Raw genomic sequence first — 72,089 nt, forward strand, 5'->3', positions numbered from 1 at the left:
TGAGGTATCACTTCACACTGGTCAGAATGGCCATCATCAAAAAGTCTACAAATAATAAATGCTGGAGAGGGTGTGGAGAAAAGGGAACCCTCCTACACTGTTGATGGTAGTGTAAATTGGTGCAGCCACTATGGAGAACAGTATGGAGCCTCTTTAAAAAACTAAAAATAGAGTTATCTTATGATCCTGGAATCCCACTCTTGGGCACGTATTCAGAGAAAACTATAATTTGAAAAGATACCTGCACTCCAATGTTCATAGCAGCACTATTTACAATAGCCAAGACATGGAGGCAACCTAGGGTCCATCAACAGATGAATGGATAAAGAAGAGGTGGCACATATATACAATGGAATATTACTCAGCCATGAAAAAGAATGAAATAATGCCATTTGCAGCAACATGGATGGATCTAGAGACTATCATACTAAGTGAAGTAAGTCAGACAGAGAAAGACAAATATCGTATGATATTGCTTACACATGGAATTTTTTTTAACATCTTTATTGGAGTATAATTGCTTTACAATGGTGTGTTAGTTTCTGCTTTATAACAAAATGAATCAGTCATACATATACATATGTTCCCATATCTCTTCCCTGTTGCTTCTCCCTCCCTCCCACCCTCCTTATCCCACCCCTCTAGGTGCTCACAAACCACCTAGCTGATCTCCCTGTGCTATGCGGCTGTTTCCCACTAGCTATCTATTTTACGTTTGGTAGTGTATATATGTCCATGCCACTCTCTCGCTTTGTCACAACTTCCCCTTCCCCTTCCCCGTATCCTCAAGTCCATGCTCTAGTAGGTCTGTGTCTTTATTCCCGTCTTACCCCTAGGTACTTCATGACCTTTTTTTTTTCTTTTTTCTTAGATTCCATATATATGTGTTAGCATATGGTATTTGTTTTTCTCTTTCTGACTTACTTCACTCTGTATGACAGACTCTAGGTCCATCCACCTCACTACAAATAACTCAATTTCATTTCTTTTTATGGCTGAGTAATATTCCATTGTATCTTAAAAAAAAAGGACACAAATGAACTTTTTTACAAAGCAACACTAGACTCACAGACATAGAAAACAACTTATGGTTACTGAAAGAGAAAGGCGGGGAGGGATAAATTAGGGATTTGGGATTAAAATATACACACTACTATATATAAAATAGATAAACAACAAGGACCTACTATATAGCACAGGGAACTATATTCAATATCTTGTAGCAGCCTATAATGGAAAAGAATATAAAAAATTATATATATATATATATATATATATATATATATATATAACTGAATCGCCTTGCTGTACACCTGAAATGAACACATCATTGTAAATCAGCTATATTCCAATAAAAATTTAAAAAAAGATATGACCAGTTCCATGCTCCAGCCCAAATATCATTCTTACATTGACCAGAAGTGGAAATGACTGGGGATGGAAAAGAGCCCTCTAACTAGCCTCTTTGATTTACACACATGGAAACTATCTAGTAGAGAGGACACAGCCAGAGTCAGACCCCAGCTTGAAACGGAATGACAAAATAATGTATCTCTTTGGATTTGCTTCTTCATGTTGGCACGAGCTTCCTATACTATCCTAGACCCGCAGCATCTTCCTCAGCCTTTTCTCCAGGTACTTGAGCTGGAAATTTATTTAGAGAAAGCAAATGGATAAAGAACAGTGAATCAGGGTGTAGCCCATCTTTGTCAGGATGCCTGGGTTCTCAAATTGTGCAACTACAACTTCTGAGCTCTGTGAGCCAAACCAAGTTTCTTAAAATCTCCAGGCCTCAGTTAACTCATCTGTGAAATGGATGTTAAAACAGCACCCCCAGGATAGGGTTGCTATGAGAACTGAAGGAAATACTGTGTGGAAAGCACTCAGCAGCTCCTGCCACATAGTAAGTGCTCAGTAACTTGCTATGATTATTAGCTATGATTATTATATGGTCCTTTTGAGCAAAGAGGCTGTTGGGGTGATACCTCTAGCCAGCGCTAAAATTTGCTTCTGTGGTTTCACTTTGGTAAAGAGTAGCATTCCTGGAAGGGTGACACTGCCTCAACTTATGCAGCAGCTTTTTCTGATATCCTCCCTGACTCTTTCAGTCTAATATGTTTTCAGTTTCAATTTGCATCAGCCCAGAGCCTATCCTTGCCCATCCTTATTCCATTGCCCAGGCTTTAAATACATAGGATACTAAAACTATCAACAAACCAGGGACTTTACATAATAAGACACAGACAGCACAATAGGCTGAAATACAGAACAGGAAGGGCCTCCTTCCCTTCAAAGGTGAATAATGGAACAAGAGTTGCATTTGTTAGTGCGAAGTTCATTGCTGTCAGTCTGGGGCTTAAGCTGCTAGAAATGGGTTAGAGGGTAATATGAAGCCCAAATCAGACCCATTTGAAAACACACGGGGAGAGAGAAAGGTAATGGGTTCTGGAAAGAACCTACTTTCTTGCTTTTTCTCTCACCCTTCCCAAGCCTCATGCTAAAAGCAAGTTAGTGAAAGGGTCAGTTCTGCTAAAGAGAGCCAAGGCTGAAAGCAATTTCATCTCCTGAGGAAAGTCCAGGGGAGCCAATTCCCCAGCCCAGATTTCAGCTTTTCATTTGAGAGCAGGGTTGGGAAGGGAGAAAGAAACTCTGCAGGGACAGGTTAGGAAAGTGTGTGGAGCCGGAGGTGGGGGACCCGGGTTCTCACATATCTGAGGATGCTGGATGTGTTTCTGGGTGCAGCCAGCTGTCCTTGCCTGGCCTGGGTTTTGTGGCTTTTGGCTTTGTAAACTGTAGGGAAGTGCATGAACCCTGGGCTCAGGAAACATGGGTGCATGACCTGTCACTTCATGACCTGTGCTTTCCTGAGATTTCTTCTCTCTGCAAGGCCAAGGTTAGACAAGATGACCTTCAGTTTCTTTCTAGCACTACCATATTCTAGCATGAGCATTCCCTGCCTGCCTGCCTGAGGACCAGAGGACTCTGCTCCTGGGACTACTAAAGGGTTTCAGGTCACATGTCTTTCCTTCAAGAGTATTTCTTGTCCCACGTTGCCAACACTTGGATTTTTTGCCAGACCATTGCTGAACCCTGGGGGGCCGTCTGAGCCAGCCTTCTCACTTGTCAAGACGGCACCTCTGTTGGTGCTGCAGGATTTGGTCTCCCCTTGGGTCACTAGAACGGGGAATAAAGGAAGGAGCTGGCAGCTCTGGGGTTGGCAGAGGGAGCCAACGGTCTGGGACTGGAGAGATAGCACGTTACTGCCTTCCGGTCCTTGGTGGAGGGAAGCAGAGGACAGGATGGCCAGGGTGTGTTCTACTGCATTGAGGGAGTTCTGGAGGAGCCAGAGGTCTGGTCCAGAAGCCACTGGCTGGAGAGGAGGGAAAGGGCCCTCTGCAGAGCTTGTGTTAACTCAGCTGGATGAGCTCTCCCACTGCGCTGTTTCACAGTGAGGTTGCCAGGCCTGGAGCCTGCTCTGTCCCGGGGGGGGGGGGCTGGGAGCCCCCTACTGTGACTGAATTTTAAATGAAGAGGTTGGTCGGGATATATTTATATTAGCTGCAATAATTACGATAAAATGTGTAAACCTAGAGAGAAGGCTAATGTATACTGTGGATGACATAGATGTCGGGTGAGCCTCTGAAGCTCCAATTACAAGACAAATTTCCTTAATGAACTGACTGCCTGAAAATGCCCTCGTTGTTATTCTGACAACAGAAGCTAACGCGTTACTCTTCTCTTTTAGAATAAAGGAGGAAAGAAATAAATGGCAGTTGTCTCCCCCAGTTAATAACCTGAGTTGATTCTGCTTCTAAGACTGAAAATGCCTAATGAGCTAGGTTCTAAGCCAGGCTAAGAGGAACAACACTAAGTCTGACTTAAGTCGATTATTTTTATCTCCACTGAAAGAAAGCCTGAAAAGAAAATGACCTGGTTTTGCAGAAAGGGGTCCAGAGATTAAGGCAGGGGAAGATGCTCTGGACTGGACTGTGCCCCCTCAAAATCCATGTGCTCCAGTCAGAATGGCCATCATCAAAAAATCTAGAAACAATAAATGCTGGAGGAGGGTGTGGAGAAAAGGGAACACTCTTACACTGCTGGTGGGAATGTGAATTGGTACAGCCACTATGGAGAACAGTATGGGGGTTCCTTACAAAACTACAAATAGAACTACCATATGACCCAGCAATCCCACTACTGGGCATATACCCTGAGAAAACCATAATTCAAAAAGAGTCATGTACCAAAATGTTCATTGCAGCTCTATTCACAATAGCCCAGAGATGGAAACAACCTAAGTGTCCATCATCGGATGAATGGATAAAGAAGATGTGGCACATATATACAATGGAATATTACTCAGCCATAAAAAGAAACGAAACTGAGCTATTTGTAATGAGGTGGATAGACCTAGAGTCTGTCATACACAGTGAAGTAAGTCAGAAAGAGAAAGACAAATACCATATGCTAACACATATATATGGAATTTAAGAAAAAGAAAAAATGTCATGAGGAACCTAGGGGTAAAACAGGAATAAAGACACAGACCTACTTGAGAATGGACTTGAGGATATGGGGAGGGGGAAGGGTAAGCTGTGACAAAGCGAGAGAGAGGCATGGACATATATACACTACCAAACGTAAGGTAGGTAGCTAGTGGGAAACAGCCGCATAGCACAGGGAGATCAGCTTGGTGCTTTGTGACCGCCTGGAGGGGTGGGATAGGGAGGGTGGGAGGGAGGGAGACACAAAAGGGAAGGGATATGGGAACAGATATATATGTATAACTGATTCACTTTGTTATAAAGCAGAAACTGATACACCACTGTGAAGCAATTATACTCCAATAAAGTTGTAAAAAAAACAAAAACAAAACAAAACAAAATCCATGTGCTTGAAGCCCTAACCCCCAGTATGATGGGTTTTAGGGATGGAACCTTTGGGAGGTAACTAGGTTTTGATGTGTTTGTGAGTCAGTCATTAGTCTCTTTGGGCTCTTAGAACAAAAATAACGTAGATGGGATGGCTTAAACAACAGAAATTTATTCATCACAGTTCTGGAGGCTGAAAGTCTGAGATCAGGGTGCTGATAGACAACAGAGAGTGTCTGGTGAAGGCCTGCTTCCTGTTGCACAGATGGCCATCTTCTCCTTGCATCCTTACTTACATGGCAGAGAGCAGAGAGAGAGGAAGCAAGTTCTCTCATTTCTCTTCCTCTTCTTTTTTTAAACCTTTCTTTAGTCTCTTGAAAATTAGTAACCCGTATTTCGATCATTTATTCACTGTATGACTATGGATACTTCCTACTTTAATTCACACATTGTGGCAAAACAGGAAACAGTGGCATGTTTTAGTCAATCACTTGTGTTTGCTCTAAACTTTATCCTAACCAAAGCAAAAGAGCTGTTATTTAAAATGAATGAAGTATCATTTATTTCTCAATATGTCTCTTCTTATAAGGACACTAATCCAATCATGAGAGCTCTATGCCATGACCTAATCACCTCCCAAAGGCCCCATCACCAAATATCATCACATTGGGAATCAGGATTTCAACATATGAATGGTGGGGGGATATGGATGTTCAATCCATAGTAAGCCCTCATGATGGAACTTGACCATACTGGAACCCTGATCTTGGACCCTCTAGTCTCCAGAACTGTGAGAAAATAAATTTTGATTGTTTAAGACAAACAGTCTATGGTATTTTATTATAGCAGTCTGAGCTGACTAATACAGACTAATACTAATATTAATGCTAATACTAATACTAATACTAATATTGAGTTGGCCAAACATTTTGTTCAGGTTTTTCCAAACAGCTTACAGAAACACCTGAATGAACTCTTTGGTGAACCAAATACTAATACTAATACTGACTAACACTGGCTAGTATAAACCTGAGACCTTGACAAAAAATTTTGCTCTAGAGGCTCTAGCATTAGGATAATGAAGTAAAAAAATCTGGTTTCAACGTCAGCTTGGTCTTTTCTTAAACTGTATGAAGATAGGCAATTACTTAGCTTTTCTAAGTGTCAATGAATTCTTCTGTAAGAAAGCAATACTAATACTATCAAGATCATATAAATGTCATGGAAACTAAATGAGCTAATACATTGAAAGTGCCTAGTGAAAAGTGAGCACCTAGGGGCAGACTTAGAGGATGTCAAGGACATCCGATCAGATTAAAAGGAAGTAGAAGCAAGGCTGTCCTGTTGAACTGGCTTTTGGTGTGCAATTCAAGTTCTGATCCTCCACCCATAGAAGTCCTGGAGCTTCTGGGTTTTAGAGCCATTGGAGTCTCCCAGTAAACTGGTCTCTGGAAAGAATCTGGTCTTTGGAATCATAGTGACCTGGATTTTAATCCCAGCTCTGCTACTTCTTACCTCAAAGTGTCATAATCCCTCTGAGCTTCTGTTCCCTTCTCAGCATCTTGGAGATAACACCTTCCTTCTAGTATCCCATTGTGAGGAAAAAATGACATATGTGCATGAAGCATGCAGCATAGTGCCTGACACTCCTAGCCATCCTACTAAAGTTAATTCATGAAAAGATGCTCAACATCATTAATTATTAGAGAAATGCAAACCAAAACTTGAGGTATTACCTCACCCTGGTCAGAATGGCCTTCATCAAAAAATCTACACACAATAAATGCTGGAGAGGGTGTGCAGAAAAGGGAACCCTCCTACACTGTTGGTAGGAATATAAACTGGTGCAGTCACTATGGAGAACAATATGGAGGTTCCTCATAATACTAAAAATAGAGCTACCATATGATCCAACAATCCCACTCATGGGCATATATCTGGAGAAAACCATAGTTCGAAAAGATACAACCACCCCAATGTTCATTACAGCTCTATTTACAATAGCCAGGACATGGAAGCAACCTAAATGTCCATCAACAGAGGAATGGATAAAGAAGATGTGGTACATATATACAACGGAATATTACTCAGCCATAAAAAAGGGAAATAATGCTATTTGCAGCAACATCGTTGGATCTAAAGATCGTCATACTGAGTGAAGTAAGTCAGACAGAGAAAGACAAATATTATATATCGCTCATATGTGGAATCTAAAAAGAAGGCTACAAATGAACTTATCTACAAAACAGAAATAGAGTTACAGATGTAGAAAATAAACTTATGGTTACCAGGGGGTAGGGAGGGGGGAGGGATAAATTGGAAGACTGGGATTGACATATATACACAACTATAAAAAAACAGATAACTATTAAGGACTGCTATATAGCACAGGAAACTCTACTCAATATTCTGTAATGGCCTATATGTGAAAAGAATCTCCTTCCCCTCTTGAAATAGTTCTAGATCCCACATAGGTAATTTCCTATCAGTCTTGATATCCAGGACTGGGAGTACCAATTTCATGAAAAAAAATTTATGTATGTTTCATATATATATATATATATATATATATATATATATATATATATATATATATATATAAGTATTTTATACTTGTAAACTGTAAGAGTCTGTGAAATTAAAAAAGACTATTATTGTTATTGCTATTTATCAAGGGTGAGGTCAAGAGGCCCAGAGGTACCATTGGATAGTGGGCTTCTGCCATGCAAATACAGGGAAATAGGGTTTGATAATCAACTTGTTCTTAGGTGTTTTTTAGAAAGGGGAGTGGCTGAATGTTTGTGGAGCCCCCATTTGCCAGGCACTGTATCAGACACTTTATGCAGTCACAGGTACATCGTGTTATTATTGGGCAGACAGTCCCAGACTGTGACTCCTACCATGATCATCATGTATTGCCTAGAACTGTAACTTACAAATCAGATGATTTATTTCCAATAGACTATATGCCCCGTAAAGGTAGACACCATGTTTTATAAATATTCACTTTCTCCACAGATCCTGGGATAACGTATTAAAAGAACTTGAGAGATATTTAGTGACTAGGTGGATGTGTGGTTATATTTACTTATTCATTAACTCTATAATTGTTTATTGAGTATATTCTATGTTCCAGGCACAGTTTCAGACACTAGGGATAGAACAATTAATGAAATAGACCAAGTCTACTTTTCTCCCATAGAGCTTGCTCTCCAGCACAGGAGCACTACACTTGAGATGTGAAGAGATCTCACATCTCAAGTGGAGAATGGAAATGGAGAAAGTGGTCAGTGGGTTGGGAGATGACCTGCCAAAAGCCACCTATGAGCCATCTGGATACCCCTCATTATGTAGACATGGGAACTTTGTGTCACCATAGTGTCCTGTGTTCATTGAGGTCCAGGCTTCCTAAAGGTGAGCACTATAGGTACTTTCAAGAAGTCTTGTGGTCCTGAGCCAAGGAGCCATTAGTGCTCTCTCCCTTTTGAAGTTAATAGAATTTACTTTTTAGAGCAGTTTTAGGTTTACAGAAAAATTGCACGGGAAGTACAGAGAGTTCCCATATATCCCCTTGCCCTCAGCCCCCAATTTCCCTTATTATTAACATCTGCATTAGTATGGTGTATCTGCTACAATTAATGAGCAAATATTGATACATTATTATTAACTAAAGTCCTAGTTTACATTAAAGTTCACTCTTTGAGTTGAATATTTCATGGATTTTGACACATATATAATGACATGTATCCACCATTATATTACATACAGAATAGTTTCAATGCCCTCAGAACCCCTGTGCTTCACTTAGCCATCCCTCCCTCCCTGTAGCTCCTGTTAACCATTGATCCTTTCACCGTTGCCATGGCTTTGGAGCCTTTTCCAGATTGTCATATGGTTGGAATCATACAGGATCCTTCTCTTTTAGCAATTTTGTTCTGTTTCAGCTTAATTTGGCTGCTGCCTTCCTCAAAGGAATGGAACTCAGAACCCTCTCTCCTTCCAATGGGCATCGGGGCGCTTCCTGTAATTGAGAGGCAGCATGTACAAGATAAGAGTCTTCGCTACTTAGCAAATAGGATAGATCCACTGTTAGCCCAGAGGGGAAAGATTGGATCTTTGCAGTTTCCTCGATTCAGTAAAACACATTTAATCACTTAAATGCTTTTTGATGATGAGCTGCGGGTGATTTTTATCGTTTCAGCCAACTCCCAACAGTCTCTGCTGTGTCCTGAATAAGAGAACTGAGGAAAAAGCAGGGGCATGGGTTTGCTTGTTTGTTTGGGTCTGTTTCGCTTTATTTATCTGTTTGAATTATCTACTTTTGCACTTAAAATGGCCCAAATTTGCCACGCAACTGCAAAGCTTCCATTTGGATGCAGGCGCAGTGGCGCTGGCACAATGGAGCTGCTGGCTGTGAGTCTGCCCCATGCACAGTCCCAGAGGTTCCCTTGGGGACAGGGGTGGGCTCTGGCCCTGCTCTTCCCCCGCAGTGCACAGAGAGTGAGAGAACCGTGCAGAAGATGGGCAGGGGAAGGGCAAGTGTGGGTGAGATTTTGCATGTGTGTTATTTGTCAGAATTACGACCGCTAGTAGCACTTATCAGAAGTGACGTTTATTGGGTGTGAAATGTTCTAATTTGTTAGATAACACAAGCTGTTTAGTATTAAAGCAACTTTCACACAGCACAGTCTCCTCTGTCATTAGGGACCTCCCTGGATTAATTACTGAGATCTATGCCCCGACATTCAGATGCCTCCCAGAACCATAAACTTATAAATCACGCATGAGCTGATTGCCAAGAAAATTTCCTCAAAGCCATGAATCTCCCTGTGAGGGGGAAGAAGACAAGTTAAGTGAACAGCTTACCCATGAGCGCTCCCTGGAGACCTGAGTTCCTGGTCGGAAAGACTGACTGTCCCTGCTTCTCTCCAGCTGGAGGCTGCTACAATCACACCTCATATCTATGCACAGTTTTTTATTTTTTATTGTATTTTATTTTTTTAACATCTTTATTGGAGTATAATTGCTTTACAATGGTGTATTAGTTTCTGTTTTATAACAGTGAATCAGCTATACATAAACATATATCCCCATACCTCCTCCCTCTTGCGTCTCCCTCCCACCCTCCCTATTGCACCCCTCTAGGTGGTCACAAAGCACTGAGCTGATCTCCCTGTGCTATGCGGCTGCTTCCCACTAGCTATCTATCTTACATTTGGTAGTGTATATATGTCCATGCCACTCTCTCATTTTGTCCCAGTTTACCCTTCCCACTCCCCACGTCCTCAAGTCCATTCGATAATTCTGGGTCTTTATTCCTGTCCTGCCCCTAGGTTCCTCAGAAGCTTTTTTTTTTTTTTTTACAGTCCATATATATGTGTTAGCATACTCTATTTGCTTTTCTCTTTCTGATTTACTTCACTGGGTATGACAGTCTCTAGGTCCATCCACCTCACTACAAATAACTCAATTTCGTTTCTTTTTAAGGCTGAGTAAGATTCCACTATATATATGTGCCACATCTTCTTTATCCATTCATCTGTCGATGGACACTTAGGTTGCTTCCATGTCCTGGCTATTGTAAATAGAGCTGCAATGAACATTGTGGTACATCACTCTTTTAGAATTACGGTTTTCACAGGGTATATGACCAGTAGTGGGATTGCTGGGTCTTATGGTAGTTCTATTTTTAGTTTTTTAAGGAACCTCCATACTGTTCTCCATAGTGGCTGTATCAATTTACATTCCCACCAACAGTGAAAGAGGGTTCCCTTTTCTCTACACTCTCTCCAGCATTTACTGTTTGTAGATTTTCTGATAATGGCCATTCTGACTGGTGTGAGGTGATACCTAACCGTAGTTTTGATTTGCATTTCTCTAATGATTAGTGATGTTGAGCATCCTTTCATGTGTTTGTTGGAAATCTGTATATCTTCTTTGGGGAAATGTCTATTTAGGTCTTCTGCCCATTTTTGGTTTGGGTGGTTTGTTTTTTTGATATTGAGCTGAATGAGCTGCTTGGAAAATTTGGAGATTAATCCTTTTTCAGTGGCTTCATTTGCAAATATTTTCTCCCATTCTGAGGGGTGTCTTTTCATCTTGTTTATGGTTTCCTTTGCTGTGCAAAAGCTTTTAAGTTTCATTAGGTCCCATTTGTTTATTTTTGGTTTTATTTCCATTTCTCTAGGAGGTGGGTCAAAAAGGATCTTGCTGTGATTTATGTCATAGAGTGTTCTGCCTATGTTTTCCTCTAAGAGTTTGATAGTATCTGGCCTTACATTTAAGTCTTTAATCCATTTTGAGTTAATTTTTGTGTATGGTGTCAGGGAGTGTTCTAATTTCATTCTTTTGCATGTAGCTGTCCAGTTTTCCCAGCACCACTTATTGAAGAGGCTGTCTTTTCTCCATTGAATATTCTTGACCCCTTTATCAAAAATAGGGTGACCATATGTGTTTGGGTTCATCTCTGGGCTTTCTATCCTGTTCCATTGATCTATATTTCTGTTTTTGTGCCAGTACCATACTGTCTTGATTACTGTAGCTTTGTAGTATAGTCTGAAGTCCGGAAGCCTGATTCTTCCAGCTCCATTTTTCTTTCTCAAGATTGCTTTGGCTATTCGGGGTCTTTTGTGTTTCCATACAAATTGTGAAATTTTTTGTTCTAGTTCTGTGAAAAATGACATTGGTAGTTTGACAGGGATTGCACTGAATCTGTAGATTGTTTTGGGTAGTATAGTCATTTTCACAATGTTGATTCTTCCAGTCCAAGAACATGGTATATCTCTCCATCTGTTTGTATCATCTTTAATTTCTTTCATCAGTTTCATATAGTTTTGTGCATAGAGGTCTTTTGTCTCCTTAGGTAGGTTTATTCCTAGGTATCTTATTCTCTTTGTTGCAGTGGTAAAAGGGAGTGTTTCCTTAATTTCTCTTTCAGAGTTTTCATCATTAGTGTATAGGAATGCAAGAGATTTCTGTGCATTAATTTTTTATCCTGCAACTTTACCAAATTCATTGATTAGCTCTAATAATTTTCTGGTAGCATCTTTAGGATTCTCTATGTATAGTATCATTTCATCTGCAGTGACAGCTTTAGTTGTTCTTTTCCGATTTGGATTCATTTTATTTCCTTTTCTTCTCTGATTGCTGTGGCTAAAACTTCCAAAACTATGTTGACTAATAATGGTGAGAGTGGACAACCTCGTCTTGTTCCTGGTCTTAGAGGAAATGGTTTCAGGTTTTCACCATTGAGAACGATGTTGGCTGTGGGTTTGTCATACATGGCCTTTATTATGTTGAGGTAAGTTCACTCTATGCCTACTTTCTGGAGGGTTTTTATCATAAATGGGTACTGAATTTTGTCAGAAGCTTTTTCTGCATCTATTGAGATGAGCATATGGTTTTTCTCCTTCAGTTTGTTAAAATGGCTTATCACATTGATTGATTTGCATATATTGAAGAATCCTTGCATTCCTGGGATAAACCCCACTTGATTACAGTGTATGATCCTTTTAATGTGTTGTTGGATTCTATTTGCTAGTATTTTGTTGAGGATTTTTGCATCTATGTTCATCAGTGATATTGGCCTGTAGTTTTCTTTCTTTGTGACATCTTTGTCTGGTTTTGGTATCAGGGTGATGGTGGCCTCATAGAATGTATTTGGGAGTCTTTATTTCAAAGTCTATTTTGTCTGATATGAGAATTGCTATTCCAGCTTTCCTTTCATTTCCATTTGCATGGAATATCTTTTTCTATCCCCTCACTTTCAGTCTGTATGTGCCCCTAGGTCTGAAGTGGGTCTCTTGTAGACAGCATATATACGGGTCTTGTTTTTGTATCCATTCAGCCAGTCTATGTCTTTTGTTTTGAACATTTAATCCATTTACATTTAAGGTAGTTATTGATATGTATGTTCCTATTACCATTTTCTTAATTGTTTTGGGTTTGTTATTGTATGTCTTTCCTTCTCTTGTGTTTCCTGCCTAGAGAAGTTCCTTTAGCATTTGTTGCAAAGCTGGTTTGGTGGCGCTGAATTCTCTCAGCTTTTCCTTGTCTGTAAAGATTTTAATATCTCTGTGAAATATGAATGAGATCTTTCCTGGGCAATCTTGGTTGTAGGTTTTTCCCTTTCATCACTTTAAATATGTCCTGCCACTCCCTTCTGGCTTGCAGAGTTTCTGCTGAAAGTTCCGCTGTTAACCTTATTGGGATTCCCTTGTATGTTACTTGTTGTTTTTCCCTTGCTCCTTTTAATATTTTTTTCTGTGTATTTAATTTTTGATAATTTGATTAATATGTGTCTTGGCGTGTTTCTTCTTGGATTTATCCTGTGTGGGACTCTCTGTGCTTCCTGGAGTTGATTGACTATTTCCTTTCCCATATTAGGGAAGTTTTCAACTATAATCTCTTCAAATATTTTCTCAGTCCCTTTCTTTTTCTCTTCTTCTTCTGGGCCCCCTATTTCAAATGTTGGTGTGTTTAATGTTGTTCCAGAGGTCTGTGAAACTGTCCTCAATTCTTTTCATTCTTTTTTCTTTATTGTGCTCTGTGGTAGTTATTTTCACTATTTTATTTTCCAGGTCACTTATCCATTCTTCTGCCTCAGTTATTCTGCTATGGATTCCTTCTAGAGAATTTTAAATTTCATTTATTTTGTTGTTCATCATTGTTTGTTTGCCCTTTAGTTCTTCTAGGTCCTTGTTATATGTTTCTTGTATTTTCTCCATTCTATTTCCAAGATTTTGGATCATCTTTATTATTATTACTCTGAATTCTTTTTCAGGTAGACTGACTATTTCCTCTTCAGCTGTTTGGCCTGGTGGGTTTTTATGTTGCTCCTTCATCTGCTCTGTGTTTCTCTGTCATCTCATTTTGCTTAACTTACTGTGTTCGGGTTCTCCTTTTCACAGACTACAGGTTCGTAGTTCCCATTGTTTTTGGTTTCTGCTCCCAGTGGTTAAGGTTGGTTAGTGGGTTCTGTAGGCTTCCTGGTGGAGGGACCTGGTGCCTGTTTTCTGGTGGATGAGGCTGGATGTTGTCTTTCTGGCGGGTAGGACCGCATACGGTGGTGTGTTTTGGGGTGTCTGTGGTCTTATTATGATTTTAGGCAGCCTCTCTGCTAATGGGTGGGGCTGTGTTCCTGTCTTACTAGTTGTTTGGCATAGGATATCCAGCATTGGTGCTTACTGGTCATTGAGTGGAGCTGGGTCTTAGCTTTGAGATGGAGATCTCTGGGAGAGCTTTCACCATTTGATATTACATGGAGCCGGGAGGTCTCTGGTGGACCAATGTCCTGAACTCAGCTCTCCCAGCTCAGAGGCACAGGCCTGACGCCCGGCCAGAGCGCCCAAGACCCTTGGGCCATACGGCTCCCAAGTCTACAGTTGCTCCTAAAGTCCACCGCCTCAATTTTGGGATGATTTGTTGTCTATTCATGTATTCCACAGATGCAGGGTACATCAAGTTGATTGTGGAGATTTAATCCGCTGCTTCTGAGGCTGCTGGGAGAAATTTCCCTTTCCCTTCTTTGTTCGCACAGCTCCCGGGGGTCAGCTTTGGATCTGGCCCCGCCTCTGTGTGTAGGTCACCTGAGGGCGTCTGTTCTTCGCTCAGACAGGACGGGGTTAAAGTAGCATCTGATTAGGGGGCTCTGGCTCACTCAGGCCGCGGGGAGGGAGGGGCACGGAGGCGGGGCGAGCGTGCGGCGTCAGAGGCCGGCGTGACGTTGCACCAGCCCGCGGCGTGCCGTGCGTTCTCCCGGGTAAGTTGTCCCTGGATCACGGGATCCTGGCCGTGGCGGGCTGCACAGGCTCGCCGGAAAGGGGGTGTGGAGTGTGACCTGTGCTCTCACACAGGCTTCTTGGTGGCTACAGCAGCAGCCTTAGCGTCTCCTGCCCGTCTCTCGGGTCCCCGCTTTTAGCCGCAGCTCGCGCCCGTCTCTGGAGCTTGTTTAGGCGGTGCTCTGAATCCCCTCTCCTCACACACCCCGAAACAATGGTCTCTTGCCTCTTTGGTGGCTCCACACTTTTCCCCGGACTCCCTCCCGGCTAGCAGTGGTGCACTAACCCCTTCAGGCTGTGTTCACGCCGCCAACCCCAGTCCTCTCCCTGCGCTTCGACCGAAACCCGAGCCTCAGCTCCCATCCCCGCCTGCCCCGGCGGGTGAGCAGACAAGCCTTTCGGACTGGTGAGTGCCGGTCGGCCCCGATCCTCTGTGCGGGAATCTCTCCGCTTTGCCCTCCGCACCCCTGTTGCTGTGCTCACCTCCGCGGCTCCGAAGCTTTCCCCGCCCCCACGCCACCCGCAGTCTCCGCCCGCGAAGGGGCTCCTAGTGTGTGGAAACCTTTCTTCCTTCACGGCTCCCTCTCACTCACTGGTGCAGGTCCCGTCCCTATTCTTTTGCCTCTGTTTTTTCTTTTTTCTTTTGCCCTACCCAGGTACGTGGGGAGTTTCTTGCCTTTTGGGAGGTCTGAGGTCTTCTGCCGGCGTTCAGTAGGTGTTCTGTAGCGGTTGTTCCACATGTACATGTATTTCTGATGTATTTGTGGGGAGTAAGGTGATCTCCACGTCTTACTCCTCCGCCATCTTGAAGGTCTCTCTGTGCAGTTTTTTAGCCTTTCAAAAAATTCCATCTGCAGAGGTGCTTTCTTTGTCATTTATCATTGCATTGCTAGCACCTGAAAAGCATCTGGCACATAGTAGGCCCTCAATCATGATGCTGGATAAATAAAAGCCCTAGAAAGTACAGGGATCTGCCTGGCTCTAAGAAGTGGGTGTACCGCTAGTCCCAGATCACACAGGATCTTAGAGACAGATGGTCCCAGAAGCCGATTTCTTCTCTGAATTCAATGTCTTCCCTCCTTTTGAATCGTTCTTCAAAGCAACATTGTCTCAGGCCTCTGAGGTCTTCCAGAGCAGCACTGCTGACCTCCACTTAAACATAACATTTTTAGGGGTTGTGATAAAAACAGTAATGCTTCAAATGTAAGGAAGTTTGCTGGGTAATTCCAACAGTGTTTACACCAAAGCTGGAGTCAACACAAAGGTGAAAGATACCCGCTATTTAGCAAAGTACTTTGGATCACTAATAGTTCTTTGGCACAAGAAAATGAATATAAAACTATGAGGTGAATGACAGTGAACATCAGGAAGAATTGCTATGGGCGTCTACTTCTATGAGGTGCATCAGTAAAGGGTGTTGAATCTTCTGTATTAGTCATTCACTGTGTAAGACAGTAAAATATCACATCCAAGGTAATCCAAAAGCATGTGGTTTCATTCTCCAAAAAGATACTCCATCTCTAAACCCATCACTCTAGTCCAAAACATTGTGACGTCTTACTAGCTGTAAAAGCCTTCTAACTGGTCTCCCCTTGTTTATATTTGTCCTAAAATACCTCATAACCACTGCTGTAAACATCTCCATAGTTTCCCAATTGCACTTACATAAAAACAAAGTATTTTTATCATGATCCAGAAGACCCTTGTAGAAGCTGGCCCCTGGCTACCTTCCCAACCTCTCTTACCATGCCCCCTCTCACTATGTTCAGCCAAACTGGTTTTCTTTTAGTCCCATAGATGTGCCAACTTTTTCCTGCCTCAGGACCTTTGCATATATGCTTGTCCCTCTGCCCGCAATGTTCTCCTTTCACTTTCCCCATGGCTGGCTCCCTCTCATCCTCCTAATCGTCTAATCATCCTTCTAATTTCATCCTGAATGTAATTTCCTCAAAGAAGTCTTCCCTGGCCACACAATCTCAACTGGACCTTTCCCTATTAGTCTCTCTTAAAGCACCCCATTCATTCCCTTCATAGCACTGGTTGTTTGTCTTTTCATTTTAGTCTTAACTGCTCCCCTTACATCATATGATATGTAAGGGCAGGAACCACGTATATTTGTTATGCCAGTAGCATCTTAGACCTTATGTAGTGCCTGGCCCCAGAAAAATATGTATTTTATGAATGGAGGAAGGAATAAATTAATGAGTACCAAGCAACAGAATGCATTTTTAATGTTCCCAAGGAGCTTACAATCCATTTGTGTTTGTTTGTGTGCATGTAACATTTATGCCCCCAGAGCTCAGGGATTTTTGTCTATTTTGTTCACTGACATAACCTCGATACCCAGAACAATGCTGGGCCCGTGATAACTCAAATAAGTATAAATAAATATTTGTTGGATGAAGGATGAACAGAAATAGAAGGAACTCTAAGGACATTTAGCAGGGAGACCTAACCTAGTCTAAAAATCAGAGAAGCGATTTGTGAGCAAGAGGCATTGAAGTGGAGACCTGGCATTATCCACACAAAGGGGAAGGAAGGTGGGGTAAGGCAGAGTAGTTCAGACATAGGTCAAGGCCCACGGTAAGGGACAAATGCGAGCTTGGCATGCTACAGGTTCTGAAAACAATTCAGTGCGCAATATGGGTGGTAGAAACGGAGGGACATTCGTGCATCCCTGGTTCCAGGGAAGGAGTCTTCTGGGTAGAAATTGTATTTCCCCAGTGTAAAAAAAATAAACTGGCGTTCTTATGGGTCTTAATAAGTTTGGTCAGGACAAGTCAGCTCTGTTCACTGGTAATAAATAAATTGTTTTCTCTGCATAGCTGAGGACAGGATCCAGAGCTGTCAGGACCTCAGCAGGGATGGCTGCCTGTGAGGCTCTGCATGACGGGCAGTCTGCCTCTCCCTGCAGTCAGGACAAGGCCCCAGGACTCAAGAGTTCCATGATCTATGCTTGGCGATGTCCAGTGCCTCATCTCTGGGTCCCTGGCTCCCCTCCTATTAATACTTTTGCTCTTACCTTGCTTGGAGGTTAGGGGCAATGTCTAATTCTGCTGGGATTTCCCAACCTCATTGAATACACAGTCTTGCACATGGTAGACATTCTACCCTCAGTGAGGAATTGGATTAAACTTGGCAATGCAGAGATAGAAAAGGCCCGAGAAAAAGATGACTGCATTGATCACCTGTCTGCATGGTTCCTAACCTCCTCTTCTGTATCTCCTGTCTTGCTTTTACCCAGAAGGTTCTTCCATGCCTCCTCCCAAATTCTCTCTTCCCTTCTATGCAAGCCATGGGAAACCCTGAACCTCTATTTAGAAATAAATCTAAGGTTCTTTTTCTTTTGCTCAGTGAATATTGATTGAGGGCTGACCATGAGCTGGGCTGGGTGCTAAGTTCTGGGGATGTCATTAATAACAAATAGGCATATTCTTTGCCCTCAAAGAGTTACAATTTAGTAGGAGAGTCAGATATTAAATTTAAATGCACTAATAAATATATAACTCAAATTGCGATGTAGGTTGTACATCAGCTGTAGGAAAAGCAAAGAGTCAGAACACAGGTAGCTTATGTTTGGGGGAAGTCTAAGCAACACTTGAGTTGAAATTAACACATAGAGGCAAGTAACCATGCAGAGAGTGGGTAAGAGCCCTTTAGGCCAAGATGAGGGCATGCAAAACGCCCAGAGATAAGACAAAGCTCAGTGTGGAAGAGAAACAGAAGGAAGGTCTGGGTACGTTGGAATGAATTTGGAAGCAGACCTGGCTAGGTTAGGCCTTCTGGACCAGGTTCAGGATTCTGAGTTTTATCCTTAACTTAACGGGAACCCCCTGAAGAGTTTTAAGCAGCAAATGACATAATCTGATTTACATTTTTACAAGATCATTCCAGCTGCTGTGTGGAGAAAAATTCAAAGATGCTAGCAAGAAAGATATTGCAACAGTCTATGTGAGAAATAACAGTGGTTTGCACCTGGGAGCCAGAGATGGAGAAAAGCAGAGGAGAGAGGTTTTTGAGGTAGAAATGACAAGATTAGTGATGGCCTGGACTGGGGGAAGAAGGACAGGAAATGGTACAAATGGCTTCCCAATCTCTGGTTTGAATCAAAGAAAGCTCCTTCAAGGGTCTTGCCTTGTTCTATTTGGTTCTTGCAGTGACTTTGGGAAGAAGGTAGCCAGGGGGTGTTTTGTCCCTGGTTAACAGAAGAAAATAAGAAACTGAGAGATTAAGTGATTCATCTGGAGTCTCATGGTTGGCAGGGAAAGGCCAGGACTAGCTCCCTCCTCTCTAGACCCTGGGTCCAGCCATCTCCCACTGATGCCCGTGGAAAGTGTCCATGTCCTGTAAACAGGACTCTCCCCATCACAGGACCAACATGGCGGCCCCATTGCTTTGGGGCTGGCAGCTTCTCTGGCCCCTTTGTCTGCAGCTCCATCTGCGCCTATCCTGTCTCTCCCCCCTGCCCTGGGCTCACTCTTACTTAATGACTCTCATCTCCCAGAAAGTTCCTCCCAGAATCCACAATGGGCAACATTACGAACTCCTCATGTCTGGTGATAACTTTTTATGAGGTTTTTATTCTTTTACAATATATTAAAGACATATTTTTGCCAGGTTTTTACTTCGGGTTATTTCTTGTCCTTGAATCACTCCTCTTCCCCCCCACCCACCCCCGGCCCCCTTCCGTTCCTTCCCTCACTCCCTTACCCGAGCAGGCTCTGCACTGGAGATGTTTAATTCTTCTTTAATCTCAATTCCCTGAGGTACATGAAAGCAGCTTTACGAGCCCATAAATCCAAGAAGATAAAGTGCATTTTTATTAGTTGTGTTGGCATCAAAGGGAAAAAAAATGGAATCTAATGTGAAATAGTCAATAATGAATTTGCGTAATAGCCCTCCTCATCACCTCAACGGGTCTCACTGAAGGCAGTGGCCTCCCGGGTAGGGTGTGAACCTGGCAGCCTTTCTCAGAGCATGAGGCAAGGGGTACTGCCCTGCCTGGTTGTATTTTTATTTTTATTTCCTCCGGTAGGAAGACATTTCTTCCAAATGGAGCTAGGAGGCTTGAAGCAGGGGGTGGAGAGGGGAGAGGTTAGAGCATTGGTCATCAGGGGAGGGTATGGGCTGGCTAGGGGTTGAAGCCCCCAAATCCTGGTGGCTGCCAGGGGTCCTGTCTGCCCTGCCCTCAGCCCAGGTGGATGTTTTGTCCACTGAGAGCTTTGGGGACAGAAAGATAAAGGGAAGAGTCAGTGACGGACCTATGTCACTAACAGAGAGGATGTGCCACCTCAGGGGGCAGACCAGCTCCGCAGGTGGCCAGCACCCCTGTGAAACCAGGGAATGAGCATTTCCTTCATGAATTTGGTGCTCCACCCACGCACCAAGTGAAGGCACGGTGCCTCATGGCACTGTGCTGACCTCCAGGTCAGAACTTGGTGAAGGTTCAAGTTCATCTCGGATCCTGCAGGGGGTCTCCCTGGTACCCGCTCCTCTCATGAGCCTAGTGCTTTTGCTAATGACTTCCTGTCTCATCCTGTCTCTGTGGCTACAGGTCCAGGGTTTGTAATCCCTCCCTGATTTCTCCCCATCCCTCCTCCCTTTCTCATCCTTTGCCTCTTTTCCCCCCTTCTCTCCCTACCTCCCTCTACCTTTCTTGCAAGTCCTCAGTCTTGCAAAAAAAGACTGAGAGAAAGCCCTTGTGCCTAGGCTACTACCCACAGCGAGGGCCCTGATCCTAACATCTACAGCTGGGCAGCCGTTCGGGTTAATTTCCTGAGGATACTGAAGCTACTGGTAGATCTTTGACTACAGTTTTAGGACCTTTGGGGGTTGAAAGGAGAGCTCTTTTCTCCTCTTTCATAGAAAATGGGAAAGGGGCGTTTTCAGGGATAGAGGGGAGTTTGGTTTCTGCCACACGGCCACTAGATGGCAGTAGTCAAACGTGCAAAAAAGCAAGCAGCCCGCAATCCATTAGCATCCCTCTCTCCCAGCATTTCTCCCTGAAGAAGGAAGGGCTGGAGAAGATGTTGAGAGAAGATGCGGAGAACCAACACACAGGTAGGACCTGTAGGACCTGAGGCAGGCATCTGCCTTGGAAAATGGGTGGGTCCACAGCAGCTTCATGGTAGCGTAAGAGGACCAGGCACCCTGCGTGCAGAGGGCTGCCTCCCCCATGTGGGGCTTGCTGTCCTGCCCAGTAGGAAACCCAGCCACAGGGTTTCCAATGCCTCTGCCACGGTCCTTGCCAGGTGAGGTGGGCATTACCACACCTGGATACAGCTGCCTTCAGGTGTGACCCTCAAGGTGCTTGGCCTTACCAGGGGAGAACAAATGGTTTCCAGTTTCTCAAGGTGGCTCTGAGGATGGGCTGAAGCTTCATCTTATTTCAAGGATGCCCTGCGGTCACTAAGGGAAGGACACAGTGCTGAAATTGGCATGAGGTTGTAGCTTAAACTCCCTATTGTGAAAGCTGCCCATCTGCTTGGAGGAGCTGGAGCCTGGACCATCCTGTCAGTCAACACATCGACAGATACAGGCAGGAGATAATGGTAGTTGCTGAACAAATATTTCTTGGATAGTCTCTGCCCTTCAGGACCTTATAATTGAGAAGGAGAGAGAGACAGTGTGAAGCAATTAGAGAATAATGTAGTTCAGGGCTGCATCTTACTCTCAGTGAACTGGAGTTTAGAATAGAGAGAGATCACGTAGGGCTTGTGAAATTTGAGCTAGGTCTTGAGGGTTTACAAAAGAAGAAGTTACAGAATGACTAGAGAAGACAGGAAGGGCCGTGACGTCATTAAAACATTTTATCTGCAGGAATGGAGGGTTTATGCTACACTTAGCAGGATTAGGTAGACCTAGGTTGGTTGTGGGTACTTGAAAGTCAGGCCGAGGAGTTTTGTTCTTGAAACCAAAGCAATAGGGAGCTACTGCAAGTTCTTGAGCAGGAGAGTGGCATGCTGGAAGTGTTGGTTGAGAGAACTCTCAACTATGGCTCATGACTGGGAGGCCATTGAGTACAGGGATGGTGGGTCTTCCTTTTCTGTGGCTCTCAAAGGGACCAGGGTAATGCTTGGCCTTGGTCAACATTCGGTAAATGTTGAATTGAGTGGATGTGCAGCGGGAGCCCCAAGGGCACTGAGGCCAGCGATGGACTCCCTCAGGGGAGGTCAGATTCACTGGCGAGTGAGTGGAGCAGAACTGGGACTGCCGGAGGCTTGGCTGAGTGCCGCCCACACCGAGCACCAGTTTTCCGAGGGCTGCTTTGTTCACGGGCTCAGCAGAGCACGTGAGATGTGATCACAAGCTCGAAAGAACACAGACAGTCTCTGCTCTCTGCCACTTCCGATTTTGCTGATCCAGTTATCTGACAATGCCGAAGAAACACCTATACCTTCCTTCCCTTCCTGCGCAGCCCCCTTGTGGGGATTTCTGCAGTCTGAGGGATACCAGTGCAGGAGGCGCTCTGCCTGCAGCCCCCTTCCCCAGACCGGGGTGTCCTCTAGGGGCAGAGGGAGCACGTAGAGGCAGCCTTATCCAAACACCAGTGGAGGCGAAGCGTCTTAGTGCTTTTTGGCTTTCTGCCACGGTCACGGGTAGAGCTGACTGAACAAACACCCTGTTTTTTCCAGGTGTTTTCACCTTCATGTTCATTTCTGATTTCCAATGGTTGGTATCGTTTCATTCATCTGTAGTTGAACAAACTGAGGAGTGGCAATGGTAGGTGATTTACAACAGATGGCATCCTTTCTAAGCTCCGGAACCTGGGGTGAACCCCTGCCCTATTCATGCCAGACCCTGTGTCTGTCTCATGAGACCCTGCTGCCTGGGCCCAGTCTGTGTGGATGGGGGATGCAGGGAGGATCCAAGCCTGCCACGGCAGTTCTCAAATGTGGAAGTGCCATCAAAAAGTGTCCCTAGTCAAGTTCCCTATGGATGCCCCACTCTAAGAGGTGTGAATGCTCAGACCTTAAAAGTCTTCACTGTTAAATCAAAATGGTCTTGCCAAGCTGTGGCTTGGGCTAGGGATCATGCAGGTAGGGAAGGAAGCCCTCTGAGAAATCCTGTATGCTGGATGGGAGCATCTTACAGATCATTTCCTGGATTGACAAGACAATGGCCCTCCTTTACTTGTGTTCTTCCCCCCCACCACACATCCATGGACCTCCTCTCCCTGCCACTGTTGTGACTTGGTACAACCACTTCTGTCACTGAATTTCCCCGAGTCTGGGGCCTGTGTTGGCCTCTATTACTGTTGACTTGCTGTGGGAAGGCACCATCTGTTCTCACAGCCAGCCAGCACCCATCTGCCCTCCATACTTCAGCAGCTGGGAGGCAGGACGGAAACAAGGCAAAGGACACATTCCTATATAAGGCCCTGGGGCCTTTTCTACATTCTCCATATGCCAGGCTACTTACTGGACAGCCCATGTAGAAGCACCTCCAATTAGCCATCAAGAACACACCCTTCCCCAACACTGCTCAAAAGAAGAAAAGGTGAGATCTTTAGGACCACATCTGAGAATCTGAGGCTAATACACACCTTGCCTCTTTGTTGCTTTTGTTTACAACTCCTCCCTCCATCCTTCCCATATCCTCCCTCCTGGCGACTTCTACATCTGCATACTTGGTCCATTGAACACTGTAGCTTCTCAGTGCCTGACCGTCACCTCCAATCATCAGCTCAGGAATCATCTCAGCCCCACCTCAGTCAACTACTCCCATGCCCATAACCCAGATTCTGTCATGATCGACTGAACCACCTCTAATATCTTGATGTCAAATATCCAACTGACCACCATCCCCAGTTTTTCAGTTTACTCTCTCTATTACCCCTGCTTCAACAATTTTTGACCCCCCAGAACTTCCGGATCATAAAATCTAAACTCACAGTCCGTCACATTTTCCAACGTGTTTATTCCACGTTCCCTTATTAAAATCAATCCACTGACTAACCCATCAGTCCCACTATTCCCCTCTCTCTCCATCCCGGAAGCCTCTCACTTTTGGTTAAACCCAGCTCCCCACTTACCTCCTATCTGCATCCAGGTGAATGGAAATGATGAAAAGCTGCAAATACTTTGACTGCTCTCACCTTAAACCCACCTAACCCAGGTGGGCCCACATTCCTACTTCATTTCCTGTTCATTTCTTGCTCTGACTCCATGTGGCAATTATTTCACAACTTTCTACTTCTCAAATATCCAACACCCTCTCCACCTCTTTACTCTTAAATGACCATCGATTTCACTGAGAACATAGAAGCAATCAGAGAAATTCTTTTTCTTTTTGTAGCCACAGTTCCCAGCCTCTGTGCCAACAGGCTCTACCTTTTCTTCTGTCACAGAAGATAAACTCTTCCTAGAAGCCAACCCATCCACTTGTCCAGAGGAACATGTTTCCTTCCACCTATAAGACTTTATCCCTGTAGCTATTCTATTGCTTTCCTGTTTCAGTTTCATCTCTCTAGATCAGTATATCACACACAAACATGCCGAAATTATATGCATCTTAAAAAAAAAAAAAGAAGCTCTCCAGCTACAACTTTATTTCCCTTTATAGTAAAACTCTTGGGGTTTTCTATAATTCTTATCTTCACTAATTCGCCTTCTATTTTTTCTTGAACTCTCTTTGTGGAAGATTGTATTATGGTTCCCAACTACTGGCTCCTTTCTCTGTAAGGATTATGTGTCCCTGGTGGTTGCCATGTGACCTGCAGGTGGAGTATACCTCCCACCCCTTCAGCAGGCTTGGCCCTGTGGCTGGCTTCATCTAGGAGAATCAGAGTAGACATGATATGGGGCATGTTTGAGCCGAAGCTTTCAGAGGCATGCAAGTGCCACCAGCCATCTTTCCCTAGGCTACAATAACTGCAAGCCTAGATTAGAGCTACTCCTTCAGCCTGGATTTTGAAATGAGAAGTTATAAGGAGCAGAACTGTAGCTGACCCACAGCTGCCAACACATAGCATGAACAAACACAACAAAACATTGCTATTTGACAAGTCCTTGGGAGATGGTGGGTGATGGTTACTACAGCCTTACTGAGTAAATTCTGACTTTCCAAACAGGAACAAAAAAACTGCACTTCTCAAAACAATTTCCATGTTACCTAATCCAGTGATCAATTATTGGTCCCCTCCTTGTTGAAACACTGATTATACTATCCTACTCAAAACACTTTCATGTCTTGGCATTGGGAAGCCCACTTTCTCTGTTTTTCCTTCTACTTCACTGGCCCCTCTTGTTACTGAATCCAAGCTCCTACCGCTCACCACACGACAGATCAATCAATCGAGAAATGAGGTGCTGGGGTAAGGAATAGCGACTTTATCTGTAAAGCCAGCAGACCAAGAAGGTGGTGGACTAGTGTCCCAAAGAACCATCTTGCCCAGGTTTGGATACTAGTTTCTTTTATAGAGCAAAGAGGGGGAGGTGAGGAGATAAAATTAAAAAGGTGCTAAGATGTTGCAAATATTTCCTGGTTCTGGCCAGACTCTGGAGGGGACGTGTTAATTTCTTCCTTACTGCAGCCTTTCACAGGTGGGCCTGGTCAGGATGTTTCCTGTGATCTAGACAAAGGTATTTTAGCTTAATGCTCAGGCATGGGAGGCAGGGTTCCCAGAGATGGGCCTTTATGCATACTTTAAGCTATGAGTAACATCACTTTCGTGATTAACTTGTAGCAAAAGCAATAGAATTCAAAGGTTAAAGTAAGAGAAACAGATCCAATATGGAGTCAGATTTGTTTTTCCCTATTACAGTCTGTCAGACTCCTTTACTGGCTCCTTCTCTTCTTCTTGAGATCTAAATGTTAAAATCCTAGAGCATGTCTCTTCTCTACCATTTTATCCTAGGTAATCTCATTCACCTGTGGCTGGAATTCCAAATGTAACATCTCTAGCCCCTTCTTCTCCCCTGAACTCCAGCTGGAGATATAATTTCTTACTCAGCATGAAACCGAGCAAGACCCTGTGGAGCTCCTGGGCATGGAAGCCTTTCTGTTCCCCATTTCTTGTTTGTAGGGAACAGACCCCAGCCTCCATGACCTTCCCTGGGTTCCAAAGGGAAGATTAGAACAGTTGCTAATCAGTGAAGGGAGGGGATGCAGAGACAAGGGGGCAGCAGCCAAGAAACTAGAGTGCAACCTTCAGGCAGCATCCCGGTTCCACCTCAAGGGATACACATAATAATATCTTTGAGCTTTTTACAGAACTAAACCCCCAACAAATGGAAGATGCCAGCATTCTTCATTCCAGAGAAGACCACCTGAGGCCAGATTAAAAAAAAACAGAGAAACTCATCAAAAGATTACCTAAGACCAGATTAAAGGAGTGCAGGTCCTGCACACACCCTAATTTTTTCAGCAACCCCACCATTGAACCATTGCTATAAAACTCTCACAAATCCTCCTGGTTTGGGACACAGTTTTGGAGGGGAATGAACCCACTGTGTCCCCCTTTGCCTGGCAAAGCAATAAAGCTGTTCTTTTCTACTTCACCCAAAACTCTGTCTCTGAGATTTGATTCGACACTGGCACACAGAAGCTGATTTTTTGGCATCAAGCATGCCCACTTGCATGCCCAACACAGAGCTCTCAATTACCTCCAACCACCTTTAACAAACCTACTCATCTCCTTGCTTCCCCATTTCAGCAAATGGTGCCACCACCACGTCACACTCAGTTGCTCAGGCCAAAAAAGACTTGATATCACCTTTATCCCTCTCTTTCTCTCACACCCCACATCCAATGCTTCCATGGAGTGAAGGGGACAAAAGCCTGTTTGGAAAGTCAGAATTTGCTGAGTAAGGCTGCAGTAACCATCAACTACCAGCTCTCAGTGCTTTAGCACTTACATTATTATCACTATGATCTAATCCCAGATTCTCTCTTGCCCCGACTATTGCAGTAGACTTCAACCTGCCCCCACCCTGTTTCCACTCCTGCCTCCTTGCACTCTTGCCGTACATTGAGCAGCACTGGGTTTTTTTTTATTATTATTATTTTATTTATTTATTTTTGGCTGCATTGGGCCTTCGTTGCTATGCATGGGCTTTCTTTAGTTGCGGCAAGCGGGGACTACTCTTCATTGTGGTGCAAGGGTTTCTCGTTGAGGTGGCTTCTCTTGTTGCGGAGCACGGACTCTAGGCGAGCAGGCTTCAGTAGTTGTGGCATGTGGGCTCTAGAGTGCAGGCTCAGTAGCTGTGGTGCACGGGCTTAGTTGCTACACAGCGTGTGGGATCTTCCCGGACCAGGACTCGAACCCGTGTCCCCTGCATTGGCAGGCGGATTCTTAACCACTGCACCACCAGGGAAGCCTGGTTCATTGTTTTCTGAATGTAAATTAGACCCTATATTTGCCCTTGCTCAAAACCCTATGATGGTTTCCCACAATTCTTAGACAAAAGCCAAAGCCCTTATCACGGATGCCAAGACCCTGCAAGATCTAGCCCCCACCTATCTTTCCAACTTTGTTTTTTGTTTCCAACTTTCTCCCTTTCTTATCCATTGAAGTCAAAGCAACATTCTTGATATTCCTCACACCGACTAAACTTTCTCCACCTTAGGGCCTTTGCACTGGCTGTTCCCTTTGCTTGGAACACACTCTTTCCCTGGATATCCTTAGACTGGCTTCTTCACTTAGGTTTTGCTCAAACATCTTCTCTTCTTAACCATCCTATCTAGTTAGACACCTCCTCTCTATTATATTTTAGTTTAGTCCCTGATCTATGTTCTTTATAGTCATTAGCACTAATAAGGAATATTATAGATTAGTAGTTAAGAGTAGGCTCCCTAGCTATGGCAGTTAACCTCTCTGTGCATTAATTTTCCCACCTGTAAAATGGAGATCAGAGTAACAGCATGTATAAAGCTCTAACAAGGCTTAAATGAGTTAGTACCTGTAAAACGCTTAGTAAAAAAGAACCTGGCAGGATTCAACGGTTGTTGGCTATTTTTATCTGACATCAAATTCCCTAAACGTACATTGTCTATTTTCTCCATATAGTGGGAATTTGTATTTCTGGTTCACTGTTGTATTCCCAGCACAAGGAAGGTGCAAAAACTATATTGATAGAACTGCCTCTGCAAACCCATCTTAGGAACTTGTACTTCATCTTGTGCACTAGTTTTTTTCTTTTTTTTAAACCTCATAAATTCTATTTTTTTTAAGATTTATTTATTTTGGCTGTGCTGGGTCTTAGCTGCGGCATGTGGGATCTTTTTTTTTTTTTAGTTGCAGCATGAGGGATTCTTATTTGCGGCATGCATGAGGGATCTAGTTCCCTGACCAGGAATCGAACCCGGGCCACCTGCATTAGGAGTGTGGAGTCTTCCCCACTGGACCACCAGTGAAGTTCCCGTGCACTAGTTTTTAAAAATCATATTTAAGTTGGATTTTATTTAGTCTGACACACCCTCCCCCAATAGTGTTATTTTATCATTATTTTGAATTGATCTTTAATTGATCACTCTACAGTTGAAAGTTTCCCCCTTTTTTCTCTCTCAGCATTAAGCAAGAGAAGATCAAGGAAACTGATAAAGATTCCTGACTTGAAAACAGTCATTCTCTTATTTGTCTGTGTATGAAAGTCTCGATCTTTACCTATTGGATTCACATGAAAAGGATTATATCACCATTTGGGCTAATACTGTGTAGCCTGGCTGCGGTCATTGAAGGTAAATGTCATCCTTAAAATGATCACTTGTGAGTTGCTGAATCTTTTGCTGACTTCTTCAATACAACCTGATCTATAATCAATAATCCCTTACATGGCATTTAGTGTGTACAAAAGCAACCTTTGCAAACCATTATTTATGTCATCTTCAGCACTATTCTGGAAAACAAGATTGTCATCATACACAATTCACAGCAAGAAGGGTCCTCCGCTGGGTCACTTGGAGCCAGGAAAGAAAAGCTCTTTACCACTGGCCTCCAATGGGAGCTCCCTAAAGACTGGCTGTAGAGAAACTCACAGGGTACTATGAATGATGCTCAATGGTTATGCTGCTGGGATTTGCTCTTCTCTTTTGTGGGGCCATTGAATCAGAAGCTGTTAAATTCTGGTTTACTAGAAGGGCCTCAGAAATCATTCTGGCTTCCAGCCTCTGTTTTCCCATATGAGGAACCTGAATATATTAGCTGAGGTGATGTTACCTGGTGGCACGGATAAACCCTCACATCCCAGTGGCTTCACATAATGGAAGTTGACCTCTCACAGTGGTAATGCAGGGAGAGACCAAGCTCCTTCCATCCCTGGCTCTGCCATCTTTGGCAAATGGCTACTAGTGTTACTGTGGGAGAGGAAGGAGCAATGGTGATCCTGGGTGAGACCGTCTTACCAGCCAGGCTTGGAAGTGGCACACATCACATCCATCCACATCTCATCAGCCAACACTCAGTCATTTGATCATCTTAACTTCAGAGAGGCTAGGAAATGCAGTCTTACTATTAACTCAAAAGGAAGAGGATTCAATGTGACCAGTGAACAGCTCGTGGCAGCCACACCAAGCAGGTCATGTGACTTTCTTGAGCCCCATCCACCAGTCTAGAAGAGGCAGGCTGAGTCTGTATTCAGGCCCTCTCTTTCTGGATATGATATCTTCTCCTTAGTTCTCCTCACCTTTCTCTTCTCTTCTTTTTTTTTTAAATTTATTTATTTACTTATTTTTGGCCGCATTGGGTCTTTGTTGCTGTGCGTGGGCTTTCTGTAGTTGCAGCGAGCAGGGGCTACTCTTCGTTGCAGTGCACGGGCTTCTCATTGCGGTGGCTTCTCATTGCAGAGCACAGGCTCTAGGCATGCAGGCTTCAGTAGTTGTGGCACGTGGGCTCAGTAGTTGTGGCTCACGGGCTCTAGAGCGCAGGCTCAGTAGTTGTGGTGCATGGGCTTAGTTGCTCCGCGGCGTGTGGGATCTTCCCGGATCAGGGTTTGAACCCATGTCCCCTGAATTAGCAGACAGATTCTTAACCACTGCGCCACCAGGGAGGTCCTCTCTTCTCTTCTTTATACACTGGCCTTCATTATGCAAGTTCTCCATTGTTTCAAATTTCATATTTTCCTTGACTTTTACTTGCTGGGCTATGAAAAGAGTAGAAGAAGAAGAAGAGGAGGAAGAAGGGGAAGAAGAAGAAGGAGAAGAAGAAGAAGAAGGAGGAGGAGGAGGGGGAGGGGGAGGGGGAGAGGGAGGAGAATAAGGAAACTTTAGCTGTCAGTTATCCAGATGAAACAGCACCTGAGAGGAGAAACTGTTAATAACAGAAAAGAGGAAGTTGTCCTACTGGAAGCGTCTAACATCCTACTGTAATCTGTAATCCTTTCTCAAGCTTCTCCCAATGGTCCCAGGTAATAGAATATTAGAACTGAAAGGACCTCAGAAATAGCTAACACAGAAGAAAGAAGCTGCCACCTTTATTAATTCATCATGGAACCTTAGGCAACACTCCAGGACCTCCCAACTCAAGAAATGAGATCATGCCTCACACCAGGTTGTCATAAAGATTATGTGCTAATGTAGACAAAATGCTGTGGCCCAAAGCCTGGAATATAGTATGTTCTCAATCAATGCTAGTTGCCTTTGAATCTGAATCAAATTCATGTCATGTTACAGAATGGTCTGTGCCCCCTGACCAGGTGAGATTAATTTGGTGCACAGGCTGGGGACTGGATCTGTTAAGTGGCCCAAGTGCTGTACGAGGAAGCCACAGTCACCTGGAGAGATCCAGGAACTGGCTGCTGGGATGGAGAGCAGAGGCTGGACCCATGAGTTACTCTCACACACTTGTTTCTTATCCTAGAGCTAGCTGCACACCTTAGTCTCCCTTGTGCACTGGTCCTCCCTCTTCCCAGCCTTCCCTCTGTTCAACAGACTCCCCCAGCAGCATCACAAGCCCCATTGTGAAGCCCACCCCAATCACAGATAAATTCTCATTTGAACTTCCATGTCCTTACTATGTGACTTTGGACATTTAATAAATGGTGGCTATTATTTTATATTCAGTTCAGTATTATTTGCAGGGCACACTGCAGTTACCACCCTACCACCCTCTGAGGGGCTTCACTGCCTCTGGAAAACACACACCATCCACTACCAAGAGACAAAAATGTGTTCTCTCACATGGGAAAAGCAAGTCCACTAACACTTGGTGCTCCTGAGCATTAGATCCAACCAAACTGACAAACGGGGCCCTGTGGCATTAAAGATGGTTTAAAACAGTTATGAAACATCTCTCATGATAGAGTCTCCAGTGTCCTGATGATGTGTGCAACAAGTCCTGGACCAGGAAGAAGGGACTTGAGAGACTAATTACTGCCTCCTGTGCTGGGATTTGTGAAGTTCTAAGCGACAAGAAGGAAGAGAAGATATTGTAGAGCTCAGGTCCACGAGGCAGGTGCTGCCTGTGATCACAGTGTTGAGACACGAAGGACCATGTCTGCATAGCCCCGGCCCCAGCAGATTCCAGGAGGCAGCAGCTACGGCAGCATGTCCAGAGGCTCTGTGCTACATGTCCCATCACTTGCCCCATCCATGAACCAAGTCAATGCATGAGCTCTCTCATGTGTTTTTGAAGATGCTCCTCTTTGAGTTTTTCTCTTTTTTTTTTTCTTCTTTGACCAGAAGAAGGTGGCAGCTGACCTGCCCCCTCAGCTATGGTTCTTTTTTCCCTTTCACAACAGTTGTGTTTGTCACAAGCTTTGTGTAGCATTAAGTGTGGATGATATTTGGGAAGTGGCTGAGTATAAGTGTTGGGACTTTATAAAATCATATGGATCTGAGTTTGGACCTAAGCCATGTTACTTGCCTGCTGTTCCTTACCCCTCTCTGTGCCTCAGTTTCTTCATCTGTTTAATGGGATAATAATAGGACTCATAGGAGTATTGGAGTCATGTGAGATAATTTCTGAGCATAGTTGCCGACAAGTAGTAATCAGTCAACAGGTCAGTGATAAAACAATTACTATAATCAACAATATCATTATCATTATCAAAATCAAAATGACTCTTGGGAATCACTTTCCAGTAGATCATCTTAACCTCTGTTCTACAAAAAGATATTGAAAAGTCTGTACTTCTAAGTAATAGCCATAGGAAAAAAAAATTAGGATTCTGTTCTAATGTGCTTCCAGGGTAAGCTGGGTATAGAATCCTCTCTAAAATCTTTTAGGAGGGTGGGCACATCTGTCAGGACTCTTTCAGTATCAAGTGACAGAAACCTAATTCATATTAGCTTAAGGGAAAAAGTATAATTTTCAAATAAGCAGGTACAGAGATAATAAAAGACACAGACAGAAACTTTCTCCTCTCTCACTTTTCCTCTCTTTCTCTCAAACTAAGTTACTTTCTCTGCTCATCACTCGACTCAGTTTCCATCTCTGTGTTGGCTCCCTTCTCTCTTGCTCTCCATTTGATTAAGGACACAGCCATGGACAAATCTGGAGTAACATCCTTAAATTCCTGGAGAAAGAAAGAGCAATTTCTTAACTTCCAACTACTGAAAATTCCAGGGAAGGACTTTGATTGGTCTAGTGTGAGTCACACTCCAAGCCTGAGGGGTCTGATTGGTCCAGCCTGGGTCACAGTCCAAGCCAGAGACCAGGGAGCATTGATTGGCAGCTCTCCCAAAGTATAATGGTCCAGCCAGGGAGGAGCAGTTCTCTAAACAACAGTGGCGAGAACTGCTAACAGAAGAAAGTAAGAAGGTAAGGGATGGATGCTTGGTGGTCCCAAACAGCTAATGTCCACTGCAGTTGGAAATGCTAGACACTTCAGTTTTTCAAGATTCTCAGAATCTTGTTCAGCTCTAGTCTGACCCATAAACCACAGTGGTTAAGAGTGTAGGTATGGGGGCTTCCCTGGTGGTGCAGTGGTTGAGAGTCTGCCTGCCGATGCAGGGGACATGGGTTCATGCCCCGGTCAGGGAAGATCCCACATGCCGGGGAGCAGCTGGGCCCGTGAGCCATGGCCGCTGAGCCTGTGCATCCAGAGCCTGTGCTCCGCAACGGGAGAGGCCACAAGAGTGAGAGGCCCGCGTACCGCAAAAAAAAAAAAAAAAAAAAAAAAAAAGAGTGTAGGTATGAAGTCTGACTACCTGGGTTTGAAATCCATCTCTGATGCATCTTTGATAAGTGACCTTGAACAAGTGACTTAACCCCTCTTGTGCCTTAGTTTTCTTATATATGAAATGGAGATGACAGTAGCACCTACCTCACAGAGTGCTTTTGAGGATTAAATGACATAATTAACATATAGCATTTAGCACAATGCCTGGTGCATATTAAGTGCAGAAGATATGTTATTATTAATACATCATCATCATCATCATTTCCAAAAGCTGGGCCAAGGTCCAGGCACTGACCACTGCTTCTAAACAGGGCTTCCTTAATAAGCCTCACAACACGCTTTTTTATTCAAATTGTTTGTCATCTGCTGAAGGCCAAAAAAGTGCCCTGAGATTCCCCCTTTATTAGTATCCCAGATGGTCTCATCTTACCTAGAGACCAGGGACTAACAAATCTTGTGCATTGGTTGAGTTGTTTTGTGGGAAAGAAACAGGGAACAATAAGATATGACACAAGGCACCTCGAAAACAAAAACAAAAACCCTAACACCACCAAAGTCGAGAGCTTACTCTGAGGACAAACAATTGAGAGAAAGTTCAGACAGATGAAGTAACTTGCCCAAAGTTATCCAATCCATAAGTAGAAGCAGGATTCAAACCCAGGGGACCTCTCTGTCATAGGCCTCGATCCCACGCCTGACTTTCAAAGACTTCTGTAACTGAGTTCCACCCTACTCAGACATTCTCATTTTCTAATACTTTCTAAATCTTCTTTGAATTATTTTTTGCCTTTTCTTGATCTTCTTTTCTTTTCTGGAATGCCTTTCTCTCTTCCCCTCACCTGTCTAGATCCTTCAAGATCCAAGTCAACTTTTCCTTTTCCACAAACCCCTCACAGGGGACTCCTGCCCTTACTGACCTATGGCCTCAGTCATCATGACCAAATGACCAACGCTTCCCTGTCCTTTGATGATGTCCAATATTTTAGCTCCACCCACCTCTTTGTGTCCCTCCCTCCTCCAGGGCTTCACACAAAGTTGGGAACCTGGTAGATTAAATTTCAAGATGGCAGGATCCCAGGATATGCAGAACAGTGGAGCTGAGATTGGCTAGAATCTCAGCACTTAAGGTCTTTGATATGTATGCCTGGAGGGGATTGGCTGAGAGGAGCCTAGGGCTTTCAGAGAAGGCTGGAAAACCACACAGTTTCAAATGCCTTGTTAAATTCAACCAATAATTACAGAAACATCTTATTGTCACTGTTGTCAAGTTTGCTGTTGCAGTGCTATGAAGACCACCCTGAGATTTGCTCCACCTGCTTTACGCAGGGTCCTTTCCTAGGACTCTCAAAGAACAAGGAAGTCTTGGGACCAGAAGGTCAGGGACCACACTAGCCACAGTGATCATCCCTGGGGATGTAAGGACTTACAGGTCTCAAAGGATGCTCACAGCAGCCCCCTTTACCCTGCCCTCAGCACCTCGAAGTGGAAAGTATCGTAGTAGTAATGCCATCTCATCCATGGGAAGTTAATGGGTCCTGAGATCACAGGGACTTATTGGAAAAACCAAGACTAGAATTTAGGTCTCCTGAGTTTGGGTTGATGCTGTTGTCATAAAAGAAAGGAACTTTGGGGAAAAGTATTTTCCAATTTCTGTCTAGTCTACCCAGGGCATCTCTCCAGCGCTGAGATTAATTCTCTGCTTCTCAGCCCCAGGCAGCTTTCTGTTTGGCTGACAGCCTGGTTGAAGGAAACTCCGGGAAAGGCAGGGTAAATGGGGCCAGTAACTGTCTCTTCACTCTCCCTCTGCTCCCCATCTGGGGTCCCCCAGCTACACACTCTTTATTTATTTATTTATTTTATTTAAAAAGTTTTTTTAACATCTTTATTGGAGTATAGTTGCTTTACAATGGTGTGTTAGTTTCTGCTTTATAACAAAGTGAATCAGCTATACATACACATATATCCCCATATCTCCTCCCTCTTGCGTCTCCCTCCTACCCTCCCTATCCCACCCCTCTAGGTGGTCACAAAGCACTGAGCTGGTCTCCCTGTGCTATGTGACTGCTTTCCACTAGCTATGCACTTTATGCTTGGTAGTGAATATATGTCCATGCCACTCTCTCACCTTGTCACAGCTTACCCTTCCCCCTCCCCGTGTCCTCAAGTCCATGCTCTAGTAGGTCTGTGTCTTTACTCCCGTCTTACACTCTTTAAAGTGTAGAGGTACTCCCAAATGAGCACTTCCCTCAGAACTGGTGAATTATGGGTATAATTATGTTACTGAAGTTGAGTAGAGGAAACAATGAGGCTTTTACTACATTTTCCCACAGAAAAAAGAAGAAAATGAAGACAAGAAAGAAAAGAAACAGGATAGATGGATAAAAGGCAATTCTTTGCCATCAGTTAGACCTTGTTGAACGTGAATGTTTCTGTCTCTATAGCCCTTGTGATCATCTGGCAGCACTTACTCTCTCTGGACCTCTGTCCCCAAGTCACCTGTCCCCTACTATGCACCGCATCCCTCCTTCAAACATCCCTGTCGTGCTCCACACCGGGCTGCAGCTTTCAAGTGTTCTTGGTGACTTCCTTTCTCAACTCTTCTGAAGTCTAATCTAGCCTCTCCTAAACAGCTTCCCTAATTCTTGGAGCACTGCCTTCTTCCCTTCCTTTAAAAGCCCCCCCGCCAACTCTCTTACATAGTTTCCCCGTCCCCAGAGTCCCGGCCTGGCCTTTCCATCATCCGACCGTAGACTGTTGACCATTATGATCTTCCTCTGAGTCCTCCAGGGATGCTGCTTACACTGCATAAACATTTCTTGTCCTGGTTATCTCTTTGGATCTCTCGCATTGCCTTTCCCCTTCTCCGGCAAAAGTTGAAGGAAAGAAAATATGGCTACATGGACTGTAAGGCAGAGGAGTAGGAGAGAGAGGGTTTTGAAATAGGATGGAGATCTGGATTCTAGTCCCGATTCCTCTATAAAGAAACCTTTCATTTATTTATTCGCTCATTCATTCACATATTCACTTATTCACCAAACATTAAACTGCATGTTCTCTGCCAGGCATCCAGCTAGAGGCTAGAGGTTACAGAGATGAATAAGGGATAGTTTAGCATAGAAAGTGCTAACTGTCTCTGGGGAGACAGACACATGGACACGCAAATACAAGGAGATGTGGTCATGTAGTAACTAAGACGGATGGAAGGTGGAAGAGGCATGGAGGAGGTCCCTTTCCACCCTAGGAGGCTAAAGGAAACTTCCCAAGGAAGGACCACTGATCTGAGTCTAACTGGGAGGAAAGAAGAAAGCAGGGCACACCAGGTAGGGAAGGCCACTAAAGCAAATGCAAGGGGCTTGGAAGTGTGCGGCAGGGAGATGGCGGCTGCATTCAGTGGAGATAGGCATGCATGTGGGTTTACTGGTGTTATGCCTGGGCAGGAAGTGCTCAGAGGTGTTTGGGACAGATCATAGCAAACTTCATAGGCCATGGTAGGAAGGTTGTAATTTATCTCATAAAAGATGAGGAGTCATTTTAAATTTTTGAACAGAGGATGTGTATATTTTATTTTGTATATATTTTTTTACCATCGATTTGGGAGTGGATTTGAGAGATGCCAGGAGATGAATTGGGAAGCTGTAACAAGAGTCCCCTGGGAGAGGGATGAAGAGAGGGGACACATTTGAGGGATGTCATGGAAGTAAAAGCAGCAGGACTTGTTGGTTGATTCCATGGAAGTGAAGTAGAGGGAGGGGATACAGGCTGAGACAGAGACTCTGGGACGACCCAGGCACGTGTGCGAGTGTGAGGAGAGGGAGGGATGGGGCAGATTAAGGGATCTGGGGACTTCTAGGTGGAAATGTCCAGCAGACAGTTGTGTGTAGATGAATCTGATGGAGGAGACAGGGGAGAAGTCTGGCTGGAGACGGAGATTTGGACTTCTTCAGCTTAAGCAGAGAGTGCTTAAGCTCACCCAGGGAGGATGTATCCACGGAGTTGCGGACACCAGCAGGAGGGAGAGAAGCCCTACCAAGAAGTCGAATAGTCACTCAGCACCAGGAAGAGAAGTCAAAGACAGGAAGGAAAGTATCAGATGATGAAAGTATAAACATGCCCATTAGTGGTGACCATGAAGTCATTATGGAGAGCTCTCTTCAAGAGACAGTTGGGGCAGAAGTTTGGTTTTGGTGAATTAAGGATTGGATAAGACATGTGGAAATAGAGACTATAAATATGCACTATTTTTTACAAACTTTTGGCTGAGAAAGGAAAGAGTTTTGCCAGTAGCTACAGGGGATCAAAGAATCTATGAAATCTCTATGAGACGTTTAACCTGGGACAGGGCACTGCATCTAATTTAAGATTCAAATGCAGAGACTTGGTATGAAGGACATTTCTGGAGCCTCTGCATTGTCACTGCTGAAGAGCTGATCTAATATCATATTCAATTCCACGTATCTAAGACTCCATTGATAAATTCTGTTTAGAACTCAATGCTGGGAAACATTGGTTTCTTCTGAATAAGTAAACTCTCTTTCATCTGACAGCAAGATCTTGCGATGCATTGGGTTTTCTTCTTTACTTTGCCTGCCAGGAAGCCCAGAGGCAAATTAAAATCTAGTTACAGTGAACAGTTTATTTCTGGTTCTTGACATAAAGTCTCCTCCTTTGCCTATATGGTTTCTGATTTCTTTTATACTTTATTTTATATTCACATGCATATGAGTAGCTAAATGTTTTCTAAATGTTCAATATGAGTTTACTAAGCAAATAAAACCTGAAAATGGTGATTTTCTTCATAAACTAAAGTACTTAAATTGTCATAACATGTTTTCGGCATATAGTTTTTGACCAAATGTGGAAATGTTTCTACAGTTAAACTTCAAATGCTAGTCATTATGTAAATATGGTTTTATTTTAAGCCACTAAAAATCCTTTCTGAACATAAGGAGGGTATAAATTACAAAAAAAACGGGAAGAGGCTTAACCTTTTTGGGTCTCAGGCTCCTCATCTGTGAAATGGTGATAATAGTTCCTGCCAGACTGCCTCAGGAGATAATGGATATAAGAACAATTTGAAAAGGGTAAAACATTCTACAGAGTCCTATAAATAATAATATGATTTTTTTCTTTTGAATTCCTCATAACACACAGCACAAGTCCTTGGCTGATTTATTGAAAATGGATGTGTTGGGGGAAGGGGGTCTTAATGACCTTTGACCTTTCTGATTCTAAGGGTCCACAAATTGGACTTATTTTTCAGAGGATGATGACAATTTGCTTTATTTTTTTAAATTTAATTTTATTTATTTTTTTATACAGCAGGTTCTTACTAGTCATCCATTTTATACACATCAGTGTATACATGTCAATCCCAATCGCCCAATTCATCACACCCCCACACCCCACCCCACCACTTTTTCCCCTTGATGTCCATACATTTGTTCTCTACATCTGTGTCTCTATTTCTGCCCTGCAAACTGGTTCATCTGTACCATTTTTCTAGGTTCCACATATATGCGTTAATATACGATATTTGTTTTTCTCTTTCTGACTTACTTCACTCTGTATGACAGTCTCTAGATTCATCCACATCTCTACAAATAATTCAGTTTCATTCCTTTTTATGGCTGAGTAATATTCCATTGTATATATGTACCACATCTTCTTTATCCATTCATCTGTTGATGGGCATTTAGGTTGCTTCCATGTCCTGGCTATCGTAAACAGTGCTGCAATGAACAATGGGGTGCATGTGTCTTTTTGAATTATGGTTTTCTCTGGGTATATGCCCAGTAGTGGGATTGCTAGGTCATATGAATACCAGTGATTTTTAGTCTTTTGGAGTATGAGGTCTCCTTTTTAAGTTCTTAAAATTTCATGCACTTACACATTGTAGTTGTCCTATGTTGACTGAGAAGATGTGTAATGTCAAAATGCCACTCTGGTTACAGTAATGTATTTAAATGAATTTTCTAGTCAGGCAAACTATTCATCTATGTTGTTTCCCAGGTGTTTGATGAGGGGTAGGAGTGTGGTGGTATATTAATCAGAGTTCTCTGGAGAAACAGAACCAATAGGATAAATATAGATTTATAAAAAGAGATTTATTATAGGGGTTGGCTCATGTAGTTATGGAGGCTGAGAAGTCCCACTCTCTGCCATCTGCAAGCCTGAGGCCCAGGAAAGCTGGTAGTAAGTCCCAGTCTGAGTCCCAAAGCCTGAGAACTAGGAGCGCCGATGTCCAAGGGCAGTAGAAGGTAATGTCCCACCTCAAACAGAGAGCAAATTTATCTTTCTTCCACCTTTTTGTTCTATTCGGGCCCTCCATGGATTGGATGATGCCCTCCTTCACTAGTGAGGGTGATCTTCTTAGTCTACTGACTCAAATGCTAATATATCTTCTGGACACACTCAGAAATAACATTTTACCAGCGGTCCGAGCATCCTTTAGCCCAGTCAAGTTTACACATAAAATTAAGATTTACAGGTGGGGAGCAGGTGGTCAAAAGGTCACCTGCCATCCTTGTTACACCCTGATGACTGGCCTGTTTCAATGGGAATTTTTCTCAGCAGATTTTGTGAGCATCATCTGGTCTGGGAAACTACAAGGGTGGGTGATGCATGGAGGAGAAACAGCGCCGAGGTTGATGAAGAGCAGCCGCCTGCCTGCAGACCTGGAAGGGGCTGTTCCTGCCTTGCTGTGAGGTCTGCAGGGTTATCGAGGGAGAAGGGATGATGGATAGAAGCGGGGCTCCCTCACTGCCATTGCCCGCTGGCTGGGCCATCACTCACAGCCCCTGATAGACTACCTCCTCTGCACAGGCACAGCTTTGGGGTGGGTTATGGATGAGCTACAGTAAAGTCTATTTTTTCTAATTACATTTTTGAGCTTGGACATGGCTGTCCATGGGAGGTGGGAGGTGTCTGATTCTGGGGAGGTAGTGAAATAAAGTTAGAGGAGAGGGTGGGAGGTTTTTGCTGTGTAGATGACGCTATTTAAAGAGCTAAGAAAGATATCCAGGTTTCAGGAATGGTTGTGGATGAAACTATGGCCTTTGATGAGCCTTTCCATATTCACTCACTTATTCATTCATCAAATGCTCTCTGAATGACTGCAATGTGCAATGTACACAGGCATTCCCTAGACAGAGCTTGTCACACTTAAGCATACAAAACACCTAGGAACCTTGTTAAAACTAGAAGCTGATTCAGTGGGTCTGGGGCAAGGCCTGGGAATCTGAATTCCTAACGAGCCTCCAGGTCTGCCACTGCTGCTGATTCACAAACACATTTTGAGTAGTGAGGGCCTAGAACACATACCAGATAATATATGGCTCTTACCCTGGAGGAGCTTTCAGTCCAATGAGGAAACGGATAAGTAAACAACTTATTGCAATTAAAGTAAAAAGTGCAGTTTTATGATAGAAAGACAAGAATAACACAGGGGCAGGAGAAAAAAGCCATTAATTCTGACTTGGAGGATCAGGGAAAGCTTCACGACATAGATGTTTAAATTTCACCTTGAGGGTGCACTGAATTTTAATAAGTAAGGAGAATAGGAGAGGGATGGTGGGAAGGTCGCAGTGAGGATGCTTTCCAAGGCTGATGGAAGATCTGTTATGGACTGAATATCTGTGTCCCACCAATATGCTGAAACCTAACCCCAATGTGATGGTATGTGAAGGCAGGGCCTTTGGGAGGTGATTAGGTCTTGAGAGTGGGGCCCGCATGAATGGGATTAGTGGCCTCATAAAAGGGACTTCCACAGAGCTCCTTTGCCCCTTCTGCCATGTGAGGATACAGCAAGAAGACGGCTGTCTATGAACCAGGAAGCAGGTCCTCACCAGACACTGAATCTGCCAGCACCTTGATTTCGGACTTCCAGCCTCCAGAACTGTGAGAAAGAAAGGTCTGTTGTTTAAGCCCCCTAGTCTGTGGTATTTTCTTATAGCAGCCCAAACAGACCAGACCACCATGAACAGAGGCATGTTCATGGTGAGATTGCTCCCCAGTGACAGTGGGATTTCTGGACAATGCAAGTTGCTAAGGAGTTTGGGCCTTATTCTCCAATGAAAAGCTTTGTTGGGATGGGAGTGACCAGATGGAACCTGTATTGAATTCACTTCCTCACGGGAGATTTAAAGGGGTGGGTTGGTCAGGCTGGAGGTGGGAGGTCAGCTGGGAGGCCCTCTCAGTCTTTGTGAGAACAGGAGAGACAGGACTGCTGATGGGATGGAGAGAGGGGCAGGAGAGGAGGACTCAGCTCAGGGCTCTAAACCCACCACGCTCAGTCTCCACAGCGCTCATTGTTCACCCAGGAGGCAGTGAACTCTACATTTCCAATTTTTTCATGACAGTATGTCCCATTGCTGTACCTTGAATACGGGCTTTTGGGGCTGGGGAGCCTCTTTTGCACCTGGCAAAGTCGCTTGTACTCAGCAGATACTCATTAAATATTTGTTGTTGACAAGCATGTGAGGAAAGTGATGAAGATGAACTAATTCACAGTGTACCATTAGAGATTTGATCCAGTGGCTTATGGTTTCCATCCTGTAGTCTGTTCTTCCTCTTTGTTTGGCTTGAACATCTCTGGGGAGCAAGATTGAAAGGAAGTTGTCCCATCAGATGTTAAAACATCCTTTAATGGGTGATGAGGTCATGCATAGCTTCCCCCAGGAGCAATTGCTTTTTAAAAGAAGATGCCTGAAGAGACCCCTTGAGGCTTGCTTACCTCCCTGACCCCTGTCTCAGCCTGAGGACAGACAGGAAAGCAGGAGATGCCTCAGAGATGGCCCTAGACTCCTGTGTGAGAGAGGAGACCTGGGGTGTCTTAAGGGTTTCCTAAGGCTGTGCAGCCTGTTAGTGGCAGGCATTTCAGATATGTTGTTTGTTCTGGAACAAGCTGGCATCTCTGGCATCGCAGATGTCACAGACAGACCATAGGACATCCTTCAAATTCTGGACTGGCAGACACTGAACACTCTGCGTTTATACTGGCCTTCTTTGCAACCTCTAAGTCACCTCCCAAGAAGGAAAGAATTGAGGGGCCTTATGAATGAGGCTTTTCCAACATGGGCTCAGAAATTCAGTGCAATAAACTGCAACGGGCCTCAATCCCAGGAAGTGTGCCTTATTACCCCTGAGAAAGATCACTGAGACTCAGAGAGGTAAAGCGACATGCCCGGGATGCAGGGAGGACAAGCTGGTCTGAACCCACAGCAGCTTCACTTAAAGCACTATGTGTTGTTCTCTGTCCTGTGCTGCCTGGTGGCATACACAGTGAGCTAGGGGGACACGTGCCTAGGGAAGAAGGTTAGTGTCAGTGCTTAACGCATGGCCTTCATGAAGGCTGCAAGGGACAGTGTTTTTTGTTTGTTTTTTTTTTTTTTTTTTTTGCGGTATGTGGGCCTCTCACTGTTGTGGTCTCTCCCACTGCGGAGCACAGGCTCCGGACACGCAGGCTCAGAGGCCATGGCTCACGGGCCCAGCCGCTCCGCGGCATGTGGGATCTTCCCGAACCGGGGCACGAACACGTGTCCCCTGCATCGGCAGGCGGACTCTCAACCACTGCGCCACCAGGGAAGCCCCGGGACAGTGTTTTAAAAGCAGCAGGGGCTCTTCCGGGAAACCAGCGAGGGCAGTGACCAGGGCTGCCTCGTTCCTCTCCCCTGCGGGGAGGAAGGTCCCACCATCGTCCTGCAAACCGTGCCAGCATCCCATCTCCTGAATTCAGAGTCACTGTGGAGCACCACTCCCAGCCAGAAGCATCCTCTCCTCTGCACCATATCAAGGCAGGAAGGAGAAAAGATACAGGTCCAGACCTCAGAGCCAGGCATGGAGTAGGGATGAAATAAGTAACTGGAATGAACGGATGGATCCAGGGCACTAGCACTCAGAATTCCAGCAGGTGATAGGGTTGAAAGAACATGGACTTTGGAGTCAGAATTGTTTGGGATTAAATTCTGTCTCTTCTTTGTATTTGCTGTGTGACGTTGGGTGAGCCCCTAACCTCTCTGAATCGGTTTTCTCATCTGCAAACAGACGTGGGTAATAATACGCACTTTACTTGTGTGTGAAGCATGATTGAGTGAAACTGTGGGGAAGTTTCCTTTCTTTTGCGGCCCTGGATTCTACTCTTACTCTATGCTTGTTAACTATGTGCCTTTGGGAAAGTCACAGTTTCCATACTTGTGAAATCAGGGCTGATATCATCCTGCTTACCTCCCACGCCTGTTGTAAGGATGGGTAACGATAAACCAGTAATGTCAGTAATGACAACAGGAGCAGCAGCAGCGTGGCTGCTCTACACTGAGCGCGGACTGCAGAGCCCGCGTTTTCTGAGTGTGTCCTGGGATTAAACAAGACATCAAATGCCTAGAACTATACCTGGCACAGACTGTTTGATACTGTCATTATTTTGGCCCCAGAAGGCAATGGTGGGTGAGACAAGCTGATGCCAAATCAGGGGTCAAAGCTCGTGGTCAAGAGTGCCCAGACAGTAGCTGCAACTGGGAACTGTTGTCTGAACATCTCCTCTTTCCCTTTCAGACCAGCAAGGATGTGTAACCTGCTCAGGGTCTCAGCCCAGAGTCCAGGTCCTGACTCCTAGCCCAGTGCTGGCTCCTCAAAACTGCTGGGCTGTCCTTCCAGGGGAGGCACCACCAGACCCCTTCCGGCACTCAGCCCTCTCTCTCCTGGATTTCAGGTAACAGCTGCTTGGTTTCCCAACTGCCACTCTGGCCTCCAGCCTATCTTCTTTTCTCCTCTATAATCTTCCCAAAGGGCAAACCCAATCCTGCCACTCCCCTGCTGAAAAATCCATTGCCCGGCCCTTAAATCTGAACTCGTTATGATAGCTCGACCCTCCACCCAGCCATATGCATGCTCTGAATGATTTCCTAAGGCTGCGCATTGCCTCACGTCCCCTGGCTTTTGCAGATGCTGGTCCCTTTGCCTCCCACACCCTCTTCTATCCACTAGTTCATCCTTTAATTCAGCAAATTATATTGAGCTCCTATTATATGCCAGAAATTGTACAAGATGCTGACATTCTAGCAATTAGCAAGATACAGTGTTTTTGGCCCCTTGGAGTTTACATCACAGTGGTGAGAGACAGCCTAGAAAGAGAACCAAGAACCAAAATATGTAGATAGTTTGTATTTATTTATTTGTTTGTGCATGTGTATGTGTTTGGGTGGGAAATGCCACGAGGAGAAAGTAAACAGCACAATATGATGGTCCCTGGGGTGAGGGACTGGTGGCTTTGGATACGCTAATGTTTACTTATCCACACACTAATCAGGCCCACCTCCTCCAGGAAGCTTTCCTGGATCAGAACCTCCTTAGTCTGTGTTCCCAGAGCACCCTGCCCTGCCTTGCCCATGCCATCTCTGGGCACTTGACATACCAAACATAACCTGGGGTTTAGTGTCTGTCTCCGGAAGCTATGAGCTCCCTGGGGGCAGTGGCTGTGACTCTTTTGTGCCTGGCCCCGAGGAAGTACAGCTGATGGCTGTGAGTTTATACACGGGGCCCTTGGTCAGATGGCTGGGGCAGGGGGAGTGAGACATCAAGGAGGAGAGCCTGGTGGGGCTGCCCCCATTCTATTTAGAAGAGTGCAGTTGAAAATAAAATTGTGGAGGTCAGCTGGGTATTTGTATATAAATGACAAAGGTGGTCAGGAGCTTTTGATGAGCTCCGCATTCACCCTGCTCCCATCACCTTCCTGTCATTTTCTAGTTATTTAGAACCAACCGGCCAGATAGCCCTTAACCAAGCAATATACATGTTAATGTGGAGAGCAGAGGCTGAGACGGAAGTAGCAGCCAAAACACATTATTCAAAGGGAAGACGAGAAGGAAAAGAAATGAATGGGGTAGAGGCTGGGGGCAGCTGGTGCCTTCATCGAAAGTCACCACCAGCCTTGTCTTCCTAGGGCCTGGCACCCTGCAGTGCCCTCCACCCCACTCCCCACTGCCCAGACTCTCCCCTCCAACACTCCTCTCCCAACAAAACACCCTTAGTTTATTTTTAGCACTTTCCAGAAAGCCCCTGGCAGCCTTGCTTTAATTAGAATTGTACTCAAGTAACCTAGAGCTACTGATGGAATGATTTCTTCTCATCTTGTTGACATTGTGTAGGGGGGGTGGCCAAACCTGTTTTCAGAGGAGTTGAAAATTTAGCATTTATTTATTTCTCTGGGCCAACTGGTATCCGTCCCAGGAGACGTGTGAGAAAGAACACCAGAGCTGGCAGGAGGAGGGGGCGCTAGCTTCTCCTCCACTCCCGAGCTGTTGGAGCTGACACCTTCACCTGTGGGACGAGCCGTTTCCTTCACCTGTGCAATGGGGTTCCCACGCCTGCTAGCTTTCCTCCTGGGTTACAGTGAAGAACAAATGAGTCCAGGAGAGGCAGGGATATTATGACATGAAGTACAGTGGAAGTACTGCAGTGTCAATTAACTAAGCTTGTGCAGAGAGGACGAGGAGAGAAGGTAGGACAGAGAAAAGGGGTCAGAGCCCTGGGTTCTCTAGCGCTGCTGCTTCCACCCTTCTCTCTTGGGCAGCCCACAGCCTCTTTCCAGCCAACTCCTCTGGCTGGAGTCTTAGAAAGGATAGAATGGCTGGAAAGTTTTTTGTTTTATTTTTGTGTGTGTGTGTGTGTGTGTTTTTAAAGCAAATGATTCAGGAGACCCTCCAGGGTGCTCTGGAGGATCAGGGACCCTTGCGGTTCCAGGCCCCAGCTCCGCAAGTCATGGACATGGCATTGGAGGTACCCGATAGATGGGCTCTGGTGGGCTTCCCAGAGTCTGCCTAGGCACAGCCAAGGTGTCAAGGTGTGTGGCGAGGGCCCACAGCCCTCCTGGCAGCATGCTCAGACAGACACATGCCCACAGAGGTGAACACACACAGCTACTCTGATGCAATCCTGCACACACCTCCATGGGCACACACACGCACACACACGCATACTAAAAACATATAAAACTTTGGCCTAGGAACTGTATTAGTCATAGCAGGTTGGGTTATTCTGCCTGTACTCTGTGTTAGCCATTACAGGTTAGGTTACCCTGCCATAACAAACAACCCCAACGAGCTCAGTGACTTAACACAACCAGAGTCTATTTCTCTCTTTTGCACATTTATTGTGGATCTGGGTGATGCTTCAGGGCAACTTCACTCCAGATGTTGGCTCGGTCCTCCACAATGCATTATCTTAACGGCACCTCTGCATTCATACATATTGCCATGGCAAGATCGGAAGCAAGCACCAGCCATTAAATGCTTTGGCCCCAAAGTGACACAGGACAAGGAGTTATACCAGCAAAAAGTGGGTTGGCTGTGGCAAGGTCACTTACCTTTAGAGGATGGCAGGTGTCTATCACTAGTGCTGATCAGGTCATTCCTGATTAGCTGGTTCAAGATTCCATTTCTGGGAAAGACTGAAAGAGTAATTGTCTTGGTTTGGTGATGTGGGGCTCAGCATAAATAACTCTATTTTGGACCTACTGTCTTGTTTTTAACAGTATCCAACAGAAGTATTTGTAGGGATGGGGGGACAAGATGCTAGAGTAGGAAGATCCTGAGCCTGCCTCCTCTTGTGGACACACCAAAATTACAAATACATATAGAGAAAATATCTCTGAGAACCACCTGAAGACTAGTAAAAAAGATTTTCTACAACTAAAGATAAAAAGAAAAAGCCACATTAAGATGTGTGCAAGGGTGAAGATGCGATCTGGCTGGGACCCAAACCCCTGTGTTGGAGACCCAGAGGCAAGAGGGATCAGGAGGTCTCAACCCCATATCAGGCTCCCCAACATGAAGGACATGTATGGGAAAGAAGAGCTCCCATAATACCTGGCTTTGAAACCAGCAGGGCTTATGTGTGGGAGAGCTGGAAGACTGGAGGAAACCAAAGCTCTACTCTGAAAGGGAACATGCAAAAACTTACTCGCTGTAAGTCCCAGTGCAGAGGCAGCACTTTGAAAAGTGTCTGGGTCATATGTAAAGAAGATGCATTTGCTAACTTTAGGGTGTGTGCCTGAGTCAAGGATTTGTTGGAACTTTTTCCAGGTATGGAGGAGCTGGTGAGCACCAGTTTTAGTTTTTTTTGTTTGCTTTTTGGTTCATTTTCTACCTAGGTGGCCCATTGCTGGTGGGCACCATTTTTGACTCTTCCCATCTAACTCATTAGCACCACTTGCCTTGCCTCAGGTTGACCTGCAGACCCAACCCAGCTGATGCTCCTCCATAGTGGTCCCCCTGCCTCACCAGACCCAGCTGTCATCCTTAGCTGCCACTGGTGTACCCCCAAAGCAGTTCCCACCACAGGCTTTAGTCCCACACACCAGAGTGCTCATGACAGTTGTGGCTGGACCTTACAGCCAGCTGCATCAGGGGACAAGCCTGCACACTAGGACACTTGCAGCAATTGTGGCCCAGCTACAGGAATAGGGCACATGCAGCCCACACTGGGGAACTCTTTGAGCACCTGGCTCTGTCACCTGGGGTAGGACCATGCTACTGGACCCCACAGGACAGCTTCTACACAAAGCCACTCTTCCAAGTCCAGGAGACATACCTGATCTACCTAATACATACAAATAAACACAGAGAGGTAAAATGAGAGAGCAAGGAATATCTTTCAAACCAAAGAAGAAGATAAAATCTCAGCAAAAAGAACTAAACAAAACAGAACGATCAATCTTCCAGATAACTGTTCAAGGTAATGGTCATAAAGATGCTCACCAAATTCAGGAGAATAGAGGTACACAGTGAGAACTTCAAAAAAGAGAAAATATAAAAAAGAACCAATTAGAACTGAAGAATACAAAAACTGAATAAAAAATACACTAGAAGAAACCAATGGCAAACTAAGTGATGCAGGAGAACAGATCAGAAATCTGGAGGACAGAGTAGTGGAAATTATCCAATCAGAATAGCAAAAAGAAAAAATGAAACAAAAAGAAGTTAGAATAGTTTAAGTGACCTCTGGGACAATATCTAACATATTAACATTCCCATTATAGGGGTCACAGAAGGAGAAGAATGAGAGAAAGTTACAGAAACCTTATTTGAAGAAATAATGGCTGAAAGTTTTCCTAACCTGGTAAAGGAAACAGACATCTAAGTCCAGGAAGCACAGAGACTACCAAACAAGATAAATCCAAATTGACCCACACCAAGAAACATTATAATAAAATGTTAAAAGTTCAAAATAAAATAAAATTCTTAAAAGCAGCAAGAGTAAAACAAATATTTACATATAAGAGAGACCCATAAGGTTATCACCTGACTTTCCAGCAGAAACTTTAAAGGCCAGAAAGGAGTGGCATGATATATTCAAAGTACTAAAAGAAAAAAAAATTTAAAACCCAAGAATACTCTATCTGGCAAGGTTATCATTCAGAATTGAAGGATAGATAAAGAGTTTCCCAGACAAGCAAAAGCTAAAGGAATTCATCACCACTAAACCAACCTTGTAAGAAATGTTAAAAGGACTCCTTTAAACAGAAAAGAACAAAACCATAACTAGAAATATAAAAGTTATAAAAGATAAAAATCTCACCATAAAGGCAAACATATGGTAAAGGTAGTTGATTGACCCCCTATATAGCTATTATGAAGGTTACAAGACAAAAGTAGTATAATTATATGTATCTACTAAGTAGTTAAAGGATACACAAAATAAAAGATGTAAAATATGACATCAAAAACATAAAACGTGGAAGTGGGTAGTAAGAATGAAGTGCTTTTAGAATGTGCTCAAGCTTAAGTGATCATCAACTTAAAATGGACTGCTACATATATAAGGTGGTATATAAGAACCTCATGGTAACCACACCAAAAAACTAAGATACACAAAAAACAAAGGGAAAGGAATATAAATGTAACACTAAAGAAAGTCAACAAATCACAAAGGAAGAGAGCAAGGAAAGAAGAAAGAAACAGATAAGAACAACAAAAATAACCAGAAACAATTAACAGAATGGCAATAAGTACATACCTGTCAATAATTACTTTAAATGTAAATGGACTAAATGCTCCAATAAAAGACATAGGGTGGCTGAATGGATTTAAAAAGAAGAATCATGCTAACTACAAGACACTCACTTCAGATTCAAAGATACTCACAGACAGAAAGTGAGGGCATGGGAAAGTATATTCCATTAAAATGGAAACTAAAAGAAAGCTGAAGTAGCAATAGACTTTAAAACAAATACTGTAATAGGAGACAAAATAGACTTTAAAATAAATAATGTAAAATAGACTTTAAAACAAATACTGTAACAAGAGACAAAGAAGGGCATAAATAATGATAAAGGGATCAATCTAACAAGAAGATATAACACTTATTAATATATATGTACCCAACATAAGAGCACCTAAATACACAAAGAAAATATAAATAGATGTAAAGGGAGAAACTGACAGTAATACAGTAATAGTAGTGGACTTTAACACCCCAGTTACATTAATGGACAGAGCATCCAGACAGAAAAGTCTATAAGGGGACACTGGCCTTAATGGAAACGTTATAACAGAGGGATATATATATATATATATATATATATATATATATATATATATATATATTCCTTTCAAGTGCACATGGAACATTCTCCAGGATAGAATAGATCATATGTTAGGTCACAAAACAAGTCTCAATAACTTTAAGAAGATTGAAATCATATAAATGATCTTTTCTGACTACAATGATATGAAACTAGACATCAACTACATGCAAGAAAAAAACTGGAAAAAAACACAAGCACTTGGAGATAAGCATCTTGCTACTAAACAACCAATGGGTCACTGAAGAAGTCAAAGAGGAAACCAAAAAATTCTTTGAGATAAATGAAAATGGAAACATAATGTTTCAAAATCTATGGAACACAGCAAAGGTAATTCTAAGAGGAAAGTTTATAGCAATACAGGCCTACCTCAAGAAACAACAAAAATATCAAATAAACCACCTAAACTTACACCTAAAGAAACTAAAAAAAGAAGAACAAAACCCAAAGTTAGTAAAGCAAGGAAATAATAAAAACCATAGCAAAAATAAATGAAATAGAGACTTAAAAACAGTAAAAAAGATCAATGAAACTAAGAGCTGGTTCTTTGAAAAGATAAACAAAAATCAATAAACCTCTAGCCAGGCTCATAAAAAAAAAAAAAAAAAAAAGACAGAGGGCCCAAATAAACAAAATCAGAGATGAAGGAGGAGAAGTTACAACTGGCACCACAGAAATACAAAGGATCATAAGATGTTACTATGAACAGTTATATACTAAGAAATTGGACAACCTAGAAGAAATCTATAAATTCCTAGAAACATTCAAGCTTCCAAGACTGAACCAGGAAGAAATAGAAAATCTGAACAGACTAATTACTAGCAATGTCATTGAATTAGCAATCAAAAAATTCCCAACAAATTAAAGTCCAGGAAAAGATAACATCACAGATGAATTCTACCAAACATTTAAAGAAGAATAATACCTATGCTTCTCAAACTGTTCCAAAGAACAGAAGAGAGATTTTTCTAAACTCATTCTCTAAGACTAGCATTACTCAGACACCAAAACCAGAAAAAAGACACTATAAAAAACAAAACAAAACAAAAAACAAAAAAAACTACAGGCCAATATCGCTGATAAACACAGATGCAAATATCCTCAACAAAATATTAGCAACCAAATTCAACATTAACAGGATCATACACCATGATAAAGTGAGATTTATTCCAGGGATGCAAGAATGGGTCAAATCTGCAAATCAATCAACATGATACACCACATTAACAAAATGAAGAATAAAAATTATATGATTATCTCAATAGATGCAGGAAAAACTTTTGACAAAATTCAACATCTTTTTATGATAATAACTCTTTAAAAAGTGGTGTAGAGGGAACAAAACTCAACATAATAAAGGCCATTAATGACAAAACCACAGCTAACATCATACTCAATTCTGAAAAGCTGAAAGCATTTCCTCTAAGATCAGGAACAAGACAAAGATGTCCACTTTGGCCACTTTTATTCAACACTGTATTAGAAGTCCTAGCCACAGAAATCAGACAAGAAAAAGAAATAAAAGTCATCCAAATTAGGAAGGAAGAAGTAAAACACTTACTGTTTGCAGATGACATGTTACTATGTAAAGAAAACCCTAAAGACTCAACGAAAAGAGTATTAGAACTAATACCTGAATTCAGTAAATTTCTAGGATACAAAATTAATATACAGAAATCTGTAGAGTTTCTATACACTAATAACAAACTATTAGAGAGAGAAATTAAAAAAACAATTCCATTTACAATTGCATCAAAAAGAATAAAATACCTAGAATTAAATTTAAGGAAGGAGGTGAGAAACCTGTACTCTGCAAACTATAAGACATTGATGAAAGGTAGCGAAGATGGGATGAATGGAAGGAAATACTGTGTTCAGGGACTGGAAGAATTAATATTGTTAAAATAACCATACTAGCCAAAGCAATCTACAGATTCAATACAATCCCTATCAAAATACCAATGTCATTTTCACAGAACTAGAACAAATAATTCTAAATTTTGTGTGGAATTTCAAAAAACCCCAGATAGCCAAAACAATCTTTAGAAAGAAGAACAAAGTCGGAGGTATCACACTTCCTGATTTCAAACTATACTATAAAGATTTAATAATCAAAACCGTATGGTACTGGCACAAAAACAGACATATAGATCAATGGAACACAATAGAGAGCCCAGAAATAAACCCATGCTTATATGGTCAATTAATCTTTGACAAAAGAGGCAAGGGTATATAATGAGGAAAAAATATTCTCTTCAAAAAATGGTGTTGGGTAAACTGGACAACTACATGCAAAAGAATGAAACTGGACCATATTCTTACATCATATACAAAAATAAATTCAAAATAGAAAAACAAATACCATATGCTAACACACATATATGGAATCTAAAAAAAAAAAAGGTTCTGAAGAACATAGGGGCAGGACAGGAATAAGGATGCAGACGTAGAGAATGGACTTGAGGACACAGGGAGGGGCAAGGGTAAGCTGGGAGTAAGTGAGAGAGTGGCATGGACTTATATACACTACCAAATATAAAATAGATAGCTAGTCGGAAGCAGCTGCATAGCACAGGGAGATCACCTCGGTGCTTTGTGACCACCTAGAAGGGTGGGATAGGGAGGGTGGCAGGGAGACGCAAGAGGGAGGAGATATAGGGATATATGTATACATGCAGCTGATTCACTTTGTTATACAGCAGAAACACATTGTAAAGCACAACACAACATTGTAAAGCAATTATACTCCAATAAAGGTGTTAAAAAAACCCAAAACCCCAAAAAACCAAAATAGATTAAAGACTTAAATGTAAGACCTAAAACCATAAAACTCCTAGAAGGAAACATAGGTAGTGCATTCTTCGACATCAATCTTAGCAATATATTTTTTGATGTCTCCTCAGGCAAAGGCAACAAAAGCAAAAATAAACAAATATGAGTATATCAAATTAAAAGCTTTTGCATATTGAAGAAAACCATCAACAAAATGAAAAGGCAGGGCTTTCCTGGTGGCGCAGTGGTTGAGAGTCTGCCTGCCGATGCAGGGGATGTGGGTTCGTGCCCCGGTCTGGGAAGATCCCACATGCCATGGAGCGGCTAGACCTGTGAGCCATGGCCGCTGAGCCTGCGCATCCAGAGCCTGTGTTCTGCAATGGGAGAGGCCACAACAGTGAGAGGTCTGCGTACCGCCAAAAAAAAAAAAAAAAAAGAAAAGGCAGCCTAAGGAATGGGAGAAGATATTTGCAAATGATATATCTAATAAGGGGTTAATATCCAAATTATATAAATGAATTATGCAACTCAATATATTTAAAAATTCAGATTAAAAAATGGACAGAGGATCTGCATAGACATTTTTCCGAAGAATACCATACAGATGGCCAACATACACATGAAAAGATGCTCAACATCACTTGTCGTCAGGGAAATGCAAATCAAAACCACAATGAGGTATCACCTTACACCTGCCAGAATGGCTACTATCAAAAAAACAACAAATAACAAATGATGAGAATGCAGAGAAAAGGGAAACCTCATGCACCTTTGGTGGGAATGTAAATTGGTGTAGTTATTATGGAAAACAGTATGGAGGTTCCTCAAAAAATTTCAAAATAGGGACTTCCCTGGTGGCGCAGGAGTTAAGAATCCACCTGCCAATGCAGGGGACACGGGTTTGATCCCTGGTCTAAGAAGATCCCACATGCCGCGGAGCAGCTAAGCCCATGCACCACAACTACTGAGCCTGCGCTCTAGAGCCCACAAGCCACAACTACGAAGCCTGCATGCCACAGCTACTGAAGCCCGCATGCCTAGACCCCGTGCTCCGCAACAAGAGAAGCCACTGCAATGAGAAGCCTGTGCACTGCAATGAAGAGTAGCCCCTGCTCAATGCAACTAGAGAAAGCCCGTGTGCAGCAACGAAGACCCAATGCAGCCAAAAATAAATAAATAAATAAATTTATAAAAAAATGTTTTGTTTTTTTTTTTCTTTTTGCGGTATGCGGGCCTCTCACTGTTGTGGCCTCTCCCGTTGTGGAGCACAGGCTCCGGATGCACAGGCCCAGCGGCCATGGCTCACGGGCCCAGCCGCTCCGCGGCATATGGGATCCTCCCAGACCGGGGCACGAACCCGTATCCCCTGCATCGGCAGGCGGACTCTCAACCACTGCGCCACCAGGGAGGCCCAAAAAATGTTTTTTAAATAGAACTACCATGTGATCCAGCAATTCCACTCCTGGGTATTTATCTGAAGAATAAAAAACACTAATTAGAAAAGATATATGCATTCCTATTTTAATTGTAGCATTATTTACAATGGCTAAGATATGGAAGCAACCCACATGCACATCAATAGATAAATGGATAAAGATGATATAATATATATGTAGATAGATATAGATATACAGATATATAGAGAGATAATGGATATATATAATGGGATATTACTCAGTCATGAAAAATAATGAAATCTTGTTATTTGCAACAACATGAATGGACCTAGAAGGTATTATGCTAAGTGAAATAAGTCAGACAGAGAAATACAAATATCATATGATTTCACTTACATGTGGAATCTAAAAACAAAACAAATGAACAAACAAAACAAAACAGAAAAAGACTCATAGATACAGAGAATAAACTGGGGGTTACTAGGGGTGGCATTAGGTGAAATAGGTGAAGGAAATTAAGAGGCCCAAACTTCCAGTTATATATAATATATGTTGGAATGTAATATACAGCATAAGGGATATAGTCAATAATACTATAATAATTTTGTATGGTGACAGATGGTTACTGACATATCTTGGTGATTCTTTCATAATGTATTTAAATATTGAATCACTATGTGGTACACTTGAAACTAGCATAATATTATACGTCAACTACACTTCAATAAAATAATTCCAGGTTTGATAACTACAAAAAGAGAAATATCCGTAGGTATCATGTTCAAAAGACTAAAATATTTTTCAGATTCATTTTGCTTCTTCATCTCATAAAAACCTAGTGATAAACTCCTCATAGGTGAAGGAGCTTGGAGAGGTCCTGCTTCTTATGGGAAATCCTGTCATGCATGGAAGCCATGTGTCCTGCTTTTGTGTCCAGAACCTCTTCTTCCACATCACAATGATGTTCATTCCCCTCCAACCTGTTGGTTATACACAAATAAAAAAGACTGCAGTCCCTGTCCTAGTGGTAAGGACAGCCCATTGTGCCTGGTTCTCTCTTTCCAAGTCTGGTGTCTCAGAGGAACCTGTGCTGAAGTAATGGGAATCTTGTGGACGCAGCACCTGGGCCATGGGCCAGTGGGAAGGGGGCCTGCAGTGACTTCCAAGAGGAGGTGCTTTGTGAGTCTGGTCTCAAAGGAGGGGACTTGGCCAGACTGGTAGGAGAAGATGGACATTCTGGGCCAAGACAGCCAAGGAGCAAAACAGCAAAAAGGATTTTCTTTGGGCCCAGCCCCAAGATTTGCTTGCTGGTGGCCATTCCAAGTCATGAGAATCTCTCACTTGACTCTTGAACCTGGAGAAGAAGTATAGTTTGCTGCTACTGAAAGGAGGAGCATCCCACTGCCCCCAGGGTTATGCCCAGGCCCCTTGGGATCTCAGGAGGGGTGAAGAGAAAACCAGCTGGGGAAGAGGAATGGGGAAAAAGAGTAAGAAAAGACTATCAGAGGCGGGGCATTCTCAGATTGAAGCTTACAACCATGGACAACTAAAGCTAGAGGAGCAGAGAAAGCAGGCCATCTGCACTGGGCTGGACCTGTTGTGTAATACGTTCTTCTCCTTCTGACTTTAAAGAGTTTTTAAGGGGATCTTGAGTTTGATTCTGTGAGTTAATAGATAGGAGGTTGTGGGTAAGTTGTGTGATGTCTTTGAACTTCGGTGTTGTCATTCAGAAAATGGAGGTTATAATGCCAGCTTCATAAAATTATGAAGATTGAATGAAAAAAATCCAAGTTAAGTAGATGTCGGAGACCATACATGTGCTGAATAAATACATTTCCTTTACTCTCTGCTTGTCAGGGGACAGGTGACTGTTCTCCCTTCCTCAAAAGGTGAAGGAACTCAGGCCCCAGACCAGGTCTCAGCTCCTCCTAGAGCTTTCAAGGTCTTCTGGCTGAGAGGAGGGTGATCATTGTACTGGGGGATTGTCACGCAGTCCTGTTTCTCCAGCAGTTAATATCAGCTCCCCACTCCTACCCCAAAGCGTCTTGTGTCCACAGTGAGAGCCAACTGTGGCCACTCCTCTATCAGGATAACAATTACACTTACCCCCTTCTGCAGGGAGTCAAGACAGAGGCAGAAAGAGAGTTGAAATGCTTTTTCCAGAAGCCCTGCAAGCAGAGAGAGCTGGAGCTGGAGCTGGAATTCCCAAGCCTTGGATCTCTCGTTCCCTGCTTTCCTTATTTGAGCCATGTTCCCTCTCCTCCATAGCCCAATTAAAAACAAAACAAAACAAAAAGCAATGCTGCCTGAATAGAAAAGCACAAAGCTAGTTAGGGGAAGAGTCTGGCAATTAGCTGTTGTTGGAATTTTTTTTTTTTCCTTCAGATGGTTCAAAAGCCTTCACAAATAATTTTAGAATAGATTGGGAAATAAGATAGCAACAGTGTTTCTCAATAACAATGACAAAAAACAAGACTGTGGTTTCCCTCACTGTTTGGCTTGCAGCTTTCTTGGGAAGGAACATGGGGGAGGGCGGTGTCCCCAGGCTGGTAATGGGAACCAGGCTGGTGGGCCTTGCAGAGGATGGAAGGCTGTTCCTTTATCTCTCATGATCACTGTTTTTGGAGGATACAGCAAGGCCTGAGTCTTTAGAAGGAAGGGATTGGAGCCGACTGAGAGCTGGCAGGAGGCAGTGGCCCCCAAGTATTCCAACAAGGATGGACGACCCACTGGCTTCCTCCCTCACTCCCGTGATTGTCTCCCAGAGACTGCCTTTCCGATTGTCCCGGTTGTGTACCAGGCAGCCTGTCTCTCCTGGGTGAGAAGCATCAGTGACAGATAGCTGAGTTCTCCTCAGTATGTGGAGGGTGGGTTGGCTGCAGGAGTGGCCCAGGAGGCTCTGAGCTCCAGCCTTACTCAGCAGTGAGTGTAGTTTGACATCGTGACCAGTGGTTTTAGTTATCAGAGTAACTCTCCTTCTTGAGCTGCCACGAAAATGTTGGTTTGCTGAAAAAGTTAGAAACTTTTAGATGGACAACCTTTAAAGGCACTCCTGAGCCTAAGAGCATGTGATTTTTGAGATGTTGGGTGGCTGGCCCAGGGCTGGGGGGAAGCAGGAGAGGCACCGTGGCAAAAAGTGAAAGGAGGTTTTGCTTTCAGGGATATGCAGGCACGGGGTTGACCTCAGAAAGGGGCACCTCCTTAAACATGGCATCCTTGGCCCCTCTGTAGGCTCAGCCCAGTCCCAGCTCTGGTGGGTGAGCAGATATTCTTCCTTCTTAGTTCCTGGAAAGCCACATGGTCATCTGAGGTCACTTAGACTAGCCAAGAAAGACAGCCACCCAGTGAATGGGAAGGATGATAAGCTCTTGTCTGAGCCAAAGAAAGCTCAGCCCATGGGAGAAGGGAAAATACAAGTATAATAGGGTCAGGGGCTTCCTTTCCAGCACATCTGAGAGATGATGGGGGAAGAAGGGGTCTGTAAGGTCAGAGGGAGAGACCTGGGTTTGCATCCTAGAACTGTGATCCTGGACAAGTCACTTCACCTCTCTGAACCCCAGTTTTCTCATCCATAAAACAAGACGATGATACCCTCCTCAAAAGATTGTTGAGAAGGACATAGAAGGTCACAGAAACGACAGTCTTGGGATGTGAAAGACGTTCATACAATGTAAATTTCTCACTCCTTCCAGATAGTACCAGGGGAGAAAATTCCAGAAAACCTTAAATCCATCCATTGAACCCATCAACGCCCCCATCATTCTCAAGTGAAGATGCAGAGAGTTGTCCTTACAACGTGTTACCACCCTTTCTGCTTCCTGCCTAACTTGGATAGCCTTGGTCTTCCCAGAGTGGGGGGCTAGAAAGAAGGAAGAAGTGGCAGAGTTATCTTACCAGACATTCCGGAGGCGGAGGTACTCCTGGGAGAGGGAAGTGGGCATAAGGGGAGAGGCGGGGAGAGGCAGCATTCACTGCACTGGCCTTTGTGCTGGGTGTTTGTGTGTGTGCTAAGGGGCTGGTGTTCAGATCAGTTGAACTGACCCAATATCTGGGGTCTTTCTTCTGCACCTCTTTTTTTCTATCTTGAGGTATCTTTTTTTTTTTATTAGTTTCTGCTTTATAACAAAGGGAATCAGTTATACATATACATCTGTTCCCATATCCCTTCCCTCTTGCGTCTCCCTCCCTCTTGATTCATATGTGTAGGCATGGGTGTCTGCCTCAGATGGCTCCACCCCTGCCCTTATAATGAAAATAGTGATGGAAATTGTACCGATATCAATGGAAGTTGTGGAAGTGTAACTTAAATCTATTCTCTCTGGTCCGAAGCTTGTGGTCTGGCTCTGTTGCCACGCCACACCCTGGGGCTGATGTTCCTGATTTATTCGCCCAAGTCTAGTACTCTTCCATGAGTTTGTATGAGTTAAGGCAGAGGTCCCAACCTTTTTGGCACCAGGGACCGGTTTTGTGGGAGACAATTTTTTAACGGACCGGGGATCGGGGGTATATGATGGTTCAGGCAGTAATGTGAGTGATGGGGAGCCGTCGGGAGCACCAGATGAAGCTTCGCTCACTCGCCCGCCACTCACCTCCTGTTGTGCTGCCCGGTTTGTAACAGGCCGCGGACTGGTACCGGTCTGTGGCCTGGGGGTTGGGAACTCCTGAGTTAAGGTAACACTGTTGTCAAAAACAAAGCTCAACTTGTAGGTCCACACTTGGAACACTTGGCTTCCAGGGTTGCCATCCTCATCTGCCATTGTAAAAGGAAAGAGCATGGAGAGCCAAGCCCAGGAGGCTTCATGAGCCACTTCACTTTCCCTCACATCCTACTGGAAGGAGCTCAGTTAATGGCTACACTGCAAGGGAGGCTGGGGAGCTGCTGCTCTGCCTTGGAGACAAAGGACTTCTGCATCAGCTGACAGTGGCTGCGGTGAGCTTATTGAAGGGCAAGGAGCCCTTGGGGGTCACCTCCCCTGGCTGTCCTCTGTTTGCTGCCCATTGCCTGATTCCAACCTTGGCCTGTACCCAGTGCCAGAGTCCTATTTCATATGACCGCCATTGGAGACCCATAGAGTTCCTGACAATCTTTAATAACCCAGGTAGGGAACGGGTCCTGGGTGATCCAATTGCTTTCCCAGAAGAAGAGTATATTGGCTGTGAGGTGAGTTTGCTTGTCATGTCCTGTAGCAGGGTTTGTTTAGACAGGGGAAGCTGGCCTTAGAATTCATGGAATGAGTATAACTGAATCACTTTGCTGTATACCTGTAACTAACACATCATTGTTAATCAGCTTTACTCTAAAAAAAAAAAAAATCTAGGCAAAAAAAAAAAAACAAAAAAAAAACCCCAAACAAACAAAAAATAAAACAAGAATAAAACAACAACAAAAAAGAATTCCATGGAACTGTGTTTCCAAGGAAGAGGGAATTGTGGGGTAACAGAAGGGGCTTGGAGGCAAAAGAACCAAGTTCTGATTTTGACTCCATCCCTTACTGCCGGTGGGCAAGTTACCCTGCTTTCCCATGCCTCAGTTTCCTCATTTGTGTGATAAAGCAAATCTTCTCCTAGGCCTACTGTGAGGAATGGACATGATGAAGGTGTTTGAAAGTGTGTGGCATATACTCTGCCCTTGCTACATGTTAATATCAGCCCTACTGGGAAGGAAGGAAATTAAGCCTGCTTCCTTTTCTTAATCACCAGCAATGTCTAGTCCCTGCTGTGCCTTCTTTTCACCAGCAGAGCATTCTCAAAAGTTGTGTATCAATTGAATTTTTTTGTCTAAATTAAATCTCATTTCCAATGCACCGAGGGAGCTGAGGATTTAAAAGAATTCTCTAGTTTGTCTTTTTGTAAAGCTAATAACCACCCCTTGATGCCTTTGGTACAAATCAGTTTTTTCATTTATTGGCTTTGTTGAAAGTGGGGTTACCTTGTATTTATTAAGAAGCCCACATATACAGACTTGGGGCTGGCACAGAGATTGAACAAGTCAGCTTAACAAAACTGGTCCCTCCTGCCATGGGGGATGCAGCTGAAGAGAAGCTGAATGATATCAGGCAGAGAACAGAGCCATGGAAAACGCTTGGGGAGGCCACCAGCTCCTCTCTCTGTTGGCGCTGGTGAATCGTGGCTGGGACCTGCCAAGGGGGACAAAGGAGGAGGACATTTCCATTTTACATCTGTGAGCGCTCTCCCCAGAGAGAGTCCCACTGTGCCCAGGTGAATTCTTGATGCTGCATTTCTGTCCCTTTATTGGTATCTATTCCTCTCCCCCGCCCACCTCCTGTCAACTGTTTGCTGGTGGATAAAACAGTGTTCTCCTCCTCAGATCCCTAGACACGTGCCCTGAGGTCCCAGGACTGACTTCAGCACAGACATAAATTGATCCATCTAGTCTTTAAATCTCATTTGGTTTGTCTGTTTTCCCTAATAAGAAGAATAGAATTAGTTAGCTTGCTACTCAGCAGGGCTCCAGTATGGAATTTACGTAAATTATCTCCTTAATAAAATTACTAAATATAGCATCAATATAGTTACCAAGGGGGGGGGAAAGTAATGCTCTTAGATTGTGTCTTTAAAAAACAAAGCAATGTTCCACCACCAAGGGAAATGAAATTTCAGCTTCTTAACCAGTAGGTACAACGTGGGGGACTGGGGAGCAGGAAGCTCAGGAAGGGTAGGGGACAAAGACGGAGAGAGAGGATGGGAGAAATCTCTAAGCCAGACACAGAGATAACCATTTAATTAATTGCTCTCTGGGGATTCGCTGGGTGTTTGGAATGAGGTCAAGAATGTAAACAGTTCTTGCCTTCCTGAAAAAGATACTCTGATTACCGTCTCTCGTGTCAAAGATATTGTTCCAGTAAAATAAAAGTACTAGGTGTGACAGTAGGTCTGGGTATTGTGTGTGTGTGTGTGTGTGTGTGTGTGCAGGCCAAAGCTGCAGGTGGGGGCTGGGTAGAAAGCATAATGTTAGAAACTGGGGGCAGAAACTGAAGTTTTGTATCAGAGGCACATTTTAGTGCTACCTACGGGAGAAACACAGAAGAGACCCCACAATGTTTTGATTCCTCCCTTAGTTCTTACATGCAAGACGTTCTCTCTATTCTATCTCCCCAGAGTCTCTTGTCTTCAAATCCCCCGTCACTCCCCTTATTCAGTTCCTTCTCTGTTTCAGCACTCTCCATAACTCTCTCCCACGACCCACTTCTAACCTCTCATATTCCATCTTCATAGGGCCGCCAGAGGCATCTTCCCAAAGTGTGCTTAGATCATGCATTGTGCCGAAAAAGTCTGTGGTCCCTGATATTCTCACCCCATAGTCCTCAGCCTGACGTTCAGGGTCCCCTACCTCACACCTGACACTTCCTGCTCAGCCTCCTCCACAAGATCCCACCCTAACTCCCACCTCTGGTGATAGCAGAAAGATGCTCTTCAGATGCATCCTCCGCAGCCAGGCACACCCTCACCAGCTCTCTGTGTATGGTCCACACTCGGATGCCCAGGCCCAGCTCACACTCAGCTACTCCATCCCTCTGTGTCCCACATCACTTCCAGCTACAGCTCTTCATGGTGCTGGTCCTGGCTTTTCAGTAGAGTCAGATGTTTACTCTCTGAATGCAAAGCAGCTTGGGGTAGGGAACCAGCCAGACCAGGTTCGTGCTCCAGATCTACCACCGACCAGCTGTGCAAATTCAGATGGGTTTCTTCATCTCTCTGGGACTCAGCTTCCCCATCTGTAGAAGAGGAATAGAGGCGTCTACCCTATCGAGCTGTTAAGGGGATCAGATTGTGCAATGGCTACAAAGCGCTTCATGCAGAGGAAGCATCCAGAAAAAGAAATGTGTGTTATTCTTGTCTGTCTCCCTCTCTTGGCTTCTGAGCTCCTACAGAAAAGTAAAGTGTCTTCTTCAACTTTGTATTCCAGCAACTAGCACAGTACTATCACAGGGCAGACTTTGACAATTTCTTGAATGAATCAGGGCAACGAGCAATGAGGGTTCCCACAAGGATCCCCTTTACTCCTGGTTATCCTCCTGTTCAGGACCTGGGTTCCGGGGATATGTTAAAAGGAAGAGAGTGCTGCATATGCACCTACATATTTGTATGCTCCATCCCTTCTCTGGCAACTGCCTCATCCCCCACTGTAGGCAGCATGAACCAGTTTATAGCAGGGATCCAACCATTCCTCTCACAGCTGATGGACCAGGAACAGAACTAAGGAGTCAGGACAAAGCAATAAACAAAGAAGACAAACCTCCAACTATATTGGGCAGATCTCCCAAAGCTCCTCCTTCCTTTTTTTCTACACCCACAGTCTCACTTTGGTTCCTTTTTCATGTCCCTCCCCCACTGACCTGGCCCCCTTTCTCTCTACTTATCCTGCACTTTCCATTGGGGTCCCACGGAAGTACCACCCCCCTCCAAGACCACCCACATGGTGTCTTTTATCTGGGCCATACACTTGACCTTCAACTTATTTGATGAGGGATTATTTCCAAAAGGTTTCATTCAACTGTACTGTATCTGCTGCAAGGCTGCAGATTCCTTAAGGGTATGGACACTCCCTAGGGCCTTGTGCCATGATGCTCGTTAATGGAATAACAAAATGATTGCACTCTATCTTCTTTAAAAACAAGTAATTTACCATGGTGCCAAATTCAAGAGGTGGATGAAGATACCCAGGGTAAAGTTTCCCTCCCATCCATGTTTCTAAACTACTAGATTGTTCTCCCTGGAGGCAACAGTTTTATCGTGTACCTTTCCAGAGATATTTTATGCATCTGCAAGCAAATAGGCATCGCTGTTCTTTTTCCTCTTGTTACATATGTAACAGCCTGCCATACGAACTTCTCTGTACTTTGTTGTTTTTTTTTGGCTTAGGAATCTATCTTGGTGCAGTGATTTTAAAGATATGTCCACAGATTCTTCGATACTTGTCTCCTCAAGAGGTGGAGGTAAACTCCCTTGCCCTTGGCTGCGGGCTGGAAGGGACTTGCTTCTAGTGAGTAGAATGTGGCAGAAGAGGTGGGTGTCACTTCCAAGACTAGCTTATAAACTGTCTCTTCTGTCTTAGGAGCTCTCTCTTTTCCTCTCTCTCTTGAATCACTTATCTGAGGGAGCCAGCTTTTTTATCCAGGTGACACCCAAGCAGCCTAGGAGAGCTTCTCAAGCTGAGGGACTGAGTCCTGCCTGGTGAGCGTGGAAGCTGATCTTCTGAGACCGGCCAACAGTGACGGGACTAGATTAGGAAGCAGATCCTGGATTCTCCCCAGTCAAGTCTTGAGATGCACCCAGCCCTAGTCCACAGCTTGACTCCAGCCTCATGGGGGACCCTGAGCCAGAAGCCCCTAGCTAAGCTGCTTCCAAATTCCTGTCCATGGAAACTGTGAGATAGTAAATGTTGCTTTAAACCAATAAATTTGTTAACAGCAATACACTTGGAGGTCCTTCCACAAGGGAACTTAGAGGGTGTGTCTGTTCCTTTACATAGCTATTTTGTATTTTATTGTCTGGTCGAAGCATTGTTTATTTGAATCAGTCCCCCACTGGTAGGCATTTTGGCTATTTCCAAGCTGTGTTCTTTAAACAATGCTGCAGTGAAAAATGTGATACACATAGCATTTTACATGTGTGTGAGTGCATCTGTAGCATAAATGCCTAGAAATGGAAAAGCCATGTCAAAGGGTTTATGTTTCTTTTATTTTGACATGCTCTGCCAAATTGCCTTGCACAGAGGCTGCGCCAATCCACACCTCTTCTTGGCCGTAGATGGGAGGGCTGGTTTGCCCATATCCTCACCGTCTTCTGTGACCCTTCTGGAACAAGGCATGTAGGACAGACTTAATATGTTTGGTGATTGACTATCTTCTGCATCTCAACAGGAAATGAGTCAAAATCCCGTTGGTTTGTCTAGGATCCCGGAGGTTCTCTGGCCTCACCCAGCGAATTCAGTCTCTGCAGTGAGTAGTAACAGCAGTAGGAGCAGTGCCGGGCAGCCGCAGCAGCCTGGTATGTTGAAAAAAAAAAAAAAAAAACAGGCTAAGCCTTGTCTGTTTCAGTTCCTGCTCCTAGTAAGAAAGGAAACACCCAGGGACCTGAAAAATCTGTGCTGTGGAGATGTAAAGGGAGATCTGTAGTTTGCAGGTGTCTGGTGACCTTCTAGTCGCCGTAGGGAAGGGAGAAGCTGGCCGCCTCTGAACCTGGCCGGGGAGGCTGAGCCTTCAAACACTTCCGCCCCAGCTTTTCTCTCTGAGCAGCGGCTGCCAGGGGCTCACACAGCAGGCGGTGCTGTATCCTGGCTGCAGGAGAGCGCCTGTGAAGCTGGCTCCGAGCTGACTGAAGCGGGCAGGTGCTGGCTCTCACCTGCAAGCCCCAGTGTCTTCTGGCTCTTGGCCATTGGGGATGGCAGTCTTCTCCCAGTGGTGTGCAGGCTCCTCTTCTCTTGATCTAGGAGGGTGGGAGAGGAAAGAGAAGGTAAGCAGCCTCCCAAAATTCTGAGGGAAAGAGAACTCCCTGGGTACAGAGTGTTCTGGAAAGCAGAACACTGTCCTTTCCTGGCTCCCTGTATCCAAGGAATGGAATGGTTTCCTGTAAGTGGCTCTTTCGTGCACTCATTCACTCAACCAATATTTCCTGAGCACCTACTGTGTGCAATGTACTTGCTCTATGGAAATCTCCAGCTTCTTACGGAGCTAATCCCACCCAGCACCCAGGGTCTGTGTCCATTGCTAGATGCTAAGTGCGCTTTTCCGTGTGCTCTCCTCTGTCAAGGGAAGCCCCCCCCTTCACCCCCCTTCTGCTCTCCATCGCTCTTAGAGGAAATCCAAGTGCCTCCACCTGCCACTGTTCCTCCACCGGAATACGATGGCTCACATTTCCCTTTCTGGCTTTCTGTCTATCCGCTTCTTACCTCAAAATCTGCAATCTAGTCACATTGAACCTGTTTCTCTTTGTTCATTCATCTGTTCAATCACTTACTCTTCCATTTTTCTCATGTACAATACGCCAGGCACTGTGTTCTGTGCAACAGCTATAGCTATGCAGAAGTGGTAGGGTCCCTGCCCTCAGGAAGCTAACTTCTGGTGTTGAAGAAAGACAGTCAGTGAGCAAATGGTACCCATTGCAGGTTGTGACAGTGCCTTGAAGGGAATAAATAGGCTGATGGAGACAGAAGAGTGAATAAAGGCTGGCCAGGGAATGTCTTTCCAAAGAGGTGACATTTAAGCTGAGGGCTGAGGACTGGATCTTGGGGACCTGCTTTCTGAGCAAAGGGACTGGTGAACAAAGACAAAGACTGTGCTCTTTTAACCCCAGGCCTTCATTTGTTGCTGCTTTTATTCTCTGGCACCTTCCCCAGACTGAATCCTGCTCATTCCATACAGATGCCTCTTCCTCCAGGAAGCCTTCCCTGGCTTCTCCTCTTCCTCCACTTGTAGACCATGCTTCCCCTCTCATCCTGTGTAGTGCTTGTTACACTGAATGTTTCTGCCCGTTTACTTAGTCAACTCTGGACTGGCTAGAACCATGTCTGACTCATTTGCTGTCAGAACCTGTGGTGGATTGAAATGTGTGTCCACAATGATATGTTGAATAATCCCTGGCACCTGTGAATGTGGCCTTATTTGAAAATAGGATCTTTCAGATGTAATCAAATTGAGGTGAGGTCAGACTGGACTAGGGTTGGCCCGAAATTCAATGACTGGGGTCCTTATAAGAAAAGAGAGGTTTGGAGACAGAGACACACAGTGGGAAGACGGTGAGGTGAAGATAGAGGCAGAAATTGGAGTGATGTAGCTACAAGCCAGTGAGTGCCCAGGACTGCAGGGAGTCACCCCAGCTGGGAGGAGGTGAGGACGGATTCCTTCTCTAGAAGACTGACTGTAAGAAAGATTTGCCTCTAAAGTCTTCACACGGAGTGAGGCCCTGCCAGCACCTTCATTTTAGGCTTCTAGGCTCCAGAACTATGAGAGAAAAAATTCTGTTATTTTGGGGCCTCCCTGGTGGCACAGTGGTTGACAGTCCGCCTGCCGATGCAGGGGATGCGGGTTCGTGCCCCGGTCCGGGAAGATCCCACGTGCTGCGGAGTGGCTGGGCCCGTGAGCCATGGCCGCTGAGCCTGCGCGTCCGGAGCCTGTGCTCTGCAACGGGAGAGGCCACAACAGTGAGAGGCCTGCGTACCGCAAAAAAAAAAAAAAATTCTGTTATTTCAAGCTACCCAGCTTATGGTAATATGTTAGAGCAGCCACAGGAAACTCATATGGAGCCCCAGGCCTGAGAGGGCTCCTGGTCCAGCACATTGCTCAGTTGAATGAATGAACACCCTGCTGACTGAAAAAAAAAAAAAAGCACAATGTGAGAATTGTGAGTTAAGTTTTACTGGGGGCAAAATGAGGACTATAGCCCAGGAGACAGCATTTCAGAGAGCTCTGAGAAACTGCTCCAAAGAGGCAAGGGGGAAGGTCAGCATTATATATGATTTTAGTAAAGGGGGAGCACATGCAGTCAAGCACACATTTGGGGTGAGGCTGGGAGCTACTCAGGAGGAGCAGACGTCACCGTTAATGATTTTAGTGCTTTTCTGTAGATGAGGAGATGCAAGAATTGGGCTCATAAAATCTTCAGAAAATATCTAACTATCTGAAGCCCTGTTCTGCCAGTTTTTCCCAGAGCACAGAGTGCCACATGGCTGATCTTCACCTGAACTCCGTTCAGGGGGCATTGAAGCTCAGCAGCTACAGGGGCTCATAATTTAATTCTTGTAGAAGTATATGGCAAATGCCAATCTGTAGTTGGCAGTCCTAAACCACTGTCACCTCCCGTGTCCAGTGTGACCTCTGCATCCCCTGTCCAGCCAGCGACCCTCGCAGAGCACGGCTGCTGGGCAGGGAGGAGGCCTCATGCCTGCTTTGTGTTTTCCTGTGGGAGTTCCCTTTCTGGCATGTCTTGGGGAGATTTGTGTTTTTAAATCTTGAATCTTGAGAAAAATGAGTGGAGAAATCAGAAAAATGGTGAAAAGTATAAGTCTCTTGTGAGAATTAAAGCTTACAGTAAGCATAAAGACCTCACAGCTTTGAAGGAATTCACTGAATCAAGCTGAGAGCAAGATTGGGAAATGCTGAGGTGTGGAACTGAGGGTTAAGGTGGACATTCCTGGGCACAGGGGCAGGAGTAGGCAGAAGACATGAGGTCATGATCTGAGATCTGATCAGTAGTCACTGTCAAGTTGAAGCACGTATTTACCACCCTGTCTGCCAACATTCACCTGTGCAAATAAAATACATATTACTAAGTTTATGTGTGTGGTATCCTGTTTACAGATACTTTGAATGATGTTCCTAAAAATAACAACTTTTGGAAGCAAAATAAGTCCTTAAATTGGCAATTTGACAAACGATTCTGTATGATGCCGTTAACCTGGGTGAGACACCTGGATATTACATTATTCAAATTCCCCCCAAAAATGTTCTCTGGTGTTTTCTGGCATTTAAATATTCACTATAGGCTACAGTTTTCTCTCTCTCTCTCTCTCTCTCTCTTTTTTGTGATATCTTTTTATTTATTGATTGATTTATTTTTGGCTGTGTTGGGTCTTCGTTGCTGCGTGCAGGCTTTCTCTAGTTGCTGGGAGCGGGGGCTACTCTTCCATGCGGTGCACGGGCTTCTCATTGCGCTGGCTTCTCTTGTTGCGGAGCACGGGCTCTAGGACGCACAGGCTTCAGTAGTTGTGGCGCATGGGCTCTAAAGCGCAGGCTCAGTAGCTGCGGCGCAAGGGCTTAGTTGCTCCACGGCATGTGGGATCTTCCCGGACCAGGGCTCAAACCCATGTCTCCTGCATTGGCAGGCGGATTCTTAACCACTGTGCCACAAGGGAAGCCGTAGGCTACAGTTCTTTGTAAATTACTACTAAACTGAATTTTTCTTGTTTATTAAATAGCTATCTTAAGAAGTATATTCATAATAATAAAGAGTCTGAAGAATGTTGGAAGTATTTAAAAAATAATTTGATTTGGGGGATTCTGATTTGTTGCTTCCAAATCTGGAGGATTAATATCTGTTGGGGATTTGGAAGCCTTATAGTCCTACCTTAGACATAGCTTCTGCACCTCAAGTAACAGTTGGCTCAATCTCAAACCTGTCACAATCCCTTTCTTCGGGTTGAAAGTGGGACTATGGTGGGGCCAGTCTACTTGCTCAAGAGGGAGTCCCACTCTTCCCTGGGCCAGCTGTGTGACCTTGGACAGGCAAGGTCACCTCTGTGGGCAGTTTCCTTATCCCCACTCCCGTGCACTGAACGCCTGCTTGGATGATGTCACAGGTTTCTCCAGCCCTTGCAATCTGTGATCTAATCTCTCTGTTTAGGCTACATTTCCAAGTGAAAATATTCCGTAACCTACTTCCAACTCAGCTGGCTGCTGGGCAGGCTTTTCCTTGTGTCCAGGGAGTGTGATTTCGGGAGGGTTTATCTGCTGCTTGACACTGGGCACATCCCTCATGTGCATTACTTTGCTTCATCCCCATCACAACCCTGTGAGGGAAGCTTAATCCTATTTTACAGATGATCAAGCTAAGGCTCAGAGAGGTCACGTATTGTGTCCAAGGTCACAGAGCTGGTAAGTGGTGGGTCAAGGAGAAGGCGGGGTGGGGTGGTCCTGTGAAATGACCTCTGGGCTTGGGTGGAAACAGGCTGCACAGAGAGCCCTCCTCTTCCTCTTTGCTTTGTTTGCATTTCTTGCCTCCTGCACAGAGGGAGTCTCCTGTGGAGTGCTTTATGGACCAGAGGGAAATGGACATCCTGTGGGAAGTGCTGGCTATTCCAGCACTGCCTAAACTTTGGTTTCAGTGCTGAAGAGAGAAGGAAACTCTGGTGCAGATTAAGGTATGGGGCGGGGTATAGGCTTCTGTGTCTTCTTCCTGGTCCGTAGGGGCTTGGTGAGAGGCCGCTGTGTGCCGGGCATGCTGTCAGCCCTGGGGTACAGAGGTGGATCAGATTCGTCCCCCCAGAGTGGGCCTGTGGTGTGATGGGGGAAGCAGGTGAGGACACAGTCCCCTGGTAGTGCTGGGTGTGGCTGGAGGACCCATAGGGCCAATGGAATCACCTCTCCCACTCTAGTGCCTCAGTGTCCCCTTCTGTAAAATGGTACGTGGGGAATGGCAGTTCCTTCCTGATTTGTATTTCCCAGATGTATGATCAAAATAAAGCTGTCTTTATACTCCCACTTTTAAGAAGTGCTTAATGCCATACATTTTAAGCTCTAGAACAAATGGCCATGATATTTACGTTACGTTCACTGGCCAGAGGATCGATGCAGGTATCTTTAGGGGAGAAAGCTTCCTTTTACTATGGACTGAATTCTGCCCACCCCACCCCTAATTCATATATTGAAGCCCCAAGCCTCCAATATGACTGTATTTAGAGACAGGAATTTGGGGAGATAATTAAGGTTAAATGAGGTTATAAAGGTGGGGCTGTAATCTTATAGGATTGGTGGCCTTATAAGCAGAGGGAGAGAGAGAAACCTCTCTCTTTCCACACCGAGGAAAAGCTATGTGAGGCTAAGCAGAAGGTGGCCGTCTGCAACCCAAGAGGAGAGCTCTCACCAGACACCAACTCTGCTGACACCTTGATCTCAGACTTCTAGCCTTCCCACCATCAGAAAATAAATTTCAGTATTTAAGCCCCCCAGCTGGGTAGCCTAAGCTGACTGATACACTGTCTTAGTCCATTTGGACCGTTATAACAAAATGTCATAGCCTGGATGGCATATTAACAATGGACATTTATTTCTCGCAGCTGTGGAGTCCAAGATCAGGGTACCAGCATGGTCAGGTGAGGGCCCACTTCTTGGTTCATAGCTGGTGTTCTCACCTGGTAGGAGGAGCTAGGGAGCTCTCTGAGTCCTCTTTTACAAGGGCACTAATCCCATTAGTGATTAGGTGACCTAACCACTTCCCAATGGCCCCACCTCCAAATACTCCCAACTTTTCAGGGGGTTAAGATTTCAACATATGAATTTTGGGGGACACAGACATTCAGGCAATCGGTGCCTCGGTGGCATGTAAATGTGCTTAGACTTCAATTATTCACATGAAGAAAAGGTGTGTGTGTGTGGGGGGGGAGTATGGATGCATGCGTGTAAGGCTGGGGTGTGTGCATAGGGGCGTGTGTCTGTATGTACATTACTACTACTTTAGACAAACCTTCCGAGAAACACAATCAGAAAACGGGTGAGAAGTCCCCTCCCTGAGAGTAAGAGGCCCCCTTCTCTGTGGTGTAAGCACCTCACCACAAAGGAGCCCCCTTCTGAGACCCTGACGGTATCTGAGATCTGGAGGCCACGAGTTCTGTTTCTTGGCCCTCACTGCCTTGTTCCCCTGCCCCAACGTGAACAGGCAACGTGAACAGAGATCCAGCTTTATCTCTGTCTCCTAGCAACCACGCTTGGAAGATGGAAAGAACATGGCAGGGCCTGGAGATTGGGCTGGGTCAGGAGGGCAGGCGGGAGACCTGGGCGCTGCTCCAGGAAGCCCGCATCCTCAGGGCTAGACAGATGCTTTCTCAGTGGTGTCGCTAAAGGTGGGGTGGGCGGCGGTCATTATTGAACTGTATAATTTGTGTTGACAGAATGGATAAGAATGTTTCATCAAGCAATTACACAAAGGAGTCTGACTTGTTCCAACACACAAAGGTGATAGCTGGCAAAACTTAAATGTTCACGTGTGCTGGTGCATTAGATGTCTGCCACCAGCCTGGAGGGAGACATCCCTTCTCCTGGCAGAGTGAAAACAGTTCAAGCAAGAAGCATCTCCTCCCTCAGCCGCTCATCCCAGTAAGTGTCCCCCGGGGTCCTGGCCTCTCCCTCATGCCCTGGGAGCCTCTTACTCCAGCCATCTCTAGAAGAGTGGGGCTCAGACCATCATACTCTGCCTTCTTCTGCCTTTGATGTTCGTCTTAACCAGAGGTCATGTGGATGAAGATTAAAGGTCGTTGGAGGAAAAGCAATGTCACAAAAAGCTGCTTGCATCTGAGGATGGTGGGGAGAAGGTGGGGCTTGGAGAGAGGCTGTCTTCTTTTATTTATTTATTTATTTATTTATTTATTTATTTATGGCTGTGTTGGGTCTTCGTTTCTGTGCGAGGGCTTTCTCTAGTTGTGGCAAGCGGGGGCCACTCTTCATCGCGGTGCGTGGGCCTCTCTCTATCGCGGCCTCTCTTGTTGTGGAGCACAGGCCCCAGACACGCAGGCTCAGTAGTTGTGGCTCACGGGCCCAGTTGCTCCATGGCATGTGGAATCTTCCCAGACCAGGGCTCGAACCTGTGTCCCCTGCATTGGCAGGCAGATTCTCAACCACTGTGACACCAGGGAAGGCCGAGATGCTGTCTTCTTGTCTGCTTTGCCTAAGTCATAAGAGGAGCCCTTCTAGCTTTTCTTCTGTTTTTCTCTGCTTTCCTTTGGTGACCTTCCCTTTCCCTCCCCTCTCCTTCTCTTCTCTTTATTAAAGGAAGGTTTGGGGAGGAAGGTTTAGCGATCACATGCAAGTTCATGAATATTAGCTGCTACAAATGGGGAGACAGTCTTATGGGGTGAAAAGGAACAGGATTAGGAATCCATAGGCCAGGGCTTCTATTTCTGGCTTTGCCACTGGATCGCTGTGGGATCCTGGGCAGCTGGGCCTCCACTGCCTCACTTCTAAAGCACACGGGTTAGACTAGATAGTGTTCAGGGCCCCTTGCAGTTCTAAATTTCCAGACTACCCTGCTGGCCATTTCACAAAAATCTTGAGATTTGGCGCCTTGGACCTCCCTAAGTGACTGCCTGCCATTGTCACAGCAATGGGGAGGAGGGGCAGGGCTGACATGCTGCTCAGACTTTCCCTTCCGACTGTCAGAAAACACTGAGCGGGGCAGTACTGGGTACAGGACTTACTCTTTTTCTGGTTCCCTCACCCCTGTACATTTTTCCCCAATGAATATATCTTTATTATTACTATTATTATTGGACGATTAAAGTCCTTAATACATGTTGCAAAAAGAAATTCAATTGCAGACATATTCCAAGTGAAATTCCCCCTTATAACCATATTTATCCATGGTGTATATGTTCCTAGAGTTTTAAAAGCACACCCGTATATATGACATATGTGTTTTGATTAGTGGAAGTTTGATTCTTGCTTTGATTTTCTGATTCATGGACTGCTGACATGGTGACTACCAGGACTGTCGTAGCAAAAGGAGGGAAGGGAGCAGTGGCTTCTGAGGGGAGGCAGAGAGACACGCTGTCCCCATCGGCAAGCTGGGTCCTGTCTTCTGGGCACCAGGAGTCTCCACACTCTCTCCTAGTGCCAGGTGTGTGGAAGTTTCAACCTGAAGGAATTTTAGAACTCGTGATGGATAATTGTATGTGTCAACTTGACTGGGCTAAGGGATGCCCAGATAACTGGGTAAAGCATCATTTCTGGGTCTGTTGAGAGTGTCTCTGAATGAAATTAGCTTTTGAATCAATAGACTGAGTTAAGAAGATGGCCCTCACCAATGATCGTGAACCTCATCTAATATGTCAAGGGCCTGAATAGAACAAACAGCTGGAGGAAGGAGGAATTCACTCTCTGTGCCAGAGCTGAGACATCTGTCTTCTC

The sequence above is a fragment of the Mesoplodon mirus genome (genome assembly GCF_964341445.2).
Source record: "Mesoplodon mirus genome assembly, chromosome: 1".
In the NCBI taxonomy this organism is placed as follows: domain Eukaryota; kingdom Metazoa; phylum Chordata; class Mammalia; order Artiodactyla; family Ziphiidae; genus Mesoplodon; species Mesoplodon mirus.